We start from the raw sequence: 72089 nt of genomic DNA, 5'->3' as shown, positions 1-72089 counted from the left end.
AGCACAATAGTTCTGTGCCATTGAAGTCAATCCTATGATCATTGCGAATGTAATGTTCTGCTACTGGGTAACCCAAATGGATACACTTCCTCTACTCCTTGATGCACGTTTCCACCATGTGTCCCGTCTGGCTGATATACGCTGCTCCACATTCACAGAGAATCCTGTAAATGCCAGCCAACTGGAGTCCCAGGTCATCTTTGACGTGCGTAAGCTGTGACTTCATCTTCCTTATGGGTTTATGTATGGTATTAATCTGGTATTTCTTCAAGATCCTGGTGATCCTTCCAGAAACCGTGGAAATATAAGGAGAACAGGTGGTAGTGATGGTTTCCTCCTCGTTGTTAGGTTTCCAGCTTTTTTCTGGGTTTAATTGATTTCCTTCACCTTGTGGCCATTCTGTGGGAACATCATGCATAATCGTCTTATTTTCTCGGCAGACTCTCCAGGCCTGAAATGGTTTTTGCATGGTTAATGAAATAGAGAGAACTACTCTACGTTGGGAGGCGTGATGGGAGCTGTTATCGGCCCTCTGGGCACTAAGGTAAAACCCAGCCATCATGATTTTACCAGCAGACAAAGGAAGCGTAACAGTCCTGATGTCCTCAGAGAAACTCCAATGGATTTTGGATGAACCCGCCTGCAGAGTTCTACAGTGGAATCCCTTGGATTCGATTGTTAGGATGATAGGATGACCTCCACTTTACTGAGGAATTCTGTGCTGCCAGCGGACATATGCAAGACACTTCTGCCTCACGTGCTGGTACAACCAAGACTTTATGGGCTCTCTAAGATACTCAATGGGGTTTTTCCCCTGAGGCCTAACATCAGTGGGATCAGCTTTTCTGACTTACTACCTCGCTAAGTATTTAACGGCCATTCTGTCTCCCTTTGTTCAGGGCTGTGAGCATCACATCATGAATTTGACCGACGTAATTAAAACAATAACCAACATTCATCTGAACCTGGAGGACATAATGGTTAGTTTTGACATTGTGTCCCTGTTCTGGAGAGTTCCCATGAAGGACAAATTGGTCCTCCTGTGGTGGAGGTTTGATAAGGTTACCACTGAGCTCTTTGAACACACTGTTACATCAATGTACTCCCTCTGTAAGGGGAACTACTATAAATAAACCAATGGAGTGGCCTGGGATTGCCCTTGTTGCTGGCTATTGCTAATTTCTACATGGAGGATTTTGAGGAGAGGGCTCTCAGTTCATTGCCCTTACGCCCCAAATGCTTTCACAGACACGTTGAGTTGGTGGTGAGGAAGGCAAATGTCATTGTCAGCATTCATTTTAAGAGGTCTAGAATACAAGAGCAAGGATGTGATGCTGAGACTTTATAAGGCCCTGATGAGGCCTCCCCTTGAGTATTGTGAACAGTTTTGGGCCCCATCTCTTAGAAAAGATATGCTGGCATTGGAGAAGGTCCAGAGGAGGTTCACAAGCATGATTCCAAGAATGAAAAGGTTATCATACGAGGTATATTTGATAGCTCTGAGTCTGTACTCGCAGGAATTTAGAAGGATGGGGGGGGGATCTCATTGAAACCTTTCGAATACTGAAAGACCTAGACAGAGTAGATGTGGAAAGGATGTTTCCCATGGTGGGAGAGTCCAGGGCAAGAGGCACAGCCTCAAGGTAGAGGGGCGCCCTTTCAAAACGGAAATGCGGAGAAATTTCTGTAGCCAGTGGGTGGTGAATTTGTGGAATTTGTTGCCACATGCAGCTGTGGAGGTCGTTGTGTGTATTTAAGGCAGAGATTGATAGGTTCTTGATTGGACATAACATAAAAGGTTATCAGGAGAAGGCCGGGAAATGGGATTAAGAGAGATAAAAAAAGGATCAACTATGATTGAATGGCGGAGCAGACTTGATAGGCCAAACGGCCTAATTCTGCTCCTATGCCTTATGGTCTAACCTGGGGATCTTGGTCATCAGATACTCTCAAAAACCAATCTCAAAACTTGGCCACAGGCATTAGAAGAAGCAAAAATCTATATCCATTTCAAATTCCTTGCTTAAAATAGCCAGTAATATATTTGGCGCTAAGATCTTGGGATGAGTATTAAACTATGCAAAACTAATGAAGATGAACTGATGTTGTTTTCATAGAGAACTGGATAAAAGATGCATGATTTATGCACTGAGGTGATTCTAATTGAATTCTTAAGTAAAATTTACTTAATTTGGATCTCTCATTTAATTTTATCTCATGAAAGTCAAGGTTACAAACACAAGAAAAATCTTTTTATGCTGTATATAAATGATTTAGATGATGAAATACATGGCTTTGTTGCCAAGTTTGCAGATGATATGAAGATTGGTGGAGGGGCAAGAAGTGTTCAGAAAACAGGTAGGATGCAGAAGGACTTAGACAGATTAGGAGAATGGACAAGAAAGTGGCAAATGAAATACAATGTTGGAAAATGCATGGTCATGCACTTTGGTAGTAGAAATAAATGTGCAGACTGTTTTCTAAACAGGGAGAAAATCCAGGAATCTGAAATGCGGAGGGACTTGAAAGTCCTTGTACACAACACCCTGAAGGTTAACTTGCAAGTTGAGTCGGTGGTGAGGAAGACAAATGCAATGCTAGCATTCATTTCAAGAGGTCTAGAATATAAGAGCAGGAATGTGATGCTAAGGCTTTATAAGGCACTGGTGAGGCCTCATCCTGAGTATTGAGAACTGTTTTGGGTTCCTTATCTAAGCAAAAAATTGCTGACATTGGAGAGGGTTCAGAGGAGGTTCATAAGGATGATTCTGGGAATGAAAGGGTTATCATATGAGGAATAATTGATGGCTCTGGGTCTGTACTAGCTGGAATTCAGAAGGATGGGGGGGGCGGGGATCTCATTGAAACCTTTCGAATGTTGAAAGGGCTAGACAGAGTAGATGTGGAAAGGATGTTTCCCATGGTGGGAGAGTCTAGGACAAGAGGGCACAGCCTCAGAATAGAGGGGCACCCTTTCAAAACAGGGATGTGGAGAAATTTCTTTAGCCAAAGGGTGGTCAATTTGTGGAATTTGCTGCCACATGCAACTGTGGAGGTTAGGTCATTGAGTGTATTTAAGGCAGCCATGATTGAATGGCGGAACGGACTCGATGGGCCAGATGGCCTAATTCTGCTCCTATGTCTTATGGTTCTATGGTCTTATGGACACCTTTGTAATGTGGCCTCATGGACTCCAGGCACTCCAACAGTTCCACTACCATCTAAACAGTATACAGCCAAACATTCAATTTATCATGGAGATGGAGAAGAGCGGTAGTCCTGTTCCTGGACATTCTAATATGACGGAAACCAGACAGTAGCCCCGGATATGGCATCTTTTGGTAACCCATTCACACGGACTTGTACATCAACAATAACAGCTACCATCACACCTCCAACTGTAGAATGGTTCTTGTGCGAATACTATTTCAGACCCAGAGAGTCACCCGAGGATATAAAACGATTATGCATGACATTCTTACAGAATGGCTATGAGGTGAAGGAAATCAATTGGGTCCATAAAAGGGCTGACTAAAAACCCAGGAAACCGAACAATGATGAGGGATCCATTGCTACTGCCTGTCTTCCTTCTATTTCCACGGTTTCTGGAAGGATCGCCAGGATCTTGAAGAAATACTGGATTAGGCGGGTCCAAGATGACCTGGGACTCAGGTTGACTGGCGTTTACAGGATTCTCTGTGAATACGGAGCAGTGTATATCAGCCAGACAGGACACTTTGTGGAAACGCACATCAAGGAGCACAGGTGGTGTATACTTTTTGGTTACTTGAAGAAATCATCGGTAACAGAACATTGAATTCACAATAGCGTTAGGATTGACATTGATGGCACAAAACTACTGTGCTGTGCCAATGACTTTTGGGACTGCTTGGTAAAGGAAGCCATTGAAATAAATTTGGAGGAAAAGAATTTTAACAAAGATGAAGGTCTTGCTCTCAGTAAGAACTGGAATTCAATTATCAGCAAGGAAGGAGAGCTGAAACCTGATGCAATGAGGACTAACCAGTCAGTAGGGATGGAATAAGGTATGCCGCATCTGGAATTTTCCGGTTAGTGGGTGATTCCCTTCCATGCTGCTCTGACGTATTGGGAAATCGGGTACAAGGTAAGTTACAGCAGTGGTTTGCCATTGCTTTCTGCCGGGTGAGCTTTTTTTAAAAGAGATCACCAGCTCTTAACCCAGCACGGATGGAGAGCGTGCAAGGGTGCCAGCTGGAATCGAACTCGGGACCTCTCGTCCCGAAGTCCATCACTGATGCCACCAGCTACTAGAGTGCTGGAATACAAGGATATAAGTACCACCAGACTAGACTTGCCCAGGCATGATTCCTGTTGAAGATGGCAGAGTTTGTCATCGAAGTAGCATAGAAACATAGAAACATAGAATACAATACGGGCCCTTCAGCCCACAAAGTTATGCCGAACATGTCCCTACCTTAGAAATTATTAGGCTTACCTATAGCCCTCTATCTTTCTAAGCACCATGTACCTATCCAAAAGTCTCTTAAAAGACCCTATCATATCCCAAGATCCCTCTGATCCTCCACAGTGCCAAGAGTCTTGCCGTTAATACTATATTATGCCATCATATTTGACCTACCAAAATGAACCACTTCACACTTTTCAGGGTTGAACTCCATCTGCCACTTCTCAGCCCAGTTTTGCATCCTATCAATGTCCCACTGTAACCTCTGACAGCTTTCCACACTATCCACAACACCTCCAACCTTTGTGTTATCAGAAAACTTACTAACCCATCCCTCTACTTCCTCATCCAGGTCATTTCTAAAATTCACGAAGGGTAAGGGTCCCTGCAGTACTCCACTGGTGATCGACCTCCATACAGAATATGACCCATCTACAAACACTCATTGCCTTCTGTGGGCAAGCCATTTCTGGATCCACAAAGCAATGTCCCCTTGGATCCCATGCCTCCTTACTTTCTCAATAAGCCTTGCATGGGGTACCTTATCGAATGCCTTGCTGAAATCCAAATACACTACATCTACTGCTCTTCCTTCATCAATGTGTTTAGTCACATCCTCAAAAAATTTAATCAGGCTCATAAGGCATGACCTGCCCTTGACAAAGCCATGCTGACTACTCCTAATCATATTATACCTCTCCAAATGTTCATAAATCCTGTCTCTCAGGATCTTCTCCATCAACTTACCAACCACTGAGTTAAGACTCACTGGTCTATAATTTCCTGGGCTAACTCTACTCCCTTTGTTGAATAAAGGAACATCTGCAACTCTCCAATCTTCCGGAACCTCTCCCACCCTTATTGATGATGCAAAGATCATCGCCAAACACTGAGCAATCTCCTCCCTCGCCTCCCACAGTAGCCTGGGGTACATCTCATCCGGTCCTGGTGACTTATCCAACTTGATGCTTTCCAAAAGCTCCAGCAAATCCTCTTTCTTAATAACTACATGCTCAAGCTTTTCATTCTGCTGCAAGTCCTCACTACAATCACCAAGTTCCTTTTCTATAGTGCATACTGAAGTGAAGTATTCATTAAGTACCTCTGCTATTTCCTCCAGTTCCATACATACTTTCCGACTGTCACACTTAATAGGTCCTTTGCTTTCATGTCTTATCCTCTTGCTGTTCACATACTTGTAGAATGCTTTGGAGTTTTCCTTAATCCTGCCTGCCAAGGCCTTCTCATGGCCCCTCCTGGCTCTCCTAATTTCCTTCTTAAGCTCCTTCCTATTAGCCTTATAATCTTCTAGATCTCTAACATTACCTAGCTCTCTGAACTTTTTGTAAGCTTTTCTTTTCTTCTTGACTAGTCTTTGTACACCACGGTTCCTGTACCCTACCATAACTTCCCTGTCTCATTGGAACGTACCTATGCAGAACTCCACACAAATATCCCCTGAACATTTGCCACATTTCTTCTGTACTTTTCCCTGAGAACATCTGTTCCCAATTTAGGCTTCCAATTTCCTGCCTGATAGCCTCATAATTCCCCTTACTCCAATTAAACAGTTTTCTAATTTGTCTGTTCCAATCTCTCTCCAATGCTATTGTAAAGGAGATAGAAGGAGATAAATATCGGTTACAATTGATACCTGTAACCGACTTGAAGCCCGAGGAAAGTTTATTCATCATATATTCCAGGAAAGCACTGGATCCCTTTTTAACTTTAGCCTAATTTATTATCATATAGTAGATAGTACAAATAAATCATACAAAATACTAACATAGCAAGTCACAAAGATTTCTGGGCTCACAATTCCTTGTCGCACTTGATTGTTGCTGTTGGGCAAATTCTGAATTCCGGCTCATGAAACCTGACTTTGGTCCCACGTACTGATCGTGATCTCTGTCTGGGCAAAATTCCAATGAAGCCTGAAAAGTTATTGCATTAATACAAGTTTCACAAGCACAGAGTCATCAAGAGACAGACAAATCCTTTGTTCTCACTCATTAACCCAGTCTGGCTTCTTTCATTCAGTCTCACAAATCAATTAGACATTTTAATGGTCACTTCTTGTCATCTCAATCCTTAATCTCACAGTAGCAGTGATACACAACATTTCTTGTGTTTTGACAGTACATTAATGTTTAGAGGTTTGTGATAAGCCCAGATTCTGAAAGAATCCAGCTATCAAACCACTGAAAGACATTCTACAGACATTACTCAACAGACCACACATGCTAAGAGTTCTGAAAGGGTTGTCATCTGACCAGACAGATAGTCATTCAGTCATTGTTTTTATAAATTCCATATACCAAAACTCCAACCTCTAGGCTAGTGGTGCCTAACCTTTTTGAATGGGAGCCATTTTCAGAAAAATCCTGATTAGTCTCTGGTAATAAGACATGCTGCACATTTTTAAGATTTAGGTTTAAGTGGGTGTTTTTCAGGGTATTCTGTTTTTGGGCAGTTAGGGTTGCAAAGATATTTGCAATTTGAGTAAATTATTTTGGTGAACTTTTTAGTTGAGCTACCTCAACATTAATAAAGGTGTTATAAACCCTGTAACTCTTGGCAACTCTGTCCCTGGCCCTCAAAAGTTCACATGTTCTGAATTGATGAATGATATTCGAGGCTAATATGTTGCTTTAACTCAGTTCACTGGTAGTTGTCTCATGGCCTTGCTAATGGAGCCAGGACATAGTGAATATCTTTTGAAGAATTAATGATGGTTTAGAGTCAGGGTTGGTATTGACAGCTTCTCGAGTTCATGAACCCTCTATTTGGAAAAGGTATTACTGTAAGTTACAGAAATGTGAAATCAAAATAGGAAATAAGAGAAAGCCTTATATGTATACTGAGATTTGTCATCATGAAGCACTTTAAAGGCAATGAGAGTTGCCTCTGTTGTTATGTTAGAAACATTGCTGGTAATTGCTTCAGGAAAGGTAATGTAGCAAAGTCCAGATAACCTGTATTTAGAAATTATGACTGATAAATGGGTTTAATAATATATACAGTACTGTCTTAGGCACATGTAAAAAAATCTTTAAAGCAAAGGTACTTTCAAAAACAATAAAAAGCTTTTGAATACCAAAAATGTACTATAAAGAGCACTAAACAATAAAAAAACTAAATCAAATCAATAAAGCCTTTGTCTTTAAGACTTCATCGATTCTCTTAGGTACACTATCCTTCAGTTTTAGAAAAAAAATTGGCCGGTAGGTTGTTCCAAATATCTTGCAGAACTTGCCACAGATTTTTTCTGCAGACTTTGGCTGTCTCACTCTGTGGCCATGGCATCTGAAACTATATATAAAAAAATCTGGAGTGCCTAAGACTTTTAAACAATACTGCATGTATGGGTATAATTCTGGTCCTCTTCTTTGAAAGGCTGCCATGGAATCATTTGCACCTATTTGAGAGAGCTGATTGGACTTCAGTTAAGTTTTCACGTTTAATATATTGTCTGCTTCATACTATGACTGCAGGTGTTTGGCTGGTTGTTTTTCATCCTTCCTCAAAGAAAATATCATTGGAATTAATTTGTCTTTTCTTTGCATTTTGTGTTGGTTGGAATATTAAAAGCAAACTAAAATTTGTGCAGCTTCCGCAGAAAAAGCAAAACAGCTCTGTTTTAGGCTTTATGCATTCTCACAAAAGTTACATGGAAAATTGATTGAAATTGTTTGGTAAACTTAAAAAGTTATACAGGCGTTAGTAATAGTTTATGAATTCAGAGGGAACAGCAAAAGAAGGGGAAAGCCTCCCAATTGTCGATTTACACTAATTCCAATATTTCTGCATATCTTTCATCAAAATTCGATGGATAAACACAAACTCCTTATGAGGCGGGAGGAGAGAGAGCAGCGTGCCTGCGCATGCGCAGCCCTCCGGTGAAAAATTATATTGTTTCTGTTAAGTAGGGGCCGTGGACAATTCTGATTTGATGGAGAATGGACGTGAAAGCACAGAGGAACATCTGGAGAAATTTCTGAATCGCTCGTTCGCTGCTGTCGTTACTGAGTGGTCGGGAATCTTTCGAAGGGTAGGCCTCAAAATCCCCGGCTTTGCCTGTTGTTGGCAACCGAGGTTGAGATCGAATCGTTCGGACGGAGATGGCGCTCAGTACTCGGTGTCGGAGAGCTGATCAGAGCTCGAAGTTTTCAGATGCCTCAGAGTCAGACTGTGGTCGGCATGGCAGGGAGAGTTTTTCTTCCTTCTCCTGTCTGTGTGAGATGTGGGACATTTGAGAGACTTTGAACTTTTACTGTGCTCACGGACTTCTTCATCAAGTTATGGTATTGTTGCACTGTTGTAACTATATGTTATAATTATGCAGTTTTGTCAGTTTTTTCAGTCTTGGTCTGTCTTGTGTTTTGTGATATCACACCGGAGGAAATATTTGTATCATTTCTTAATGCATGCATTACTAAATGACAATAAAAGAGGACTACGTGTCTTCATAACCTAAAAAAAAATTCAAACCCACAGCTCTCTTTCTGCTGTCTCTCTTTCTCTCGTGTACCACACAAAAATCTATTACTTGAAGTACATTTATCAACCAATATGCAGGTATTTCAAGGATAGTTCATATTCAAACTTTTAACTAACTACTTCGAGTTCTAACACTAATTCAAGCAAACCCGATACAATATAAATGACTCCTAATTAGTAAATCATTGCTGTATAGATCATTGTTATTGAGGATTTAAAACATATGCAGTCTGTTCTTCTTCAGAATCTGTATAAATCCCAGACTACAGGCGATGAGGAAGATTGCTGGAGATGGAAGCCCCTGAGTTGAAGAGGAGCATAGGAGACAGAGGACCAGCTTAAAAGAGGAGTTCAGGACACAGAGACTTCCTGAGTCAAAGAAGAGGAGTTGGAAGGCAGAAGCTCCCTGATTTTAAATGAAGTTTGAGAAATAGAGGGCTTTTGAGTGTAGAATGAGTCTACACATAAGACCCTGAACATAAGAGAGGCATTGAAGACAGGGGCTCTTGAGTTGAAGAGGAGCACTTATACAAGTCCATTACCTCCTGAAAACAGCAATATAAGGAATTAAGGTAGTAAAAAATGACATTTGGTATGTTTGCCTTTATAGGCCAAAGCACTAAATTTAAGAGTTGGAAAATCATGTTGAAGCTGCAAAAAACCCTGGTTACAACACTATTCAGAATATTGTGTACACTTCTGGGCACTGCACTACAGGAAAGATATGGTCGCAATAAACAGTGCAGAGGAGATTCACGAGGCACTTGCCTGGAATGGAAGGCTGTGGTTATAAGGAGAAACTGAGTAATCTCGGTTTATTCTCACCAAGCAAGAGACTGAGGGGTGACCTTGTGGAGATTTACAAAGTTTAGGGGGGCACAGATTGGATAAGAAGCTAGATCAATAATAAGGATAAGATGGAGCACAGGAAGGTGATCATGAACCTTGTGTCATGGTGTCAGAACAACAAACATTAACACTTAACATTAGCAAGATGAAAGAGTTCTTTGGCATCCAAATCATCAGCAATCTCTCCTCATCTTTTCAGACTGACGAAGTCATTGAGAAAGCACTTCGGCATATTAACTTTTGAGAAGAGTTGAAGTCCATGAGGATTTTCACAAACTTTTACAGATGGATTATAGAAAATATTCTGACAGTTTGCATCTCAGTCTGGAAAGGGAACTGCTCTGTTCTTGGCAGACTGAATGTGTAGAGTGGTAAACACTGCCCAGTCCTTCACAGGATCATCACTTTCCTCTGGCCATTCTATCTTCATGCTGTGAAAAAGATTCAGGTGTTTTTTTTCTGATCAATATGTAGGTAGTCCAACAAGAGGAGAGGCGTATATTGGATAATGAGCCTGACCAGGTGACCAAATTCTCAGTGGGAGAACATTGACCATAGGTCATTAAATTTTAAGATAATTAAAGAGAATGATAAGTATGGACCTTGTAGGAGAATATTAACTTGGGGCAGGGCAAATTACAAGGCAGGCACATGGGAGAGTTAATTGGGAGCATCTACTTTTGGTCAGGTACACCTGACACATGGAGGGTGTTTAAAAACCAATTGCAGGACAGTTGGTATGTGTCAGTAAAAAAGAAGTGGCAATGTGAAAGAGGTGATGAGGAAAAGAAAACATTTGAGAGATTTCGGAATCTAAAACCAAACAGAGCCCTTGAGGATTCTAAAAAAGCCAGAAAAAAAAACTCAAGAAAGGAAAAGGAGAGCCAACATGAGTCATGAAAAGTCTTTGGCAAGTAGGATTAAAGAGAAACCCAAGGTATTTTATACACACATCAAGGAAAAGATGAAACTCAAGAGGTGGTAGGTCCACTGAGGATAAAGGAAGGAATGTGTGCTTTGAGGTAGAAGATATGGGTAAGGTCCTAAATGGAAATTTTGTGTTGGTATGATCAAGGAGAAGGAAGATAGTGAGAACAATTTGGAGTGTGTTAACATGCTAGGAAATTTAATGATAAAGAAGGAGGTGGTGTTGGGTCTCCTGAAGAATGTTAAGGTGCATATATCCCCAGGGATAGATGGGATATACTCCAGGTTAGTGAGGGAGTCAAGAGATGAGATTGTAACTACAAGAGATTCTGCAGATGCTTGAAATCCAGAGTAACACATACAAATTGCTGGAGAAACTCAGCAGGCCAGGAAACATCTATGGAAATGAATAAATAGTCGATATTTTGGGCCAAGAATCCTCACCAGGACAGATTGTTGAGATTGCTGGGGACTTGACCAACCATCAGCGATCAGCAATCATTCATAGTGAATACATTTGCCAGAGCATACAAGCTCCTGGGATTTGATCTAAACATCAAGAAAACCCAAGTCCTGCACCAACCTTCTCCAGATCAAACTCCTAAACCTCCAACCATCCAAGTTGACCACATCCATCTGGAGAATACTGATCATTTCCCATATCTTGGCAGCCTATGGGACTAGGTGAGAGTAAGAGTTTGGCACAGACTAGAAGGGCTGAGATGGCCTGTTTCTGTGCTGTAATTGTTATATGGTTATGTAGTCAAGTATGATCCTTCTCCTGCTGGTTGATCAGGTCACTTGTGGGTCTTGAGATTACTGAAGAGGTCGATCCGTGATACACAAAGTGTGGGACATTGAAGTGGTGGTGGATGTATCTGGCTGGGCCATTCCCAGTCGCTCCTTACGTTGAAGCCGCTTAGTCTCAGCAGCACGGTGAAGGTATTCGTTGAGCTGTTCAGTCCCCTCATAGACAGTCCTTCTCCAGCTTTTCCTATCCTGTGCTAATTTCTCCCATCCATTCAGGCTGATGCAGCACTTCCTCTGGTGGGTCTTGATATTGTCTTTTAACCGCCTTTTCTGCCCTCCAGGAGTGCGCTTTGCATCTTTCAGTTGGCCGAACAGGAGATGTTTAGGGAGGCGGGAGTCAGGCACATGGATGGTGTGGTGAACCTGTCGCATTTGGTGCTGAGTCACGATTGTGACTATGGAGTTAATGTTAGCTTCCTCCAGGATGCTAGAGTTAGCTGGAAAAACAGGCCTACTACCTCTCAGAATCCTTCAGAAGCATCCGGGTTTTCTAGGGATTTTATGTGCCTGCTGTATGTTGTCCATGACTCCACTCCCTACAGCAAGGAGGGGAGGACTATAGGTTTCTAGACCAGAAGCTTAGTGTTGGTCTTGATATCCTGATCTTCAAAAACCCTCTTTCTTCAACCTGGTAAAAGGTCCACTCTCACAGCCTATTCTGCGATTTATTTCAAGGTCAATGTTAGCGCTTGAAGAATGAAGGCTGCCAAGATATGGGAAATGATCAGTATTCTCCAGATGGATGTGGTCAACTTGGATGGTTGGAGGTTTAGGAGTTTGATCTGGAGAAGGTTGGTGCAGGATTTGGGTTTTCTTGATGTTTAGATCAAATCCCAGGAGCTTGCATGCTCTGGCAAATGTATTCATTATGCACTGCAGACCCTCCTCAGTGTGTGCTATGATGGCATTGTTGCCTGTTTATTAGAGCTCCATGATGGAAGTAGTTGACACCTTGCTCATTGCCTTGAAGCTGTTAAGGTTAAAGAACTCCCATCTGTCCTATAGAGAATCTAGACTTCTTGTGGGAGGTCCTGGCCTTTGAGGTGAAGAATAGTTGCAATGAAAATGGCAAGCAGAGTTGGGGCAATGACGCACCCCTGTTTGACCCTGGTCTCCACTTTGAAAGGTGCTGTTTCAGAGCCGCCACTGCTGATATTTGTGTAAGAGCTGCAGAACCTTGAGGTATTTCTCTGGGCATCCGACTTTGGACAGTACCTGCCAAAGGGCAGGATGATTTACAGAATCAAATGCTTTGTAAGGTCGAAGAAGACCGTATAAAGTGGGAGATTTTGTTCCTGGGCTTTCTACTGCAATTGACTTTCTGTAAAAATCATGTCAGATGTTCCTCTGGCTGGACGGAAGCCACACTGAGGCTCAGGCAGGAGATCTGCCAGAGGTGAAAACCAGTCATATACAATTCAGGTGAGTTCCTTACCTGTTCTAGAGAGGAGGGAGATGCCTCTATAATTTCTGCAGTCAGCTTTCACATCTTTTTTGAAGAGTGTGAGAATCAGGGCATCCCTGATTTCAGCTGGAATCCTCTCCTGGTTCCAGATCTTGACAAGTAGATCATGAATACGATTTAAAAGTTCTGTTGTGTTATCTTCCTTGAGGATTGCTGCTGGACTTCCATCAGGCCCAGTGACCTTGTTGTTCCTCAATTCCTTGCAAACCATTTGTACTTCTTTGATATTAGTCTTACTCAGGTCTTCCTTCATGGGTTGTTTGGGAGCTGGTTGATTACTTCAATGTCAGTGGTGGTGTTATGATTAAGTAGCTCCTGAAAGTGTTCCTTTCATCGAGAGCTGATGGCTTCATCTTTGTCCTTTAGCAGCCAGTTGACGTTTTGGGCCAAGACACTTCATCAGGACAGATTGTTGAGATCACTGGGGCCTTGACCAATATTTTCATGTCCTCTCCAGCCACGGGTGAGGTCTCAGAGGATTGGCAAGTAGGTAATATTGTTCTATTATTCAAGAAGGGAAACAGGGATATTCCTAGAAATTGTAGATCAGTATGTCTCATATCAGTGGTAAGGAGGTTACTGGAGACAATTCTTAGGGATAGGATTTATGAGCAATTGGAAAAGCAAGGCCTAATTAGTAACAGTCAGCATGGTTTTGTGTTGGGAAAGTCATGTCTTACTTGACTGAGTTTTTCAAGGAGATGAGAAAGGTAATTGAGGAAACTAGAGGTGTGAATGGTGTTTACACGGACTTTATTAAGGCATTTGCCAAAGGCCCTCTGGGAAGCTCTTCCGGAAGATCTGGATGTATGGGTTTTACAGTTAATTAGTCATGGAGATGAAACATATGGGATGATGTTGAGAACCTTGTGTCTGTGCATAGAGAGCACGCAGTTGCCCTGTCACTTCAGAAACCACAAAACCAGAACCAGAATGAAAATTGCGTATATTATCACTGTTTTGTATGATGTGAATTCTGTTGTTTTGTGACAGGAGTACAGTGCAAAGACTATAAATTACAAAATAAATTATGCCAAAAATAAGAAGTAATGAGGTAGTATTCATGGTTTATTTTTCAGCCCAAAGAAAAAATAAGTCATTCCCAATCCCAGGGGAGCTCCTAATTAGAAGAAAAAAATTGTGAGTTTTTGTTGTTTTGCAGTTTCATAACTTTGATGCATCAATCAGAGGAAACTCTCTGCAGACAGAACAGAGTAACAAATATACTATGAGACAAGGATCTGCAGTAGAACTATCAATCCTAGCACATAAAACAGAAGAATCATCAGAAGTCCCAGAGAGCTTTTTGACTCCCCTGGGCTGTGGTCCTTTAAGTAAAAATACGGCTCCTGGTTTATAGTGGGCCAAATCTGCTTTCAAGACTTGTTGTGAAGCTATTGAAAGATAAAAGCACATTTTTGCCTCTAATGTGGTCTTGCATCAGTTTTTTTGTAAGTTTTATTAACTCCATACAAGTGTATACTCTTTGTAATAAATACAATCAGAAATTCAGGGTAAATTTCTTTGTCCAAAAGGTGTGGAATGTGCTACCAACTGGAATGTTTGAGGCAAATTTTATGATGCTTTTAGAGAGGGAGACTTGGGGGTGGGCATACAATGCTAACATGCAATCAAATCAGTGAAAAACTATTATTTTTTAAATTATTATTTCTCCAGATGCTCCCAGGACCATGAGTAAATGATTCAAAATCTTATAAAAGATTTAAGAAGCCTTAATTATTCTTAAAATCAAAAGGTTGCCTCGTATATATTGAATATCTATTGTTCATCAGCAGACCCTGCTGACATGAATTTCCCAAAAGACACTGCTCATATCAAGATAACCACAAAGCGATTGACACATTTATTCTAAACTTTATCTTTCCACTATTTTAACTGAAGATATCCCATTAATGTTAAACAGATAATACCTCTTCTAAAGTAGCAGAGAGATGAAATTCAGATGAGTGTTTATATCTGTGATCCTCTTGTGTAATTTTGAAGTGTTCCTCTCTGCTAAGCATGAAGTTATTTTGCATACATAAAGCAGATGGTAGAATTGTACTTAAGTGACTTCAGCATCATGTGCCGAATCAAATTCACAGTGTAATGGATGTTCAATGGCAATTGCTGTATTAATGCTGCCTCTTGACAGTTGAACTCTGTGTAATTGTCATTTTTTTAATGTAATTTGGTTTTCATAAAAGCAATATTAAATAATGCATCCACAGTTGGTGGGTAAACCACAAGCTTAACATCATTATGAACATCAATATTATGCTCTTTCTTTCCTAACCATTAGTTCTGTAAAATCCATTCTATGTGAGGTTTTAATGCAACTGACTCAGTCTCCTGCATTAATAGTAGCATTTTTTTCACTGGCGTCTTATGAATAATGTCAAGAAGTCATTTTTTCTCTGTAAGGAGCAATAAAATGACCCGTTTCTTTGAAGTGGAGATCTTGTTCAATCTTTTTTTAGATGGCACAATTCACCTTTCAGTTTGGGTTCTTGAACTTCTTAATTTCAGATTCAGATTTATTTATCACAAACATGAGAAAATCTGCAGCGCTGGAAATCTGAGCAACACACACAAAATGCTGGAGGAACTCAGCAGGCCAGGCAGCATCTATCAAAGGAGTACAGTCGACGCATTAACAAATGTATTAATTGTCTCATCATACTTGAATTATTAACTTGTGATCTAGTCAAGTTTTATAGAATCAAAAACTGTTAGTCTAATACTGTACTGCGAAGAATGATGTTTGTGCCGTTTTTTCCCGGAAGAAATTCAGCTGGGTTCCCCTGCTCTTTCGCTATAGCCTTAAATCTTTCCTCACAATAAGGTGTTTATTCCTCTTGAAGACTATCATTAAAATCTGTGTCTAACGAATTTTAGGCAATGCATTCCAGTTCTAACCATTCCCTTGCAACCATTTTCCCTCGCAACTATTTTCCCTCATGCCACTTCTCGGTCTTTTAACAATCGCTTTACTTCTGTATCTTGGTTGCCAACAATTGCCGTGAGCGAAAATGTTCTTTATTGACTTTTTTTCTAAACTTACTATGATTTTAAACAACTCTATCAAATCATAGGGTTGTTTGCCTGAAAAAAGGGCAGTCCAGATTCTTCTTTGCAATCTCTCATTCATTCTAGTAAAAGTCTTTTGTAAACTCTCCAATGCTTTCATATCCTTCCTAAGGAGTGCTGATTGGAATTGGACACAATACTCCAGCTGGGATTGAACTGGCGCTGTACATATGTTTGGAATAACTTCCTGGCTTTTGTACTCCATGTGTCAATTTATGAAAAATAAACAGGATCCCACAAGCTTTATTAAGTTCAGGCATTAACTCTGTGTTTCCTTTAGGATAAGTATTGATGAATATCTGTGAAGGAGTCTGCTCTCTGAATATCTTTCATTTAATTGCACTCTTTCAATTTGACGAATTTCGGTTAAAGTGATTTGTATTTTGATATTATATGTTTGGTTGTGAGATGGAGAGTACACATTGATACTTAATAATTTTTTAAAGACCATAATATATCTTGAATAGTCAACTCAAAATAAAAAAAAAACATGGATTCAGGAATAATATGTCTAACTTTGTTCTTTTTAAGTGAAGCACGCACATATGATATGGTGGCGTGATGACAAATGCTATTCACGTACTTCTACATATGAGTTGCAATGCATTATGTAAACAACAAGGAATGCTTAATCGAACCATATATTTACAATAATACTCAAATGTTAAATATACAACACTTCGGTCTGCTTAGCTATAAACTTGAACTCTACATAGATATCCACAGAATAGTAAATTTTAACCCATTTAGGCCTAAAAATTTAATCACTGTTGAGGATTTCAAGTCAAGTCAAGTCACTTTTTATTGTCATTTCAACCATAACTGCTGGTACAGTACATAGTAAAAATGAGACAGCGTTTTCCAGGACCATGGTGCTACATGAACCAATATAAAAACTACACTGAACTATGTAAGAAAAAAACACAAAAGCTACACTAGACTACAGACCTATCCAGGACTGCATAAAGTGCACAAAACAGTGCAGGCACTACAATAAATAATAAATAATAAACAAGACAGTCGGCACAGTAGATTGGTGTCAATCCAGGCTCTGGGTATTGAGGAGTCTGATGGCTTGGGGGAAGAAACTGTTACGTGAGAGCTCGAATGCTTCGGTGCCTTTTGCCAGATGGCAGGAGGGAGAAGAGTTTATATGAGGGGTGCGCGGGGTCCTTCATAATGCTGTTTGCTTTGCGGATGCAGCGTGTGGTGTAAATGTATGTGATGGCGGGTAGAGAGACCCTGATGATCTTCTCAGCTGACCTCACTATCCGCTGCAGGGTCTTGCGATCGGAGATGGTGCAATTTCTGAACCAGACAGTGATGCAGCTGCTCAGGATGCTCTCAATACAACCTCTGTAGACTGTGGTGAGGATGGGGGTGGGAGATGGACTTTTCTCAGCCTTCACAGAAAGTAGAGACACTGCTGAACTTTCTTTGCTATGGAGCTGGTGTTGAGGGACCAGGTGAGATTCTCCGCCAGGTGAACACCAAGAAATTTGGTGCTCTTAACGATCTCTACGGAGGAGTCGTCGATGTTCAGCAAAAAGTGGTCGCTCTGTGTCCTCCTGAAGTCAGCAACCATCTTTTTTGTTTTGTTCGCATTCAGAGACAGGTTGTTGGCTCTGCAGCAGTCCGTTAGCTGCTGCACTTCATCTCTGTATGCTGACTCATTGTTCTTGCTGATGAGACCCACCACGGTCGCGTCATTGGCGAACTTGATGATTTGGTTTGAGCTGTGTGCTGCAGCACAGTCGTGGGTCAGCAGAGTGAACAGCAGTGGACTGAGCACACAGCCCTGGGGGACCCCATGCTCAGCGTGATGGTGTTGGACATGCTGCTTCCAATCCGGACTGACTGAGGTCTCCCAGTCAGGAAGTCTAGGATCCAGTTGCAGAGGGAGATGTTCGGGCCCAGTAGGCTCAGCTTTCCAATCAGTTTCTGAGGAATGATTGTGTTGAATGCTGAACTGAAGTCTATGAACAGCATTCGAACATACGTGTCTTTTTCATCCAGGTGGGTTAGGGCCAGGTGGGGGGTGATGGCAATGGCGTTGTCTGTTGAATGGTTGGGATGGTATGTGAGCTGCAGGGGGTCCAGTGAGGGAAGCAGCAGGGACTTCATGTACCTCATGACGAGCCTCTCGAGACACTTCATGATGATGGATGTGAGTGCAACTAGACGGTAATCATTGAGGCAGGACACTGAGGACTTCTTTGGCACGGGGACGATGGTGGCGGCCTTGAAGCACATAGGAACGACGGTGCTGGTCAGGGAGATATTGATAATGTCAGCGAGAATCTCACCTAGCTGGTCTGCATATCCTGTAAGCACTCTGCCAGGAATATTGTCTGGTCCAGCAGCCTTCCGTGGGTCGACCCTGCGCAGTTTCCTACTCTTGTGGGATAAAACCATTCCTGAACAGTGTATGGCAGGATGAGCGATCTGTTGATCTGTCCCAGGACACCAGACCAAGATTAAGACACATGAAACCAGGAGAGGGGGGAGGGGTGAAGTAAAGAGCTGGGAAGTTGATTGGTGAAAGAGATAAAGGGCTGGAGAAGGGGAGATCTGTCAGGAGAGGGCAGAAGACTATGGAAGAAAGGGAAGGGGGAAGACCACCAGAGGGAGTTGAAGGGCAGGTAAGGAGATAAGGTGAGTGAGAGAGAAACAGGAATGAAGAATTGTGAAGGTGCGGGGGGGGGGGCAGTTACCAGAAGTTCAGGAAATCGATGTTCATGCCATTAGTTTGGAGGCTACCCAAACAGAATATAGGGGGTTGCTCCTCCAACCTGAGTGTGGCCTCATTGTAGTAGCAAAGGAGGCCATGAACTGATATGACAAATGGGAATCAGAAATAGAATGGAAATAGGTGGCCACCGAGAGATCCTGCTTTTTGTGGCGGATGGAGTACAGGTGCTGGATGACACGGTCTCCCAGTCTGCGCCGGGTCTCACCGATATACAGGAAGCCACACTAGGAGCACTGGATACTGTGGATGACCCCAACATCCCAAAAAGTCTAAGAGAGGTGATGCTTCACCTATGCACCAAACAATCCTTCCAGGTGAGGAGACACTTCACCTGTGAGTCTTCACCTTTACTTTCATTTCTGACTGCAACTTGATTACATCTCAGTCTGCTATTTCCATTGATACAACAATTTTAACTGCTTTTTAAAATATACGTGGTGCTTCACTTAGGATCAAGTTTTGAATTCTTTCTTGTAATATTCCAGAAACTAAATGATCTCTCAGTGCATCATTAAGCCCATCATTGAACTGTCAATGTTCAGACAATCCCTTTAATTCAACTATGTACACTGAAATTGACTCCCCTACCACTTGATTCTGCTTATAAATTCTAAAGGATACTGTAATCATTAATGGTTTCAGTTTTAAATGTTCCTGCATTGTTTTCACAAAATCACCAAAACTCATTTCAGCTGGTTTGGTTGAAGCAGTCAAAATTTTAAGCAGACTGTATGTATGCCTTGAAACCCAATGTACGCAGTAAAATTTCTCATTGTTTTCTTCTCATTGACTATTTAATTTGCTTCAAAGTATATCTCAATTCGTTAAGTTTACATATTCTAATCATCTCTTCTGCAATCTAATATGTCTACCTTTCCAATGTAACCAGCTATTTCTATTTTTTTTTAAATGTATGATTATTATCACATGGTATTCACTGTTTATGAACCCGTGAATTTGTCCATTTCCTGCCTTTTTTAAACTCGACTATCTGTCCCTTCCTGCAGAAGCACGAGTTGGACCGCAGTGAATCAGTGAGTGGAGCACGAAAAGAAGATATGTTGTCACTTAGGTTTGCAGCAGAAGATTAAGGCAGAACATGGCAGCAACATTTCAGAGTTGGACTGTGCCCAATCAGCAAGTGGGAGCACAAAAAGAGGATACGGTTTCACATAGGTTTGCAGTGGAACATTAAGCCAGAACTTTGCAGCAGTATTTCAGAGTCGGACTGTGCCAAATCAGCAAGCGGGAGCGCAACAAGAAGATACATTTTCACTTAGGCTTGTGGCTAAAGATTAAAAAGCATTGCTTCATGGAAGATTCTTGGAGCTTGACGGTGTCCATTGGTGAATGGGATTCATTAGAAAGGACAAATAAAAATAAGGCTGGGTAAGCAGAGTGACAATTGTATGAGTGGCCATTGTGTGAGTGGCCAGTGTTAGAGTGGCTTTGTCTTATTAGGCTTTGCTGAGATCAGGCTTGAACGAGGTAAGTGTCTGGTAATTTTCTCCTATGTCTCCTTTATTCTTCATTCCTGGTCTGTTAGTGCACAGTTAGTGCAGTGGGAATGGCTCCAGGGGCAGTGTTTTGTTCTGTGCGTGAGATGCGGGAATTCTAGGAGACCTTCAGGCACCAGGATAACCACATCTGCATCTGGAGCACAGAGCTGCAGCTCCTCAGAGAATGTGTTAAGGAACTGGAGCGACAGCTCAATGACTTTGGCTCATGCAAGAGACTGAGGTAGCAATAGACAGGAGCTACAGGGATGTAGTTACTCCTAGGTTGCAAGAGGCAGATAACTGAGTGAATGCCAGCCGAAGAAAGAGAAACAGGCAGCCAGTGTGGAGTACCCCTATGGCCATTTCTCTCAATAATAAGTCTGCCACTTTGGACATGGAGAAGCTGTAGTGACTATGCCTCTGGTGCTGAGGCTCAGAAAAGAGGTGAACACCACTGTAGTGGTGATAGTAGATTCCATAGTCAGAGATACAAAGACAAGATTCTCTGGGCACGTTAGAGACACTCAGATGGTATATTGCCTCCCAGGTGCCTGGGTCAGGGATGCCTCGCATCGGATAATGGGCAAAGAAATGGCAGATTGAATAGAGTGCTGGGACGTGTACGGTCATGCACTTTGGTAGAAGAAGTAAAAGCATAGACTATTTCTAAATGGAGAGGAAATTCAAAACATTGAGGTGCAAAGGGACACGGGAGTCATTATGCAGGATTCTCTAAAGGTTAATTTGCAGGTTGAATCAGTGATGAGGAAGGCAAATGAAATGTTAGCATTCATTTGAAGAGGACTGGAATATAAGAGCAAGAAGGCAATGTTGAGGCTTTATAGAACACTGGTAAGGCCTCACTTGGAGTTTTGTGAGCAGTCTTGTGATCCTTATCTGAGAAAGGATGTGCTGACTTGGAGAGGGTTTGAAGGAAGTTCAGGAAAATGATTCCAGAATTGAAATGAGGAACATTTGATGGTTTTGGGCCTGTACTCACTCAAATTCAGAAGAATAAAGGGGGAGCTCATTGAAACTTATTAAATGTTGAAAAGCCTCAATAGAGTGAATGTGGAGCAGATGTCTCTTTTGGTGGAGGAGTTTAAGGCCAGAACACACAGCCTCAGAATAGAGGGATGTTCTTTTAGAATGGAGATGAAGAGGCCAGAGTGTGGGCAATCTGCGGAATTCATGCCGTAGATGGCTGTGGAGGCCGAGTCATTGAGTATATTTAAGGCAGAGTTTGATAGGTTGTTCATTAGTCAGGGCGTGAAGGGACACGGAGGGAAGGCAGGAGGTTGGGGCTGAAGGGAAAAATGGATCAGCCATGATGGGCCAAATGGCCTAATTCTGCTCCTACATCTTATGGAGTCTAAGCACATGCTGCATTTTTTTCCACTCCATTATTTTTCACTGCATTTTTTAAAACTGAAATGTCTTGTTGTGTTTCAATAAGTAGATAGTTGTCTCGGGTTCATTTAAAACTTCCTCATTGCCACTGTTATGTTTGGTAACTCTAAAACATAAAGCTAATCTAAATAAAACATGGAGCCTGGCATAATGTGTCGAACTTCATTTTTACTTTAAGTGAGGTGTGCATGTATGATGTAGTGGTGTGGTGATGTATGCCTTTGATAACTTAACACATGATAACTTAAGGATAAAATCTGCACATGAATCACACATAAATTACAAACTATATGTATAAATTTAATACTTTAAGGTATGGAACAGGTTATCCAATGACATTTAGAATGCGATGCAGCAGGGAGTTCAGAAGCCTAATGGCTTGAGGGAAGAAACTGCCTCCCTTCCTGACAATTCCTGTTTTGGTGCATTGGAGTCTCGTGCCTGATGGTAGAAAATCAAAGAGGATGCTGGATGGATGGGTGGGATACTTAATAATACTAAGGGGCCTGTATACGCAGCACTCTTGATAAATGATCCCAATGGATAGTAGGGAGGCCCCTATGATCCCCTCAGCTGTTCTTACAGTCCTTTGTAGGGGACTTCTAGTCCAATGCTCACATACCAGATGGAGATGCAACTTGTCAGGATGCTCTCCATTGTGCTCCTGTAAAACACAGTTAAGATAGGCATGAGGAGTCTTGATTGCCTCAATCTTCTTAGGAAATGGAGGCACTGCTGTGCCTTCTTGTTCAGGGAGATGATTCTAAGGGACCAGGTGAGACCATCATGATGTGAACTCCCAGGAACTTGGTACACTTAACGCTCTCTATGGAGGAGCTATATATTCACAGAAGGGGATGCTCCATCTGCACCTTCCTGAAGTCCACAGCGATTTGTTTGGTCTTCTCCATATTCAGGCTTAGGTTATTCTCCTCACACCAATTCACCAGCTGTTTCACTTCCTCTCTCTACTCATCATCGTTCCTGATGAGGCCAACCACTGTTGTGTCACAACACGGTTTGAGCTGAATCCTGCGACACAGTCATGCATCAGCAGTATGAACAGCAGAGGGTTGAGCACACAGCCTTGGGGAGCGCCAGTGCTCAGCGTAATGGGACTAGAGATGTTGCTTCCCACACAGACTGACTGTGGCTTCCAGTTAGAAATCCAGTATCCAGTTGCAGAGGGAGGTGTTGAGACCCAGCAAGAACAGTTTCCCCACCATTTTCTGGGGTATGATGATGTTAAATGTTGAACTGGAGTCTATAAACAGCAGCCTGGCATATGAGACCCCATTTTTCATGTGGGACAGGACAGAGTGGAGGGCAGAGGCTATTACATCATGTGGACCAATTTGAAAGATAAGCAAACTAGAAAAAGTCCAGTGTAGTTGGGAGAAAGGCTTTAATGTGCTCCACGACCAGCCACTCAAAGCATTTCATAACAGTTGATGTTAATGCCACCAGTCGATAGTCAGTTAGGCAGGTTACTGTTGCCTTCTTTGGCAGTGGTATGATGGTTGTCACCTTGAAAACTGAGGGGACAATAATTTGTTCCAGAGAGATGTTGAACATATCCATCATCACCTCTGTCAGCTGGGCTGCGCAGTCTTTTAGAACCTGAGTTGATATATTATCAGGCCCCACAGCTTTGCGTAGGTTGACTCTGGCCAGGGTCTTCCTCACATCAGCCTCAGCCAATGGGTGTCTGCTTCCCTGGGAGGAGGGATGCCTTCCTTGCCAACACTTTGTTCTGTGCATCAAAGCAGGCATAGAAGACATTCAGCCTTTCGGGGAGTGAAGTATCCTTGTCACGTATGTGCAGGTTAGACTTAAGGTTTGTAATCCTCTGCATTCCCTGCCACATGCGCCTTGTGTCCCAGGTATTGCAGAAATGGCTGAAAATTCTCTGAGAATGCTCCCATTTCACTCTCATGATAGAGCAGGAAAACACAGTTCTTGCTTCCTTTCACAACCATGGATTTGGTAGCACAGCAGATATGGCGATTGTGCTCATGAATATGCATGTGCCAACTAATTATTATTTTCATTGTGATGGTATTTAACTCCAATCTTTTCGTCATAGCACTTGTCAAGACTTTAGCAAAGCACAGCAGCATTTCGCTGCCTGGTTGCATTCGACCTTGCCTTGAGAAATTGGACTGTCGAGTCAACTGATTCTAAAGAATAGCAGTATTTGTTTAATATCTAGTTATTCCTTTCTGCCACAGTGCTAGCTTTGTTTTCCATTTGGGAGTTTCAGTTAACGGCCCTGTTTGGCCTAGCTTTTGTTGTTTCCCTTTCCCTCTAACTCTATTCGCACTAAAACCTGTGAACTATCAACCCGCTTTAGTGTCTCTCTTTGTCTCTCGGCGCTTGGGCCATCGAACATGGTGACACTTCCCTAAGAGCTGTTGTATCCCCTGATCGAAAGGCAGCATCACAATCCCTCAGCCATGCATGGACCTCTGCTGTAAGCCATGGCTTCTGATTTGCCCTCACCCGGATGTGTTTCATGATGGTAGCATCCTCTGTACACTGCTCTATGTAGCTGGTCACAGAATCCACATATTCCTCAATGTTAACATGGTTGCCATAGGTAGCAGCTTCCCTGAACATTCTCCAGTTCATTTTATCAAAGCAGTCCTGCAGTGCAGAGTTTGCACCCTCAGGGTAGGCTTTAAACACCTCTAGAACTGCTCAGTCATTTGGCCCATTTGATCTATGGTTTGTACACTGGACTTAACATTAAAGTGATCTGAAAGTCCAATGTGGGGTCGAGAGACTCCTTTATAAGCACGTGTAAGTAACAAGGGATGTTTAATTAAACAATATATTTACAATATTATCCAAATGTTATTGAAATTATATATTATACATCAACCTGGAATGCACTGCTGGGAGAGGCATTGAGATAACATTTTAGAGACTCTTAGATAATCATATGGATGTAAGAAAAGTGGAGAGTTACAAGCTGTGTAGGATGGAATGTTTAGGTTAATCATAGAGTAGTTTTATACTGGTTGGCATACACTGTTTTATCTATTTTCTAATGCTTTTCTTAATGGTTAGCTAGTTTTATCAACTCATCTGGGTATTCCAGTAAGTGTTGAAGATCTTAACTGCTCCACATAATGAGGTGATTGCACAGACAATTTCTTCAGTCCCCCCCATATATACCCATTCGTGCAAAAATGCATTCTATAAAATACAGGGGACCACATGAATATGTGTTGCTGCACAGTGCAATGGTTGTACAGTATCAGCAATGTTACAGTGCCCTTCATTATTATACAAGGAGAGAGGAACATGCATCAGGTTATATCTTGTCAGATCTAGGGTCATCCATCTTATCTCATTCACCTTTTGTATGTAATTTGGTGGTGCATCACCTTGCACAAAAATAGTTCTCCTTTACAGCCCATCTGTTGAGCTTTGGGCTGGTCACTGTTCCTTCTTTAATTCTCTCAACCAGTATGAACATTTCTTCTGGGTTCATTGTACAAGTAACTTTCCTTAACCATGTCCGCCTGAATAATGCAGCAATAAATTTTGTACAACACTTAACACATATTGTCAGTGTAGATTTTGAAAGCCTCAGCCATTGGACTTCTATACCTTATATGTAGGACAATTAATTTTTACCCAATCAATGGTAATTTTAAAAGGTCCATGGTAATTTCACCATGGAGTATTTCCAAATGAGGCAGTTTTTAATTCACTGCATTCCATGCAGTTTGTTTCATCCACATATTGAGAACCTCTTACCGCTTCTTGAAACCGCTATATCTGTAAAATACAAATGAAAACCTGGTTCTGGTATCACTTTATCTTTTTTCCTCTTTGGTTCAGGCCTTTAGTTTACAACATTATTCCCCTTTAGGACATTTGTGGTTGTGACCACTGATTACTTTGGGATCAAAGTGGGTAGTAAAAGCTTTTTCAAGTATGTAAAAAATAAAAGAGAGATGAGAGTGGGTATAACATGCGAGAAAATGAGGCCAGAGAAATAATAACAGGGGACAAGGAGATGGCAGATGAACTAAATGAGTATTTTGCATTAGTTTTCACTGTGGAAGACAGTAGCAGTCTGCCAGATGTTGAAAGGTGTGAGGGAAGAAAAGTGAGTGCAGTTACTAATACAAGTGAAAAGGTGCTCAAAAAACTGAAAAACCTAAAGGTACATAAGTCATCTGGACCAGATGAACTGCAGCCTAGGGTTCTGAAAGAGATAGCGATAGAGATTGTGGAGGTATTAGTAATGCTCTTTCAAAAATCATTGGAATCTGGCATGGTGCCAGAGGACTGGAAAATTGCAAATGTCACTCCGGTATTTAAGAAAGGAGGAAGGCAGCAGAAAGAAATTATAGACCAGTTAGCCTGGCCTCAGTGGTTGGGAAGATCTTGGAGTAAATTGTCAGCATGTTTTCCTTAAGAGAAAATCTTGTCTGCCAGTCCTGATGGAATTCTTTGAGGAGATTACAAGTAGAATCAATAAAGAGGATGCAGTGGATGTTATATATTTGGATTTTCAGAAGGCCTTTGACAAGGTGCTGCACATGAGAATACTGACCAAGTTAAGAGCCCTTTAGTATTACAGGAAAGTTACTGGCATGGTTAGAGTATTGGCTGATTGGTAGGAGGCAGTGAGTGGGAATAAAAGGATCCTTTTCTGGTTGGGTGGCAGTGACTAGTGGTGTTCTGCAGGGATCGGTGTTGGGGCTGCTTCATTTTATGCTGTATATCAATGATTTAGATGATGGAATAGATGGTTTAGTTGCCAAGTTTGCAGATGATATGAAGATAGGTGGAGGGGCAGGTAGTGTTGAGAAACGGGTAGGCTGCTGAAGGACTTAGACAGAGCAAGAGAGTGTAAAATGCATGGTTATGCACTTTGGTAGTAGAAATAAATGTGCAGACTACTTTCTAAATGGGAGAAAATTCATAAATCTGAGATGCAAAGGGACTTGGGAGTCCTTGTGCAGAACATCCTAAAGGTTAACTTGCAGAGTCGGTGGTAAGGATGGCAAATGCGAAGTTAACATTCATTTCAAGAGATCTAGAATATAAGAGCAGGGTTGTGATGCTGAGGCTTTATAAGGCACTGGTGAGGCCTCATCTTGAGCATTGTGAACATTTTTGGGATCCCCATGTAAGAAAAGGTGTGCTGGCATTGGAGGAGGTTCACAAGGATTATTCCAGGAATGAAAGGGTTATCATACAAGGAACTTTTGGTAGCTCTAGGTCTGTACTCACTGAAATTTAGACGGATGAGGGGGGATCTCATTGAAAATCTTCAAATGTTGAAAGGCCTAGAGAGAGTAGATGTGCAAAAGATGTTTCCCATGGTGAGAGAATCTTGGACAAGAGGACACAGCGTCAAGATAGAGGAACTTCCATTTAAAACAGAGATACAAAGAAATTTCTTTAGCCAGAGGGTGATGAATTTGTGGAATTTATTACCTCTAGCATCTGTAGAGGGCAGGTCATTGGGTGTATTTAAGGCAGAGATTGATAGGTTCTTGATTGGACATAGCATCAAGGGTTACGGGGAGAAGGTTGGGGAGTGAGGCTGAGGAGGGGAGAAAAGGATCAGCAGTGATTGAATGGTGGAGCAGACCCGATGGGCCAAATGGCCCACTTCTGCTCCTATGTCTTATGATCCTTAGAAGAAGAATGAATGAGGCAGTTCATTCACCTTGAGCAATTCCAACAATTCTCTGCTTGCCTTTTATTCCTTTTATTTGCCTTTTATTGTCTTTTATTTTTATTTGATGCTTTTACACAACCAATGTACTTCTGGCTTACCTGATAAAAAATAAACCAATTAAACTCTATTTTAGTAAATATTCCAATTGGTACCAAGCAGGATGACTCATTTGCACTCTCTGAACTATGTTAGAATCAAAGCACAGAATATTTTCCACAAAGAGTTCCAGATTCAGAAATTTGTTAGATTGTTAAAAATCATAAGTGACACCAAGGCCAACCTTTTTGGAAAATTATATTCTCATTTTGGAAAACAACAAGTTTGTTCCCAACTTATCAATTGAGCTTTTTCTATAAATGAGAAACTGATATTTGGAACTGGCAATTCTCACAGGATTCACAGCATTAACAGGAATTATGCAGGGGTATTGTGGAATTCTTGAGATACTTGTTCCAATATTAATTCAGGAAGGAAAAGGAAAATAATTAGCAAAGGGGGGAAAAGGAAATAATAAGCATATGCTTAAAATAAGGCAAAATCAAAAATCTAGGTTTATGCTTTCCTCTTTAGGAGTCCTTGCAGATAACTGTAAACATTAAACACTGTACATTTCCACAGGGATATAAAATCTTAACAGTCATTCTAAATGAGAAAGGAAAACAAAAAAAAAAGTAGGTGGAATCTCATGGAGTTCACTTGATTAAAAAAAGCAGAAAATAGAAAACGCTGGAAAGCCTAAGCAGATTAGTTGACATCTACAGAAAGAGAAACAATTAACATTTCTGTTGAGGGACTTTTCATCAGACCTGAGAAAGAGAGAAATTTGCTAGTCTAGGTAGCAGAGAAATGAGTGAAAACAAGGGAATTTCTCCAATGGAGTGAAGGCAAGTGGCTGCTGAGAAAAGTTACCTTTTTAATTTCCATCCTGTGATCTTTCCAGTGGCCTCCTGCATTGTTACAATGAGACCCAACACAGTCTCGAGGGCCAACCTTCCATTTTGGACCTGTTGCACCCTTTTGGGCTGACTATCAAATTCTCTTTAGACAACATGATCTTTCTTCCTTTCTACAGAAGAAACACGTCTGCCTGCCATCCTTTTTCCTCCTCTCCAGTTGGCAGGAGAGGAGTCTATTTACCAGAACCATAAAAGCAAAATATTATACAGCCATAGTAGTTTAACCTTATCCCCCCTGCCAAGTTGTAGAGAATTGCTGGCTGTGTTCGCTTATTTATTTCTGACTTCTAAACCTGTACAGAGGCATTCTCCCTGTTATAGGACTTATCATTGAATGCTTCAGTGGAGGGAGATCAGATGCACTTTACATCCAAACCTAACAATGTATATACTCTATATTTGGTATAAATAGTATGATCCCATTCATTTAAACAAAACAATTAACCTTGAATGAATAGGCAAATATGCTAAGATGTTATGTTTATCTGCCTTTATATAATTTTGTGTAATTGTTTTCAGTTAAGTTCTAGGACCATAATGGTATTTTAATATTTTCTTATTATTTCATAAATGTTATTCCTTTCATCATTTAAGTCTATTTGATCTGTTTCTAGCACCTTTGATTACCGGAGATATTAAAACAATGGATCAAAGGCTCTGGACGGTAGTTAGTTCTCAGAAAGTCTTCAGGACATTCTCGGGCAATGCTTCAGAATCTGACATCTGCGGTGTATTCTCTGCTTGCTTTAAGGAAGGACCCTTGAGTATGGAGCATTAACTTAGTCAGCCCAAATCTGGATCGGGTTAGCACATGCAGGAGAACATTTTGAGCAGGAGGATCAAAAGAAAGGTGCCTGGCTCAATGTCACCTGACACATCTTGTAACTTACCACTCCATGAAAACCTTTGAAAAATTTGAAATTGTCTGCTGACCTTTTCATCATTAAAACCATAGCACTATTCCAAAACCTCAGAAGAATTAGAACAAGGTATTTATCAAAAATCTGGCCGGTAGTGTAGTGGCATCAGCACCAGGCATCAAGATGAGTGGTCCCAAGTATGAATCCGACTAACTTCTTGCCTGCTTTCCGTCCGTGCTGCATTGAGCGTCAGGCTAGCAACTTGGCCTCGTAAAAACAGACAAAAATGCAAAAGAAATGGACAAGTGGCCGCCCAATGCACCATAAGGCACGGAAAGGAATAACAACAATTTATTAAAAATAAAGTACAAATCTCCCCATGTCCTGGACGATCTTCACTCATTACTGACAAAACCAGGTGGAAATCCGGCATTGTTTCTGTTAAGTGATTCTTGGAACACACACAAAATGCTGGTGGAATGCAGCAGGCCAGGCAGCATCTATAGGAAGAGATACAGTTGACGTTTTGGGCCGAGACCCTTCGTCAGGACTAAATGAAAGAAGAGATAGTAAGAGATTTGAAACTGAGAGGGGGAGGGGGAGATCCAAAATGATAGGAGAAGACAGGAGGGGGAGGGATGGAGCCAAGAGCTGGAAAGTTGATTGACAAAAGGGATATAAGGCTGGACAAGGGAGAGGATCATGGGATGGGATTCTTGGATATGATTATAGTGTTGGTCTGCCTTCAGATCTTTAGTGATGATCATAATTTGAATATCTTTTCTTATGAAATAACCTTTGCCATAATAAAACATAAATCATACACAAATGTAACACGAATCCATCCTAATCAACCTGATCAAGTTAATGTACTGAAAATAGTAAAGAAAATCATACCAGTAGTGTAGCAAACAGAAGAATATTCAATAATTCTATAAAAGTAACTGTTGGTACAACACATTCTTTCCTTAATCTAGTTGCAATATCATCTGTGATTTCTAGAATGCCTAGAATGAAATTTTGTCCTATTACTTGTTGCTCTTCAGGACAAAGTGAAATTCTGCAGAAAAAGTTGTAGTTTTAATTTCAGATCTCTTTCTGCAAGTTCACATCCTTCCATTCCTCTTCAGTTCTAAATCTTGCTGGATTGCTTTTGATTTCTTTATATTACTAAAGGCAAACCTAATTTAAAAAGAAGGAAATGACTCAGGGCTGTGCAGACTGGAATTAATTCACATTATGTCAATTTAAACATTTTTTTCTAAAAGAAAGTCTCAATCTAAAATAATCTTTTTTTGATACTTTGCCATTATTTGCTGGGCCCTAGGGCTTGGCAAAGCTCCTGGTGCTGAATCTTACTGGTCACGATTAAATACATTTGAAATCTCTGATCTGTGGACATTGACTTTGCTCTGTCTCTGCTTTCACTGTGTTTTCAAATGACAAGGTAGAGCCATCACAAAAATAACACCCTTCCTTTCAAAATTTTATTTCATTAATGCCAAATATTTTAACTTACTGCAGACAATATCTCCTGGTATGACCCCTTTTTTGTCATTTCCGCCTTTTCACCTTTGCCAACTAGGTAATTCACATCCATCTGTTTTGAGGTAGGTAATATATATTTGTTGGCATGGTAACATTAAACATTTTCCACAGACATCAGCTGGTAGGCTGTGGTTTTATTGTATCCAATAAAACACATTAGAAAATGCAGCCTTTTCATCTGAGCTGTCTTGATGGCCAGTGTACTGTGTATAGTGCCCATTGATGTAATGACTTTTAAAGTGCTTCAATGCCATTTTCATCTATTAAAATACAGAAGCAAGGGAAATTATGAGTCAGATTTACAGTCTGAAATACTCAAAAGGATTCTAATCCACCAGAACAACATTTTGGAAAATCTTGGCCACAATGCCCATCCATTAAAATTGCTTCTTTATATGTTGGTAATTTGTGCAGTTACAAGTCTGTGTGGTGAATAAGGCCTAAGGCTTATAAATAATAATTTCATGCCAGGCTGCCTTAGCTGTAGCAACGTATCAATGAAAAACTTCTTGCACATTGCAAAATTTTGAAGGAACTTTTCATCTAAAGTTTATATTTTTGTGTTAGCAGAGTATTTCATTCTGTAAAATTTAAAACAAAACATAGGCAAATACCAACTCATTAGCAGTTGAGTAATCAGTGTGTGATACAGTGGAGTTATGTCTTTCGATATTCAATAGGATTCTATCTGATTCCCCCTCATACCACATTTCATTTACATCTTTCCATAATCTGCCCACAAATCTTTTCCTCTTTTTCCTATTGGCTTTTGATGGGCCTGATCATATCATTCACTCAGAATGATTGTATCTTTCCTGTGTTTGAGCTTGTCCATATTACCTCCAGCATATCTTCCTTGAGTGCAGCTATCACATTCTCTAGCTGATCAGTAATGTAATCCCCTCACCTGCTTTTCATTCTCCTCTCTTAATCATACTTGAAACATTGAAATCCTGTAATGATGAATTGCCAGTTCTTTTCCTCTCACAACCATATCTGTGACAGGCACAAGCCATAGTTCCTTGCACCGATCCACACACTAAATTCAACTGCCTTACCTCTAATATTCCTTGCATTGAAATAAATACGCTTCAGCCCATCAGTCCCACCATGTTCCTTAATCTGTCCCTGCCGATTCTTCCTTTCAAACTTGCCATAACATCTACCTTCCTATCAATCTCTCCTCTTTCTGACCGGCTGCCCTGGTTCCCACCCCACTGTCCCTCCTGAGGGCACTAGTGCCTCCACAATCTCCTCAGCAACTTCTTTCAGAACCCTGGGGTGTAGTCCATCTGGTCCAGGTAACTTAATTACTTTCACACCTTTCAACATCCTAAGCATCTTCTCCTTAGTAACAGCAACTTCACTCAATTCTGCCCCCTGACATTCTTCAATTTCTGGCAGACTTTCACAGCGAGGACAGATGCAGAATACTTACTAAGTCTGTTCGCCATTTCTTTGTCCCCCAGTACTACCTCTCCAGTGTCATTTTTCAGTGGTCCAATATCCACTGTCACCTTTCTTTTACTCTTTATATATTTGAAAAAATCTTTTTGTATCCCGTTTTATATTATTGGCTAGCTTACCTCCATATATCATCTTTTCTCTCCTCATGGATTTTTTTCAGTTGCCTTCTGTTGGTTATTAAAAGCTTCCCAATCCTTTAATTTCTCACTGATTTTTCATATATTGTATGCCCTCTCTTTTGCTTTTATGCTGTCTTTGACTTCCTTTGTCAGCCAAAACTGCCTCATCCTCCCTTTAGGATGTATCTTTGTATCTTTCCTGCGCCATCTGAACCGCTCCTAGAAACTCTAGCCATTGCTGTTCTGCCGTCATCCCTGCTCGTGTCCCCTTTCAATCAACTTTGGTCAGCTGCTCTCTCATGCATCTGTTATTCCCTCAGGAGGAAGCCATTGTGGTCATCATTTTTCTTTGAATATGCAACTATGGATGCCCCTATAAATTTACGTTTTTGTTCTTCGACCTGATGGCTCCTTGTTCTAAAGCACCACCCCTACTCCTTTTTAAAACTACTCATGCCATAAACTTTAACCACCTTTTCAGGTGGAATTCCAAATCCTATCCATTCTTATTAACTTCAAGTTCCTTGGTGTTATTAGGTCAGAGGAATTGTCCTGGGACCATCACAAAGAAGGCATGACAGTGCCTCGTTTTTTTTTAGAAGCTTGCACAGATTTGACATGTCATCTAAAGCTTTGACAAACTTCTATAGATCACAGTGGAGAGTGTTTTGACTGGTTGCATCACAGCTTGGAATGGAAACACCAAAGTCCAGGAATGGAAAAGCCTACAAAAATTGGTGGATACAATCCATTCTATTACAGGAAAAACCCTCCTCACTATTGAGTGCATCTACAAGGAGAGCTGTCACAAGAAAGCAACATCCATCATCAAGGACTCCCATTCTCCAGGGGCAGTGAGAAGTATAGAGAGAGTCCATGGAGGGAGGGTAGTTTCTGTGATGTGCTCATCTGTCTCCATAACTCTCTGCAGTTTCTTGCATTCATAGGTACAGCAAAGGCCATACCAAGTTATGATGCATCTGGATAGGATGTTTTCTATGGTGCATTGATAGAAATTAGTGAGGGTCAAAGGGACATGCCAAATTTCTTTTGCTTCCTAGAGACATTGGTGAGCTTTCTTGGCTGTGGCGTCTGCATGCTTGGACCAGTTCTGGCTGTTTGTGATGCCCACACCTAGGAACTTAATGCTCTAAACCCTCTTGTTCTCAGCATTTTTGATATAAATGTACACAGTCTCCTGTCCAGAAGTTAATCAAAAAGGAATTCAGAATAATTATCAGATGGAAATAAAGAGCCAGAGCCAAAAAATAATGAAGTTTTCTGATGAGAGGACATGTGTTGCAATTGAACAAACAAATCAAAACCAAGTCTGAATGGAGCATATATCTTTCAGCCTATCAATATAATTATGATAATCAATCAAAAGGCTTAACTTGTTGAAAAGACATCAATAATCTGTTGATTTAATTAGAGCTAAAAATATATTGAAGTCCAATGAAACCCTATTCATCTGCACTTTGATCTAATTGTGTGATTTTAGCTACAGTATATAGTTTTATCTGGTGTTTTAAACAAACTGGAGTTTAAACCCATCACAACCATATTCAGAGTCAATTGTGATTATGTTTTTGAGTAGCTGATCTGCACATAGTCTGCAAGAACAGATTAGTTTAGTTGCAAAAGCAGCGTATTGTAAATGAGAGAATTGGAAATTGTGATCAGGTGGCATTAGTGGACTGCAAAATGATTACTGTTATAGTCACTAGCTCAGTATGCCCACAGAAAATGAATCTCATGGTTGTATTAGGTGACATAAATGTACTTTGATAATAATATTTACTTTGAACTTTGAAATGGAGTTGACATTTCAGGTAAATGATCCTTTACAATGAACAGAGGAAAAATTGGAAGTAAAACGTTCAAAGGAAAACTGAGGATGAGTGCAGAGAACAGAAGGAAGGTCTAGATTAACTGAGAAGTGAGAGATGTAATGCATCAGAGAATAGCAAAAGGCAAGTCTAGAGAAAATATAAATAGGAGAAAGTGAGCAAATACATCATAATGAACAGAAAAGAGGGAAGGTGAACTGGAAAGCATTGGTGGACATAGACTATTTGAATATCTTCGCAAATCAAATTTTGACAGTTATCTTGAAATGATCGCAATTCAATTGTCTAGTCCACAACATTGTCTTAATCTTAAAATAATTGTTCTAAGTTTAAAGAGCTAGTGCATTTAGGAAATTACAATTTGTTCAAGAAGCAGACCTCTGTTGTTTCTGTACATAGGCATTTTGACTTTTGTAATATTAGCACTTCAATTAACAAGAACACACAAAATGCTGGAGGAACTCAATAAGTTTGGTAGCATCTGTAGAGGGAAAATAGGCTCTCAATGTTTCAGGCTGAAGCCCAGATGAAGGGATTCAACCTGAAATGTCAACCATCCGTTTTGCTTTGCAGATGCTGTCTAATCTAATGAGTTCCTCCAGTGTGTCCTGTGTTGCTCCAGGTTTCAACATCTGCAGTCTCTTGTGTCTCCACTAAAATCAACAAATTTTGTTAATCAAACCAGATAAAGAATTGTTTGATTTATTTAGACCATAGAACATAGAAGAGTACAGGAACAGGCCCTTCAGCCCACAATGTTGTGCTGAACCGTAAAACCATAAGTCATAGGAGCAGAATTAGGCCATTTGGCTCATCAAGTCTGCTCCACTATTCAGTCGCGGCTGATCCTTTCTTCTCCCTCCTCAGCCCTGGCCTTCTCCTTATAACCTTTGACGCCATGTCCAATCAAGAACCTGTCAAGCTCTGCCTGAGATATACCCAATGACCTGGCCTCCACAGCTGCACGTGGTAATAAATTCCACAAATTCACCACCCTCTGGCAAGATAAATTTCTCCACATCTCTGTTTTAAAAAGGCGCCCCTCTATACTGAGGCTGTGCTCTCTTGTCCAAGATTCCCCCACCATGGGAAACATCCTTTCCACATCTACTATGTCTAGGCTTTTCAACATTTGAAAGGTTTTAAATTCCACCCCCCCATCCTTCTAAATTCCAGTGAGTACAGACCCAGAGCTATCAAACGTTCCTTGTATGATAACCCTTTTGTTCCCAGAAACTCTGACTTAAGAGTCAGAGTTACAGTGAACCACTTAATAAACAAACAGCCAATTAAACTAATCCCTTATGCATACAGAATATCCATATTCTTCCATTTTCTTCACATTCTTGTGCCTATCTTAACGTCTTTCAAAAATCCCTAATGTATCTGCCTCTACCACCACCCCAAGCAGCACATTCGAAGCACCCACCACTCTCTGAGCTTCTGATATGTGCATTTATCAGCTGTTCAAAGTACTTCATGATGATTGGTGTCAGCGCCACTGGGCAGTAGTCATTTAGTTCTGAAGGTTAGATTTCTTTGGTCAAGGGATGATGGTGGCTGATTTGAAGCATGTGTGGACAGTAGCCTGGGGGTGAGCGAAGTGGTTAGTAAGTTACAGTAATGTTATGTCTTTGTACAGTACTGCTGTTGCAAAATAACAAATTTCTCATCATGTATGTCAGTGAAAATAGGTCAGATTCTGACCCTGATCAACCTTTCAGCATCTGCTGGTGGCATAGAAATCCACAGCCAACATTTCCATCCTAGGAATAAGCCTGCTGAATCTCCTTTGTACTTCCCTAATGATGCTAAATCTTGTTTTTTAGTCAGGAGACCAAATCTATACACTGTATTCTTGTTGAGACCTCAGTGAAACTCTGTACAATTGCAACAAACCTCCCCATTTTTAAACACCAACCCGTTTGTCTTCTACTTTGACTTTGCAATGAAGGCAAAACATCCAAGAACATACACTTTATTAGCTATTTAATAAAGTGGCCACTGAGTGTATGTTCATGGTGTTATGCTGCTGTAGTCCACTCACTTCAAAGTTTGACATATTGTGTATTCAGAGATGCTCTTCTGCGTATCACTGTTGTAACACATGGTCACTTGTCACCTTCCTGTCAGCTTGAACCAGTTTGGACATTCTCTTCTGACCTCTCTCATTTTCACCCACAGCGACACGCACAACACGCTGGAGGAACTCAGCTGCTCCGGCAGCATCCATGGAAATGAACAGTCAACGTTTCAGGCTGAGACCCTTCATCAGGACTGAAGAGGGAGTGAGCAGGGGCCCTATAAAGAAGGTTGGGGGAAGGTGGGAAGGAGAAGGCTGGTAGGTGCCAGGTAAAAAACCAGTACGGGGTAAGATCAAGGGGTGGGGGAGGGGAAGTAGGGAGGGGATGGGCAGGAAAGGTCGAGAAGGAATAGAGGAAAGCACAATGGGTAGTAGAAGGAGGCGGAACCATGAGGGAGGAGGGGGCAGAGTGAAACTGGGATAGGGGAAGGGAGGGGGAGGGAATTACCGGAAGTTGGAGAATTCAGTGTTCATACCAAGGAGCTGGAGACTACCCAGATGATATATGAGGTGTTGCTCGTCCAACCTGAGCTTGGCCTCATCATGGCAGTAGAGGAGGCCATGTATGGACATATCCAAATGGGAACGTGAAGCAGAGTTGAAGTGGGTGGGGGTCTGTATGGGGGAGGTCTAGGTGCTATTGCACAGGATTGAAATAAGCTGCAGAGAGTTGTAAAATTAATCAGCTCCATCATGGACACTAGTCTCCATAGTACCCAGGACATCTTCAAGGAGTAATGCTTCAAAAAGGTGGAATCCATCATTAAGCACCCCCACCACCCAGGACGTGCCCTGTTCTCATTGCTACCATCAGGAAGGAGGTACAGAAGCCTGAAAGGACACATTCAGTGATTCAGGAACAGTTTCTTCCCATCTGCCATCCAACTTCTGAATGGACTTTGAACCAATGAACACTACCTCACTACTTTTTCTATATTTTTATTTTTGCATTACTTATTTAACTTTTTGATATAAATACTGACTAATTCACAGATTTTTTCTCTATTATTATGCATTGCATTGTACTGTTGCTGCAAAGACAATAAATTTGATGACATATGCCGCTGATATTAAACCTGATTCTCATTCTGATTCTGACAACTAGCTTCTATCTTCTATGGACAAGCCAATTCTGAATCAAACAATCAATTCATGATGGATCCATGGTTTAATCTTTAGAATGAGCCACTTATGAGGGACCTTGTCAAACACCTAACTAAACTCCATGTAGACAACATCCACAACTCTACCTTCATCAATCACCACATGAAAAACTCAATTAAGTTAGTAAGCCATGCTGACTGTCCCTACTTAGGCCATGGTGTCTGCTGGACGATGCTGAGGATGTTCTACGAGTCTGTGGTGGCCAGTGAGATCATGTTTGCTGTTGTGTGCTGGGGCAGCAGGCTGAGGGTAACAGACACCAACAGAATCAACAAACACATTCGTAAGGCCAGTGATGTTGTGGGGATGGAACTGGACTCTCTGACGGTGGTGTCTGAAAAGAGGATGCTGTCCAAGTTGCATGCCATCTTGGACAATGTCTCCCATCCACTACATAATGTACTGGTTGGGCACAGGAGTACATTCAGCCAGAGACTCATTCCACCCAGATGCAACACAGAGCGTCATAGGAAGTCATTCCTGCCTGTAGCCATCAAACTTTACAACTCCTCCCTTGGAGGGTCAGACACCCTGAGCCAATAGGCTGGTCCTGGACTTATTTCCTGGCATAATTTACATATTACTATTTAACTATTTCTGGTTTTATTACTATTTAATTATTTATGGTGCAACTGTAACGACAACCAATTTCCCCCGGGATCAATAAAGTATGACTATGACTATGACTATGTTTTCCAAATACTGATAAATCCTATCCTTAAGAATCCATTCCAGTAACTTCCTTTGCTATTAGCTTTTTGAGATTCATACATGAGAACATCTAGGTCTCTCTGTTCTTCAGAATAATTAAAATAGCCCTGACTGTGTCATGCAGCCCTAAAATGCCTTTAAAATGCATAAGATATATTTTGTAAAATGAGATCTTTTTCATGCCTGAACAATATTAGCATATTATGTTACTTAATGGGATCACTACTCTGCAAAAACAGCTGAAGTTTTTAAAAAAGATTATAAATGAGATAGAAACTCTCGGAATGGTTTGAAACTTTTAAATTTTATATTTCACAAAATAATAATTAATTTTTTGGTATGAGACTAATATTTCCTCTGGCGTTTACCAAGGAACTGGAAGTTCTCCATAGAGATAAATTATTCTGTTGCATGCTCCCTTCATTTGATATAAATCACGTACAAAGTAGGTTTGAAATTTTGGCTGAATCAAAAAAATAAAAACTTGCGCTAACTATGTGATATCCTCTTGACACTAATGATAGGAAGCTATCATTCTAGCAAGGGAAGAGATAGAGCTCTGATTCATCCATTCTCTAAAAGCGAATGTGATGTGTTTCTGATCAGGTATGAAAGTTGCGGAAACAAAGTTCAAACTAAGCTTATGTCTGTGCAGAATTAATAATACCTGAAACACCTGATGCTCTTCTATTGATTTTAAAAGAAAAATGAAGTTATAAGATTGCCTAACACTTGGCCTTTTTATTTGCTGATCCAAACCTTAGTTCAAAGGGTAAAAATGGTCAATGAGTGAAGTAGTAATGTTTAAAATTATATCTGACGTAAACTTGTTTGCAATAATGGGAAGCTTAGGAATTGATTTGAATATGCTAGATCACCAGTTGAGGAAGAAACTGAAATCTTAAACATACAAGTGAGGGTATCCATGTTGGAAACTTTCATTGGCTTTTAAAAGATTAGTTCTTGGACCTGAAACTCTGTTTGAGTTGTTAACATCTGATTTATAAAAAAAACATTGGTCTGAGATTCATGAAGTTTTAAATCTAAGACAATATGACTGTATTTAACATTTAATGTTGGGAAATTTGAATAGACGGGCAGTGTTGGGGTAAATGCAATATTGGGTTTTGCATATGATGTATTCCAGTATGCTGAATCTTTGAAGTCTCTTGTTATGTGCTCATGTCAGCTCCCAGCAGGAAATGCAATCAGAATGCAAACATTGACTCCAGATAAAGAAATGAAGCAATATTGGTGTTGCATGCTAATCTAACAGGCAGAGTAATGGGCTATACATGGCAGCTATCTAAATTTCATCCTGGGAGGAGATGGTTTTGCCCTTTATCTTCATATAATGCATACGGTTATTAAACTGGTCTGTTAGTGTACTGATTTCGAAAAATGCCGGTTTGATGATTCTGTTAGGTCAAACACAAGCAATGCTCCTTTCATGTCTGCCTTAGTTTTTAATGGTTTGTCTGCACCCTAAGGGAGTAATCAAATTCTTTTTTATGCTAAACCATTGTGAGGTGCTTGGCTGGTGAAATTAAATTGTATAAAATATAATTTTTGTTTGCATGTCAGGAGAATCATGATAACAGAGGCACTTACATGTAATTTGGAAAAGGGTAAAGGATTAATGTAAATGTTTGCTAATACTTTTCCAGTCATAGTGCTTTACTATTGTTTTGCATCCTATCATGCTTGTTTTAGCTCTTTTCCAGTATTAAACAATAAGCCTCACTCCCCTGCTCTTCCCTATTGCTGAAGAAAATTATCATTTTCATTGGTTTAAACATTCCTTTTTAAATGTTTTCTTTTGAACAGCTTTACAGGAAATGCTTTCAGATTGTGATAAAAATGTTCTGTAATGTTCTTTACTCACATGTCATATCTAATTCTTGAACCAGACATTTTAAATCTGTATGTTATGACAACCATCCTTCCTGCCAGGAACTCTGAGTCACAGAGCTGCAGCAAAGTTACAGCACAGAAGGAGATGGTTCATCTCCATCTAAGAACAGTTTAACTTGTCCCACTTGCTGCACTCCCTCATTGTCTGACTAGTTTCTCTTTCCCCTAGTATTTATCCAGTTCCCTCTTGAATGCTGTGAATGAATTTTTACAAACACTTGCAGCGCATTCCAGATCCTAATCATGTGCTTTGTAAACACTTTTCCTCATACCAGTTTAGGTATTCTCCTAGTTATTGATCACTCTGCCAATCAGAACAGTTTATCTCCACAATTTTAAATGCCCTCTGTTCCAATGATACAGCTATTGATTATTTTGACATAGATGAAGATTAGTTGGTGCATCAAATCATTACAATAACTTTAAAATGTTCTACTTCATCAGGAGGCTATAGAAATTTGGCAGGTTCCCATTGACCCTCACCAATTTTTATGGATGCACCATAGAAAGTATCTTATCCAGATGATCATTGTTTGGTATGGCAACTACTCTGCCTATGACAACAAGAAACTGCAGAATGTTGTGGACTCAGCTCGGAATATCAGAAAAACCAACCTCCCCCCCATGGACTCTGTCTACACTTCTCGGTGCCTCAGCAAAGCAGTGAACATAATCAAGGACTCCTCCCACCTTGGATCTTCTCTGTTCCCCCCCCCCACCTGATAAAAGCCAGAAAACATGTACCACTAGCTCAAGTATAGCTTTTATTTCATATCCCACTATCCCACAGGGAGGCAATGGCTACTTATAAGGTGACTGGAGGATATTATGGGGGGCGTGATTATCAGAGGGAAGTTTTTTACACAGAGAGTGATGAGTTCAGGGAACACACTGCTGTGGGGTTTGGTACAGAGAGATACATTAAGGACATTTAAGAGATTTTTTAGATGGGCACACGGATGAAAGAAAATTGAAGGACAATGTGTGAGGGAAGTGTTAGATTGATGTTGCAGTAGGTCAAAGGTTGACATATCATGGGTCACTTGGCCTGTACTGTTCTATCTTGTATTATAAGACTATTGAATTGCTCCCTGCTACAATAAGATCTACTCTTAGTGTCTCAGTCTACCACATTATGGCCTTTCACCTGATTGTACTGCACTACACTTTCCCTGTAACAGTAATACCTTGTTCTGCATTCTGTTATTGTGTACTGTACAGATGTGATGAAATGATCGAGATGGATGGCATGCAAAATAAAGTTTTGTACTGCACATCAAAACATGCAGTGAAATGTGCAGTTTTTGCATCAACAGCCAACTCATCCTAAAGGTGTGTTGGGGACAGCCCACCAGAGTGGCTATGCATCCAGAGCCAACATAGCATATCCACAACAATAATACATGTGACAATGATAAACCAATTTACTAATTTAACATGTCTGGTAATTGTTTACCAAGATCTTGTGTCATTCCATACATTGTCTCCAGTAGGTCAAGTTCTACAATATAGTCATGACTAGCCATTGACCTAAAATATCACTTTCATCTTTCTTTTCTTACAACCTTCTAAATTTGCCCTGCCCCTTCAAGAAATCTGTGCATACGCTATTGGTGTTTGTGCTTCCTGCCACTTATTTTGTTCCAAGCTGTCCCTATCATCCTACAGTTCATATTTGCTCTTCACCATTTATTTCTTTATTCCATTTCTGAATGTTGTGTCATGCATACACTTTGCAATTATGTCCTATATTCTTGTCCATGCCAGTAATAGATATTTAAAAAGGAAGCCCTTCCAGCAGTGGTCTTGAGAGTCACTGCACCATTCCAGTAAATAACAAAGCCTATGGTCAAAATCACTCAGGTCCTCATTACTTCAATTCGAGTGTATTCCTAACATGGCTGACCTTTGCTCAGACAGTTTTGCTAACTGGACACTAGACCTGACGCCTTCCTTGGCTCCCTCACAACTGGAACTATTTGTCAGAAATCATGCCTCACCATGTGTAAAGGTGCTTCCAGTATGGGCTGTGGTTGCTCACTTTCTGCTTCTTTCACCCTCGATGCTGCTTGGAGTCACTTTTGACTCCTGGTAGTGGGTGTGTCCTCAGCGGAGGGGTCCTCGGATGAAGTGTGTTATATAAAACACTGTGAGGTATTAAGTTTTAGTAAGGTGACCAATACAGGACTGAAGGTGTAATACTAGTATGCATTCAGTATACAGAGTAAGGTGGGTGATCTTGTAGTGCAGTTAGAGATTGGCAAGCATGAAGTTGTCAGCATCACTGACTTGAGGCTGAAAGATCTTGGAGCTTAACATCCGAGGACATACATTGTATTAAAATGATGGGTAGGTAGGCAAATGGGGTGGTGTGACTCAGGTGGTAAAAAATGAAGTCAAATCCTTAGAAAGCGGTGACGCAGGTTGGAAGATGTAGAGTCCTTGTGGGTAGAGTTAAGGAATTGCAAGAGTAAAAAGACCCTGATGGGAGAAATATACAGGCCTGGATGTGAAGTAGAGATTACTACAGCCATGTAAAAAAGACAATGGGGAATAGTCATGGGGAATTTCAATATGCAGGTAGATTGGGAAAATCAGGTTGGTGTTGGATCCCCAGAGATAGTAGAATTCCTATGAGTACAGTATGTCTTTTTAGAGCAGCTTGTGGTTGAGGCCACAGGCTGTACTGGATTGGGTGCGGTGTGATGATTAGAGAGTTTAAGGTTAAGGAACCCTTAGGACATTGTGATCATAACATGATAAAATGTACCTTACAGTTTGAGGAGGAGAAGCTAAAACTGGATCTATCAATATTACATTGGAGTTAAGGGAATTACATAGGCATGAGAGGAGCTGGCCAAAATTGCTTGCAAGGGGACACTAACAGGGATGATGGCAGAACAGCAATGGCTGGTGTTTCTGAGGGAAATTCAGAAGGTGCAGGAAAGATACATCCCAGAGATGAATAAACTAAATGGAGGATGAGGCAACTGTGCTTTAAAAGGAAGTCAAAGACAGTATGAAAGCAACAGAGAGGGCATATAATACAACAAAAATTAGTGGAAAGGTAGAGGATTGGGAAGCTTTTAAAAATCAACAGAAGGCAACTAAAAAGCCATAAAGAGAGAAAAGATTAAATATGAAGGTAAGCTAGCCAATAATATGAAACAGAATACAAAAAAATTGTCAGATATAGCAGATATGAAAAGAGAGATGAGAGTGGATATTGGACCAATGAAAAATGAAAATGGTGAGGTAGCAGTGGCGGACAAAGAAATGGCGAATGAACTTCATAAGCATAATGAGTCAGTCTTCACTGCAGAAGGCACTAGCAGAATGCCAGAAATGCAAGCATGTCTGGGGGCAGAAGTGAGAGTTGTTGCTCTTCTTAAGGAGAAGGTGTTTGGGAAGCTGAAGTCTGAAGGTAGATAAGTCACCTGGACCAGATTGACTACACCTCAGGGTTCTGAAAGAGGTAGCTGAAGAGATTGTGGAAGCATTGGTAATAATCTTTCAAGAACCACTAGATCCTGGAATGGTTCCTGAAGACTGGAAAATTGCAAATGTTGCTCCACTCTTTAAGGAGGAAGGGAGGCAGAAGAAAGGAAATGATAGGCTAGTTAGTTTGGCATCAGTGGTTTGGAAAATGTTGAAATCCACTATTAAAGATGATGTTTTGGGGTACTTGGAGGCACATGACAAAACAGGCAGCAAGGTTTTCTAAACGGGAAATCTTACCAGATACGTCTGTTGAAATTCTTTGAGAAATAACAGGCAAGGTAGACAAAGAAGAGTTAGTGGATGTTGTTTACTTGGATTTTCAGATGCCTTTGACATGTTGATGCAAATGAGGCTGCTTAACAAGATAGGAGTCCATGGTATTACAGTAAAGATCCTAGCATGGATAGAAAATTAGCTAACTGGCAGGAGGCCAAGAGCGCGAATAAAAGCTTATTCTGGTTGGCTGCTGGTGACTAGTGGTTTGCTGCAGGGATCAGCATTGGGACTGCTTCTTTTCACATTATATGTCAATGATTTGGATGAAGAAATTGATGACTTTGTGGTCAAGTTTGGAGATGATACAAAGGTAGGTGGAGAGGCAGGTAGTGTTGATGAATCAGGATGTCTGAAGAATGACTTAGACAGGTTAGGAGGATGGTCAAAGAAGTGACAGATGGAATACAGTGCAGGGAATTGCATGCTTATGCATTTTGGCAAATGGAATAAAGTTGTGGACTATTTTGTAAATGAGGAGAATCAGAGGTGCAAAGGGATTTGGGAGTCCTTGTGCAGGATTCCCTAAAGATTAACTTGTAGGTTGAGTCAGTGGTAAGGAAAGCAAATGCAATGTTAGCATTCATTTGGAGAATGCAATACCAGTATACAAAAGCAAGGACGTGATGCTAAGGCTTTATAAGACATTGGTTAGGCCACACTTGGAGTATTGTGAGCAGTTTTGGGCCCCTTATTTAAGAAAAATATATTCTGGTACTGGAACAGGCCCAGAAGAGGTTCACAAGAATGAAAAGGTTAACTTATGAGGAGAGTTTGATGGCTTTGGGCCTGTTTTCACTGGACTTTAGAAGGGGAGGGGGGTTCTCAGTGAAATCTCTTGAATATTGAAAAGCCTAGAAATAGTGGATGTGGAGAGGATTCTTCCTATAGTTGGGGAGTCTAGTACAAGGGCACAGCCTCAGAATTGAGAGATGTCCATTTAGAACAGAGATGAGGAAAAATTTCTTTAGCCAGACAATGGTGATTCTGTGGAATGTATTGCCTCACACAACTGTGCAGGCCGATTGATTGGTTATTTTTGAGGTGGAGTTTGGTAGGATCTTGATTAATCAGAGCATCAGGGGTTACAGGGAGAATGTAGGAGACTGGGGCTGAGCGAGAAAATAAATCAGACATCATGGAATTGCAGGAAATACTCAATAGGCCAAATGGCATAACTCTGCTCCTATCTCTTATGGAAGGCGACAATGACTCAAATAACCACACGTTACAACAGTGGTGTGAAGACAAGCATCCCTGAATGAACAACACATTGAACATTTAAGGGTGGGCTATTGCAGCAGAAGATGGTGAATATATACTTAGTAGCCAGTACTGGAGGTAGCTATTAAAGTGGCCAGAGAGTGTAGAGCACAATATGCTCAGCTATACTGTAGTCTCATTACTCTGGAGCACTCTGCAAATGTCGCAGAAGTCAATACATTTATCACTTGAACTTGTGGAAGTAATACTCAGGAAAATGTGTAATTACTGTTTCTTTTCCCAGTGGCTAAGTTAGTGAATGGTGACTACTGATTCGATACCACCCTGGCAAGATAGTGAGAGGCTTTTTCCCAGGGTTGAAATGGCTAGCACGAGAGGGCATAGTTTCAAGGTGCTTGGAAGTAGGTACAGAGGAGATGTCAGGGGTAAGTTTTTTACGCAGAATGGTGAGTGCATGGAATGGGCTGCTGGCGGTGGCGATGGTAGTGGAGATGGAAACGATAGGGTCTTTTAAGAGGTTCTTGGACAGGTTCATGAAGCTTAGAAAAATAGAGGGCTATGGATAAGCCTAGGTAGTTCTAAGGCAAGGACATAATTAGCACAGCTTTGTGGGCCGTAGGGCCTGTATTGTGCTGTATGTTTTCTATGTTCTAAGATGATGAACTTTCAGACTGCTATAATTGCTGTCTCCTTGAGGAATCTATCTTTTATATTTGTGCAGCATACAAAAAGTTACAGCCATTTTTCCAAGATGTGAGGGTGTTACACCTCAACCTTTGGTAGGGCTTTAGCTCCCCTCACCTGATCTTTGAAGATAGTGTAATGGGGTGTAGTCCAGCCAAGGAATCTGTCCAATAGCTATTCTTGGGCTTGACCAAAGTGAATATTCAGCTAGCAGACCGATGAGATATCCACCTGCCCTGACTGCATGTCCCTTCTTCAAAGTTCTTCTCATGCCCTGGTGTCCCTGAAGATAGATCATACAATCTCCACATGAAGCTAGAACACTCACAGTACTAGATGCTAAAAACATCTTAGCTTTTGTGCTTAATGATATATTTTATTTTTACTTGCATAGTAGCTGCATTTGTGTCACCATTCTCAAGCCATCAAAGAAAAGAGTTAAGAATTCAACTTGGATTAGAAAGAAAACAAAGATCAAATTCGTGAGAAAGAGAAGATAAAGATCCATGCTAAAATTTTATTCCAGTTACATTAATAACAACTACATCAGATTATAAAACATAGCCATGGAGCATAATCAAGATTAAATTACAAAAGCACTGTATGTTGAATTAAGTTCTTTTATTTCATGAATGACACACTATTAACTCAGGTCCTTTACAATTTGTTTTAAATTAAAACATTCATTTAGTAATGTTTATAGTCGATATAATTTTAATGAGCTATTTATCAGGTGTAAACCAGATTTTGTGTCTCTCACACAAAATACTACAGGAACTCAGCAGGTCAGGCAGCATCTATGGAGAAGAATAAAGAGTTGAAATCTTGGGACAAGACCCTTATGTTACTTTGGATTCCCATCTGCAGAATCTTTCATGCTTATGATTTTGTAACTTAACTTTATTTTTAGCTATCTGGCCAATAAAAAGTTAGACAAATAATTACACTGGGTCTGGCTATTTTATTGATCTAACAATCTTTCTTGGTGTTTAACGTCCACAAATCCATCCTTCACATGGAAATTGCTAATCCTATATGCTCAGCATCTGTAGATATCCCTTTTCTTCAAGCATTTGCCTGACATACTCTTACTGTGGTAGAATACTTCACAGTATCTCAATTCTCATGCCATCCTTAATCCATAGCATTTTAAGTGGATATCCACACTTATTCGAAGGTTTCAAAGGTACATTTAATGTCAGAGAAGTAACAACTGGAATGGGGAGTAACAACTGCTGTTTTCATTGTGTACATGATCAAAGTGGGCATTGCATTCAGAAAGCCATTTCACATTTATTAGTTTGTAGGTGAGCTTATAGAAGATGAAAATGAACCCCTAAGTTATGGTGAAATGTTGCAACATGGCAGTGAGGCAGGGTTGGCTTACCTTTAGATAACTCAATTGAAAATATTCAAATAGTGAGTGACAAAGGGCACAGTGCTCCAACTAAAAGTTTTTTTAATAACAAGAATTTGGATAAATTCTGCATAACTAAGCAAAATGCGTATTGACTTTGCCTTGTGGACAAGCTCTATTTTTCTTCTGCACACAGCAAAGTTTAACCAAATGTATTTTCTTGAAATAAAACTAGAAAGTGTTGGAAGTACTCAGTAAGTCTGGCAGCAGTCCAACTTGCTGAGTATTTGCAGCAGTTTTTTGTTTTTATTTCAGATTTTCAGTATCTGTAGATTTTTTTTTAGTTTAACTTTTAGAGAATAGTCATTGAACGATGTGTGAGCAAATTTGTTGGCACTCTGATATTCTCAAACAAGTGCCTGATCTTAATTGGTAGAACACGTGCTCCACTGTGGATGCTACAACCTCTCTTAAAAATAGCATGAGCATTCCAAACATGAAACTGGTGACTATATCAACTGATCTAGATTAGGCAATTCACTACACAGTTCTTAACTAATCAAAGTATGCACTTTATTGTCTCTGCACAAATACCAACATAACTATGTTGAACCCGGGCCAACAACTTAAACCGTGAATTCCACTTCACTCACTCTGACGACTTCTCCAATTAAAACAGTGAAATTGGGGATCTTCCGTTGGCCAAGCGATGGCTCCTGCTTCTCCCAACCCCTGGTATGGGGGTCTTTTTTGCAATAGCTAGTCTCTGGAGTTCTTGCTGCTTTTCATTTGAAGCTCCTTATTTGATAGTCTCCTTACCAGTTCAAACGTGTTTCGATCTGGTTGACTCTGGCCCATATGGCTAACACGTGCCAGGTTCCCATTGGCTCTGGTCCAAGCCAGCATCTTTTTATTGCCCTTCTCGCAGGTGACAACTTGTAATGAATGTCTCTTTGCTCCAAATCAGAGCAGATCAGCCAGTTGCTAGGCTCAAGTTACCCAGGTCAAACACAGATTCTCCTATTTATAAACCTGCATGTTCTATCGTACCAAAGAAAACCTCACAAGTAACTTTTTATTTGGAAATCATTTTTAATTCAGCAGCTTATCTGGAGACTCATTGTGTCTACTTTAAAACACTTTGATACAGCTATTCCTAAGCAAAACCATTCACAAGTCAGCTCACAAATTGGACATTACAGAGCAGATTCACCAAATAGCAGCCTCCATTCCTTCAAACCACACGGCAGGAACAAAGACAATCGGTTTGTCTACTTCTACTGTCCTAGAATCATTTGAATCATGTTTTCATCCATATTTTAATTCCAACAAAGCTCCCATTCACATAACCCTGTCTTGATAACTGACACTCTCCTGCAGTATTTATAGAAAGCATCTCCTGTTGTCAATTGTGTTATGTATGATTTGACATTGGTTATTTCAATTATGATAAAAGCAGGATATAAGTGATTGAAAAAGCAATTGTCAAGAAGATTTTGACCCAAGAGAGGTATTTTGACCCACAGTATAGAAGAACTGCTGAATCCATCATCAAAGAGCTAATACTGTTGGAAATTCCTTTGAGAAGGTTAATAGATTGCTGATTCTAAAATTGGTTATTATACATAAAACAAAGATAATTAAGTACTTTGATGCACATGATAATGTTCTCTTTTGTAGATTGTGGGCACCCAGGACTGAAAAATGCATAAATAATGTTAAATTGATACTTTGATTTATTTATTTAATATCCTTGGCAAATAAATGATGCCAAGTTGTTACAAATGCAAATCATAAGTATATTCAATAAAATGAGCTTGATGTGGTAGACTTTATAAGATGTTGAGATAAACATAAGGATTAGGAGCAGGTGTAGGCCACCTTTCTGCTTGCTCTGAAGTCCATAGCAATCTAGAGCTGCTCAAATCTGCCTACAGGAGCAACAGGTCCACAAAAAATGGCATCTCATTGGCTCTTCATTCAACACTGGAATATCTAGGCAGCAAAGCTGCATATACCAGAATGCTCTTTATCAACTACAGCTCAGCATTCAATATCATAAGGTACTTCTTATTGTAACATTGCTTGAACTAGTCCAGATGCAGGGTCTTGGTCCAAAACATCAACTGTTTATTCATTTCTGTAGATGCTGTCTGACATGCTGAGTTGCTCCAGCATTTTGTGTGTTGTGCTGTGGATTTCCATAAGTAGATTTTCTACTTTAATACTGTTTCCCAGCACTTTCCTCTTAACCTCAATTTCCTTAATAACTAGAAAACTATAGATCTCTGTTATTCAAAACTCACATCCACAATGAGAAGTTGGTGATGAAACATATCAACTCCTGCCTGAGATCTGACTTAGATCCACTCCAATTTGCCTACAGGAGCAATAGGTCCACAGCAGATTCCATTTCACTGGCTCTTCACTCAACCCAGGAACACCTGGACTGCAAAATTGCATACATCAGGATGCTCTTTATTGACTACAGTTCAGCATTCAATACTATCATCCCCTCAGATCAAATCAATAACCTCCAAGATGTTGGCCTCAATACCTTCTTGTACAACTGGATCTTGGAATACCTCACTTGCAGATGCCAGTCAGTTTGGATTGGCAGCAACATCTCCTCCATGGTCTCCATCAGCACAGGTGCAACAGAAGGCGGTGTGCTTAGCCTCCAGGTCTAGTCGCTTTACACTTATGACTGTGTGGCTAAATACAGCTCCAATGCCATATTCGAGATTGCTGATGATACCACTGTCGTTGGCCGCTTAAAAGGTGGTGACAAATCAGCATTTAGGAGGGAGATTGAAAATCTGGCTGAGTGGTGTTATAAAAGCATCTATCATTCAATGTCAGCAAGACCAAGAAGCTGATTATCGACTTCAGGAGAAGGAAACCAGCGGTCCACGAGCAGGCTCATTGGAGGATCAGAGATGGAAAGGTCAGCAACTTTAAATTCCTAGGTGTTACTATTTCAGAGGACCTGTCCTGGGCCCAGCACATAAGTACAATTATGATGAAAGCACAGCAGCGCCTCTACTTGCTTAGGAGTTTGTGGAGATTCAATATGGCGTTTAAAACTTTGACAAACTTCTATAGATGTGTAATGGAGAGTACATTGACTGGCTGCATCACAGCCTGGTATGGAAACACCAATATCCTTGAATGGAAAATCCTACAAAAAGAAGTGAATACGGCCCAGCCCATCGTTGAACACATCTACTGTACATGAAACACCTGTCACAGGAAAGCAGCATCGATCATTAGGGATCCCCACTACCCAGAACATGCTCTTTTCTCATTGCTACCACCAGGAAGAAGATAAAAGAACCTCATGACTTGAACCACCAGGTTCAGGGGGAGTTACTACCCCTCAGACAACAGGCTCTTGAACCAATGGGGATAACTTTACTCAACTTCACTTACCTTGTCATTGAAATTTTCTCACAATCAATGGATTACTTTCAAGAATTCTTCATCACATGTTCTCAATATTTATTGTTTATTTGTTTATTATTATTGTTTCTTCTTTTTGTATTTGCATAGTTTGTTGCCTTCTGCACCCTGGTTGAACACTCTAGTTGGGCTGTCTTTCGCTGATTCTGTTATAATCATTATTCTATAGATTTGTTGAGTATGTCCCCAAGAAAATGAATCTCAGGGTTGTATATGATGACATAAATGTACTTTGATATTAAAACTAACTTTGAACTTTGATCTTAGATGTGCCGTGACTGGGTGCTTCACGACCTGGTATGAAAACGCCAATGCCCTTGGATGGAAAAGCCTACAACAAGTAGTGGAAACAGCCCAGTCCATCACGTGTAAAGCCTTCCCTACCACTGAGCACACCCATATGTGGAAAGCAGCGTCCATCCTCTAGAAACCCCACCACCCAGGTCATGCTCTCTTCTCGCTGCTGCCACCAGGAAGCTGCAGGAGCCTCAGGACTCTCACCACATACTTCAGGAGCAGTTATTACCCCTCAACCATCAAACTGTTCAACCACAGGGGATAAATTCACTCAACTTCACTTGCTCCATCATTGAAACATTCCCACAGCCAATGGACTCACTTTCAATGACTCTTCATCACATGTTCTTGATATTTATTGCTTATTTATTTATTCTTTCTTTTTTTTTGTTTTGTATTTGCACAGTTTGTGGTTTTCTTTTGCACATTGGCTGTCTGTCCATCCTGTTGGGTGCAGTCTTTCATTGATTCTATTGTGTTTCTTATATTTACCACAAACACCCACAAGAAAATGAATTTCAGGATTGTATACGGTAATGAAAATGTACTTTGATAATAAATTTACTTTGAACTCTTTAAAATTTGAATTTAGAATCAGATGGATTAAACAGGTCTGCTGGCCCACTACCACACTGATGCAGATCAGCATGCACCCATTTACACGAATTCCATTCTTCCTCCCACATCCTAACAACTCTTCCACCACATCAGATGTCACTGCCAATCCTGCTTGTGCTTAAAAACAAACAACAGATGAAAGCAAGCAACCTGATTCTAATATGTAAATTATCTGCCCGCTTCCTGTATTGTTTTATTGTATTAATGGGTGACAGTCTGTTTTCCTGCTTCAACTGAAAGCCAAGTCAAGCCTTTTGGAGCTGATTCAGTCCAGGTTCAGGATTACCCTAATGCTGAGCTATCCGCACTTCATTGGGATTCACTCCATTTTTTTTCCTTGTTTCAGATCAGGTTTGTTTATTTATCACATGTATATCGAAATGCGTTGCTTGCAATAACCGCCAACACAACCTAACGACGTGATGCAGTGCCAACATCGTATGCTCACAATGCTCAGCAAGACAACATAAAACATAACAAAAACAGAACACAACAAACAACAAAGCAACAGCAAAACAAGCCCCATTCCTCCTCTCCCCCCCCCCAACACCCACTTAGCTCAAAAGGTGAGTTTTTTTCTCTGTTCAGATAAAGGAGAAAAAACTCACCTTCTTTGCTTACAGAGATGCCTTCCGCAATAGAGAACATTTAATTTTTCCCTCCTTTTGAAAACTTGAAGGGAAATTGTGGCTCTGTAAGAAAGGTGTTAGCAAAACGGCTGCCTTTTTATAGTCACCTGATTTTTTGGAAATTCAGCAAAATTCACTTAGGCAAGTTTAGCACTTTCTATCCCAGATACTTTATCTGGAAAGCAATTCATTGACGTCAGCTCCCTTGTGATATACTGCCCATATATCAGTATGGGCAATGGGTGGTGAGGGACCACTTGCCAATTAGGCAAATATCTGCCTAATTGACAATATCTGCTGAGCCAGGATATGGGCTACAAATTGCAATGGGAGATAGAAAAGGCACGTAAAAAGGGCAATGTTGTGGTAATAATGGGGGATTTCAGTATACAGGTAGATTTTGGAAAATCTCGTTGGTGCTGGATCCCAAGAGAGAGAATTTGTAGAATGCCTATGAGACGGCTTTTTAGAACAGCTTGTGGTTGGGCCCACTAGAGGAATGGCAATTTTGGGCTGGGTATTATGTAATGATCCAGATCTGATTAGGGAGCTTAAGGTAAAAGAACCTTTAGGAGACGGTGATTAAACTATAATAGAATTCACCCTGAAGTTTGAAAAGGAGAAGCTAAAACCTGATTTATCAGTTTACAGTGGAGTAAAAGGGCTTGCAGAGGAATGAGAGAGGAGCAGGCCAGAGTTAATTGGATGGGAACACTAGCAGAGATGATGGCAGAACGGCAATTGCTGATGATTCTGGAGACAAGTCATCCCAAAGATGAAGAAGTATTTTTAAGGGAGAATGTGGTAACCATGGCTGACAAGGGAAGTTAAAGACTGCATAAAAGCAAAAGAGAAGGCATATAATACATCAAAGTAGTGGGGAGGTAGAGGATGGAGAAGCTTTTAAAAAACAACAGAAGAACTCAACTACAACAGCCATAAGGAGAGAAAATACGAAATATGATGTTAAGATAGGCAATAATATGAAAGAGGGTACCAAAGATTTTTTCAGTTATATTAAGAATGAAAGAAGGGTGACAGTGGATATTGGATTGCTGGGAAAATGACACTGGAGGGTTTGTGATGGGGGACAAAGAAATGGCGAACAATCTTAATAAGTGTTTTGAGGTTTAATAAGTGTTTGGAAAATACAAACAATATGCCAGAAATTTGAGACTGTCAGGGGACAGAACTGAGTGTAGTTGCTGTTATTAAGAAGAAGGTGCTTGGGAAGCTGAAAGGTCTGATGCTACATAAGTCACCTGGACCAGATGTACTGCACTCCAGGGTTCCGAAAAAGCTAACTGAAAAGATTGTCGAGGCATTAGTAATGATCTTTAAATAATCATTAGATTCTGGCATGGTTCCTAAGGACTGGAAAATTGCAAACGTCACTCCACACTTTAAGAAAAGAGAAGGCAGGAGAAAGGAAATTATAGACCAGTTAGCCTGACTTCAGTGGTTGGAAAGATGTTGGAGTCTATTATTAAGGATGAGGTTTCAGAATACTTGGAGGGACAATTGGATACAATAGGTCAAAGTCAGCATGGTTTTCTAAGGGGGAAATCTTGCCTGACAGATCTGTTGGAATTCTTTGAGGAATTAACGGGTGAGATAGACAAAGGATCATCAGTGGATGTTGTTTATTTGGATTTTCAGAAGGCCCTTGACAGGGTGTCACATATGTGGCTGCTTAACAAGGGACCATAGTATCACAGGAATGGTACTAGCATGAATAAAAGACTGGCTGACTGGCAGGAGGCAAAGAGTGGGAATAATGGGAGACTTCCCTGGTGACTGCCAGTGACTAGTGGTGTGCAGCAGGGGTCGGTGTTGGGATTGCTATATGTCAATTATTTGGATGACAGAATTTCTGGCTTTGTGGGCGTTTGTAGATGATATGGAGATAGGAAGAGGAACAGGTAGTGTTGAGGAAACAGGGAGTCTGTAGAAGGACTTAGATAGACTTAGGAAAGGGCAAACAAGTGGCAGATGGAATATAGTGTAGGAAAATGCATGGTCATGCACTTCAGCAGAAGGAATACAGGCATGGACAATTTTCTAAATGGAGAGAGTCCTTGTGTAGGATTCCCTAAAGATTAACCTGTAAATTGAGTCAGAGTTAAAGGCAAATGCAATGTTAGCATTCATTTCGTGAGGACTAGAATACAACAGCAGGGATACAATGCTGCGGCTTCATAAGGCATTGGTCAGTCGATGCATTCTGAGCAGTTTTGAGCCCTTTATCTATGAAAAGATATGTTGGCATTGGAGAGCATCCAGAGGAGGCTCACAGGAGTGATCTCAGGAATGAAAAAGTTAACATAATGCTCTGGGATGGTACTCACCGGAGTTTGGAAGAATGGGGGTGGGGGAGGATCTCACTGAAACCTATTAAATATTGAAAGGCCCAGATAAGGTGAATGTAGAGAGGATGTTTCCTGTAGTGGAAGAGTCTAGGACCAGAGGGCGCAATCTCAGGATATAGGACTGTCCATTTAGAACAGAGATGTGGAAACATTTCTGTGGAATGGAATGTTGAGTCTGTGGAATTCATTGCCACAGACAGCTGTACAGGCCAAGTCATTGGGTACATTTAAGGCGGAGGCTGATATACTCTTGATTAATCAGGGCATCAAATGTTATAAAAAGAATGGGGTTGAGTGGGATAACAATCAGTCATGATGGAATGGTGGAGCAGACTTGATGGGGCAAATGGCCTAATTCTGCTCCATGACTTATAGCCTTATGGTCCTATAAACAGTATGTACATTTTGCTCCCGTGTTAGCTCTTGAGTCAATCCCATTCCAATTTCCTTTAGATCCACATCATGGTTAATGGAATTTACCATGCTGGTTACTTGTTAATATATTTTTTCCCTTGTGGTCCTGTCCTTTTCTTAATGGAAACACCTTTGCAATGGCCCTGAACATTTACTGCCTGAAGTCAGAAGAGTTGGTCAGTTCACCTGTTCTAGTCTTTTTCGGTACAACTTCACACTCCACATTTGGATTAGTACACACCCTGGCATTCCTGTTGGTTAAGAGACTCTTTTAGCAGCTTGAAAATTTGAATGCTTCATTACTGGAGGTTTATGGTGATAAGCTACTTTGATTCATTAGCACTAATAGCATGGTAGGCTTGGTCTGCACACTTCATAGAATATGTGATTTTGTTAGCATTTTATTAATTTCTTCCCAGAAAAATATGGCATTTTGCCCATTTTTCAGAATAAGTGAAACTTCAGATTAAGTGTTGCAGAAGAATTAACCTAACACAAGCACTAACAATGTGAAATGTCAAAATTATATAACACATGCTGTAAGCATGTGTTTAGAACTTCTGACATCTTTCTTTTAATTGAAGTAATGTTCTCACCATATCCAGGTGCAGAAATTTAGCATTTTACTTTGATCACTGTTCTTCTGCAGATTGTTCTTGACATTTTTATCAATTAAAGCACAATCATTAATCTAATTAAACTAAGGCAAGCAACATTCACATAAATATGCAAGGAATGAACTCCAAATTATGTGCCATATAATTTTAGCCCATGAATGATTGTTTTGATTCAGATACTGTATGTGGGCAGACAAGTTAAATTGGTCTTCCTCAGCTTCACTTTTCTTTGATACCTCTCATGGCCAACAATACTCAAATCACAGTTTTAACCCAAACTATTTGCTGTAATATCTATTTTTGAAAGGCATAGATTTAGAACAACCTTCTACACCATTAAACAATTCTTGGAAGTTTACATTTTATGTGTTCTGATAAATTAATCTGACAATGATGTTATCACGATAGAAAGACTGAAGGAAACCAGATTACATCTTTGTTTAGTTCAATGTGCCAAATGCACAGGTTCCTGGAACAACCTGTCCGATCATATTTATTGCTTCAGTTTAAAACTTAATAGAAGGTGTTGGGCGCAGGGTAGCATAGTGGTTTACGTGATGATATTACAGCTTGGGGTGTCGGAGTTCAATTCCAGCGCCATCTCTATGGAGTTTGTATGTTCTCCCTGTGATCACTTGGGTTTCCTCTGCATCCTGTTATTTCCACCCACAGTCCAAACACATACTGGTTAGTAGGTTAATTGGTCATTGTAAAGTGTCCTGTGATTAGGCTAGTGTTAAATAAGTGAGTTGCTGGGCAGTGCAGTTTGTTGGGCCAGAATGGCCTGTTCAACACTATATCTCTAAATAAAATGAATATATATTTTCTAAAAATAAATGAAAAGTTGGCATCAACAAGCAAAATATTGCAGATGTTGGAACTGGAAATAAAAACAGAAAATAATGGAATTACCCAGCAAGCTAAATGCATTTATGGTGAGCGAAACAAAGATGGCATTTCAGATTGGTCAGAATGTTGAATGGTGACAGATGAGACAAACCTTAAAGCCCAGAGAAAGTGGGGCTGAAGGTGGAAGAGTTGCAAGAGAAGGCCTGTGAATCGGTGAAAGGCAGGGGAATGAAAGAGGAAAAGTGTGACTTTCCACTTCAGGATGGTGATAGTGAACAATACTCTGAAGAGGTACTCTTGTTGCGACAATTCTGGCAACTAAAGTCCTTGCTGGCAATGCCTATACTTGGGAGAAAAACAGCAGTGACTTAAGAAATAAACACTTTACCGTGATGTATGTAATGTGTCATCCTCAACTCAGACACGAGAATAAAAATGCTCTTTGCTTAGAACTGACTTTTTAACCATAATGGAACAGTCAATATTTCTGTACCGGTACAATCATTTCATTCAACTGTTCTCCACTGATGTCATTCATATTTAAGTCACATCACTAATGGTTTCCCCTCACTACATCTTTCCTGGAGTTATATAACACAGAAACAGATTCTTGGGTACAATTTCTGTATCAGCCATGAAATCCCTTTGCACAAATTCTACATTGATTCTAATTTTCCTCTTGCATCCCCATAAATTATCCCCTCTACTCCCCAGTTCTCCTGCCACCCCGATTTACTCAAGGCATAATTTTATAATAAGACAAATGGCTATATCTAGCATGTTTTTTGTACATAGGAGGAATCAGAGCGCCTCTGGGAGACCCATACAGTCATGGGAAGAATGCAAGCTGTCAAAGGATAGCACTTGGGGTCACAATCAAACCAGGGTCTATGTACCAGCATGACAGTGCTATCTGCTTCTTGACCGTGTTGCCCCATCTTTATAAAACCAGCCAAAACCAGGTCTTCTCTCTTACACATGCATGCTGAAAGTCAAAGCATGCCTTCAAAACCATGAAGTTTAATTCGTCTTTTGCTTTCCTGTATCTGTTTTCTGCTTCAGCAAGTTCAATCTCTTCAGGAAGACACAGCTTGTGCCTTCATGTGCTGAGGTCCATTGTCTAGCCAATGTCAAAACCAGTTTCGATCCTTGTGCACAGTGACATTTGCACATAGTTTAATGATTTTCGTTGACACTTTGATCAAAAAATATTCAACCTGCAGGCAGTTCATATTTTACAAAATGTACTGTTGAATAATCCACTGTTTAAATATTCATTTTTAAAAATTTAGTTCAGTCAAGAAGTTGAGATGATACTGAGGTGAGGGCAATGCTGCCAAAGCAAATTTAAAATTCAATATTTAAAATCACACATTAAGTGGAAGTTAATGAATACTTCTATGGGATACAAATAAGTGAAAATCAGATCATACTTCCAGTATACTGTCAACAATGGGAGACAGCAAAACATTTTTAAATTATCCAACAGGATAAGTAGCAAAGTACTATGGGGGGGTGATTGATAAGTTCGTGGCCTAAGGTAGGAGTCAATTTTAGAAAACCTAGCACATTTATTTTTCCTACTTTTACACACTTAGTCCAGCAGTTGTGGAGCATACGGATCCCTTCTTTGTAGAAGTCGGCGTCTTGAACCTCCAAAAAGTGGTCCACAGCGGGTGTGATTGATAAGTTCGTGGCCTGGGGTAGAAGGAGATGAGTTCTTAACTTCAAACTTTCTGCATTTTCACTCAAAGAGTTGAACTGCACGAGCATGTAACAAGAGTTGTATAACTCATCTCCTTCTACCTCAGGCCACGAACTTATCAATCACCGCTGTGGACCACCTGGAGGTCCAAGACGCTCTCGTTACATGCACGTGCAGTTCAACTCTTTGAGTGATAATGCAGAAATTTTGAAGCTAATAACTCATCTCCTTCTACCTTAGGCCACAAACTTATTAATCACCCCTGCTGTGGACCACTTCTACAAAGAAGGGATCCGTATGCTCCACGATCACTGGACTAAGTGTGTACATGTAGGAGGGGATGATGTTGAAAAATAAATGTGCTAGGTTTTCTAAAATTGACTCCTTCTACCTTAGGCCATGAACTTATCAATCACCCATCTTAGGCCACAAACTTATCAATCACCCACCTTAGGCCACGAACTTATCAATCACCCTTCAGGCATTAAAATGATTTTATTTTGAGGTATATTGATTGAATTGAATATGGAGAGAATTTATTTCTTCCCATCAGGGTAAACAGTATGGGATTGAAATTAATGCAGTCAGCTTGCTCTTCCTTTCTCTCTGCATGCTTAGCTTTCAGGGATCATTCCATAGAAGGCAACACCTTGTAAGACCTGAAACTAGTTCCAGGTAGTCCTAACATTATGTACTGCCAACTAATCAGTGCCACCATTGTACATTTTAACCATTTTGAGATATGCTTCCATTTTTTTTTCTTATCTTAATTGAGTAGCTTTCCAACAGCCATAAATAAATAAATAATAATGAAACTGCTTTTGGATTATAATTTTATTGGTATAATAAACAATTGGCTTCTCTGAAACAATTGGGCAATGGCTCAGGCATCAGTACTGAATGTTCCCCCATCCCCTCCCCAGTAAATAGAAAAAAGCCCCATAAGAGCCTCCGTTTAAATATGGTTTGGGGAAAATCAAATACTTACGTTTACCAAACTGAAATATTTTTTTTTTCTCTACTGTGAGAACTCAGCGTCAATTCAAACAATAATTTCACTTTAATGATTTCCAGGAGATATCTTGAATTGAGCCCCATCCTTTATAACAATCCCAGGATCTATTATTGCTACTAGAGTCAATGCTAATAAGGCTTGGCCCTTTATAATGGACAAGCTTTTCACTTGGTTTTCTTTCTGGTTCTAGTGTTTGGGCTGAAATCTTGCCTTCCATGAGCCGATCTTCAACTGTGATATACTAATAGTGCAGTGATTAGGTTATTCGTGTAGGAAATTTGAACTCGTTTGTGTTCACATCCTTTAAAGGCAGTAAAGCAACTTAAAAAGTGGATAATAATCTGGAATTGCTTTTTTAAATAATCTATTAATTTGCAGTGGTTGACCACAAAACCTCCAGTTGTCATAAGTGCAAATAAAGAAATACAAATTTTAACCATGTTGAGATACACTTTCATTTTGTTTTTTCTCTTTGTGCTTCAAAATGGAGTTTTGAATACTCTCCGACCTTCAAAATGAGTCCTGAATTGTGTTAAATATTCTAAGGAGAAAAGAAAATCAAATGCAATTATTGGATGCTTTTAATAACTTCTAATTCATGGAGCATTTGGTACAGTAGTTATAATTTAATACAAATACTCCCTAACCTGCTTCATGATTGCTTAATTGTGAATGAAAATTATCAAGAAGGCTATTATAACACAATCCAGTTCCATACCTCCAGCCATTTCTTGGGAATCACTACTTAAACCCTCTTTATCCTTTTCATTTATTCTCTGCTCCACAGGGCATTTAGTCATTGAGCAAATTTACACACGAGATCATTTTTTGATTGTGTTTTGGGGGTCAGTCTTGAACATAGAGCTGAGTACTGAGATTAGATTAGTACAATATTATTGAGCAGTGGACAAGCTTGAGGCCTGTATGACCTACTCCTACTCTAATTTATTCGGTTATTTCCTACCTGTAACTACTTGGATCTCCTCAAACCCAATCTCAGAAGGAGGATGCAAGGTATGCCTTGTAACTGCTAAAGTTGTTCCCTGTACCTCAGTATATATGGAGTCTCCACAATTTGTCTTAATACTTCACTTAATACTTGGTTCTCAGAGACACTAGAGACTGCAGATGCTGGAACCTTGCAAAGAAAACAAACTGTTGGAGGAATTCAGAATGTGAAACATTAATTGACCATTCCCTTTACAGATGACTCCAGTATCTGCAGTCTGTTGTGTCTCCATTTTACTACAAAACTGTGAAGTATCTCCTCTCTTCAAAAGGAGTTCAAAGAGACCCTCTCTCAGTGCTCCCTCTGGCAGGTCTGTACAGGCAGGTTCCTCCCAGTCTCCTCCCAGCTAACAGTAGTCATCTGCCACTCATCACCTGCAGCCTATCTAAACCTAGCTCTCAATCACAGTCCTTGTTCACCCATCAAACCAGCCAGTCTCAACCAATTGCTCCTAGCCTTCAGTTACCTTGTGGCTTGATATGCTAGGCATCCATTCCCTCCTGTTTTGTGGCCCTTCATAGCTTGTTATTTTGCAGTTTATTATTAAAAGGGGTACTCACCACTGAAACATCTCAGCTGCTCTGCTTTACATAATAATAAATTATGTAAACAAACAGAGAACACTTAATCATGGTGTGAGCGGAATTATTTGCAGTTTAATGTGAAAAAGACTAAGGAGCTTTGGGTAGACCTGAGGAGAGCTAAGGTACCGGTGACCCCTGTTTCCATCCAGGGGGTCAGTGTGGACATGGTGGAGGATTACAAATACCTGGGGATACGAATTGACAATAAACTGGACTGGCCAAAGAACACTGAGGCTGTCTACAAGAAGGGTCAGAGCCGTCTCTATTTCCTGAGGAGACTGAGATCCTTTAACATCTGCCAGACGACGCTGAGGATGTTCTACGAGTCTGTGGTGGCCAGTGCTATCATGTTTGCTGTTGTCTGCTGGGGCAGCAGGCTGAGGGTAGCAGACACCAACAGAATCAACAAACTCATTCGTAAGGCCAGTGATGTTGTGGGGATGGAACTGGACTCTCTCACGGTGGTGTCTGAAAAGAGGATGCTGTCCAAGTTGCATGCCATCTTGGACAATGTCTCCCATCCACTACATAATGTACTGGTTGGGCAAAGGAGGTCTACCACCAGCTCCTTAGTCTTTTTCACATTAAGCTGCAAATAATTCTGCTCACACCATGTGACAAAGTTTCCTACCGTAGCCCTGTACTCAATCTCATCTCCCTTGCTGATGCATCCAACTACGGCAGAGTCATCCAAAAACTTCTGAAGATGACAAGACCCTGTGCAGTAGTTGAAGTCTGAGGTGTAAATGGTGAAGAGAAAGGGAGACAAGACAGTCCCCTGTGGAGCCCCAGTGATGCTGATCACTCTGTCGGACACACAGTGTTGCAAGCACACATACTGTGGTCTGCCAGTCAGGTAATCAAGAATCCATGATACCAGGGAAGCATCCACCCATGGTCTTCTGATCCTTCTACTACTTTTCAATGGTTTTCTCAAACTATATCGTGTTTAAACCTGGAAAAAATTAGGAGTGGTATGGTTGATTCTTCAGTTAAATTTGAAGAAACCTGGAGACCATTTATTCAACATTTTCATATGATGTAAGTTGTCCCTTTCAGAACTTCTTTTTTAAAAATAATCTTTTGCTTATCTATACAGGAGCGGAGTTAATGACAAATAATGTTCTTATCCAAGGGAATAGAAAATCCCAGTCTTTGTTTTGTTTTTTTTTAGTTTAGGGGGTTCTTTATAAAACTCTTTTTCATGTTCAATTACTCAGAGATTGGGTGGCTTGGATTACATATCTTACATGAATTATGTTTGTATATGTTAACCATTATCAATGTTATACCGATCTCTTTGTATCATTAGTATTGTTATGTATATTAATCTGAAATTTAATAAAAAGATTGAAAAAAAGAGAGTGGTCCAGTTCTGTCCTTCATCTTTCCAAGTACGCACTTTTGATTATCTCTGTAGTTCCTCGTTAGGACCGTTTGTCCAGGAGTGGAACATCAAACTTCCTTGTTTGTGGAGCCCTCAATTTGTTTCAAATGGTGGTCTTTCATCCTCCTTCTGAGACTGGGCTTGAGGAGATCCAAGGGTAAGTGCAAGGGGTAACCCAGGAACAGCACAACTGATGAGTTGTTGTTTGTGAAGTGTGCTGCAAGCAGGAAATCGGCGAGCTTCTGATTCAGTGTCAGTGCAGAGTGTATATTGCTGACATTGATCACAGTGTTCCCTGGACTCTGGACAAGACTTTCCACCGAGCCATTTGTAGCAGGGTGGTACAGTGCAAATATAATACGTCTTATTCTATTCTGCAACAAAGTGTGGTTCATTGCCACTGACTAAGTGTTCTGGAACTCCATTCCTTGAGAAGAGACTTCTCAACACATCAATAGTGTGTGTTGTTGTAGTGAATGCTTTTGGGAACACTTTGAGCCATTTTGTAGCTGCATCCACTACTACCAAGAAATTTGTGGCCATGAATGGTGAAGCAAAGTGCCCATGAATCCTCTGCCAGGGCAATGCAGACCATTCCCAGGGATGGAGAGGCACTGCTCTTGGCATCTTCTGGACATGTTGGCATCCCAAGCAGTGCATGGCAAGCTGCTCGATCTGCTGATCAATCCCAGACTACAAGACAAAGCTTCAAGCCAATGCACTCATTTTGGCCATGTCTAGATGACCAGCATGTAGTTCCTCCAGCACTTTAGCTCTCAGCTTGAATGGTACAACTACTCTCAATTCCCACATAAGGCAACCTCCATCAAGGGCAAGTTCATCCCAGCACTGATAAATATTGAGGAATTGGAATTTCTGCTGCACATTCTAACCAGTTTGGGTGGTTATCTAGACCTGAGACTGAATGGGGCCTTCTCTGGTTTTTCTTTGGATCATCTTTGCCATAATAATCATCATATGGGAGCCCAAGCATGGGAGGATGAACCCTGGGTGCCCTCCCAAGACTATGGTCAATACGCTCCTAGAAGACAGCGGCACAGCTAATGTAGATGAACTGAACACATTGATGAGGGAGAGGGAGAAGTGGAAAGTCTGTCATCGTGCCCGGCGCCAGCCCCCTAGGCCTGAGTTGATGTAGTAGTAGTAGTAGTGGTGCCATAATAGTGAAACTTTTGATTTTTATTAGGGAGAACATGTCAAGGGGAGTATCTATTTTTGTAAATTTTTCAGGTATTTCCATTTTTCAGGTATTGTCCCACTCAGGCAAATGGGACAATCCAGCAGGATCTCCATGATTAGTTATCTTCTTGAATTTTATTTTGTAATTGTGTCCTTCTGGAAACAGAGCCCATCTCTGCATTTGTGCTGCTGCTGTTAGTGAAACACCCTTCTCTGGATTGAAGATGGACACGAGTGGTTGATGATCAGTAATGAGGGTAAACCTTCTCCCATACAGGTACTGGTTGAAATGTTTTACACCCCAAATCAGACTCAAGGTCAATCAGTGGGCAATGTTACTCTGCAGCAGTAAGGGAGCATGATGCGAAGGCTATGGAGTGTTTACTTCCATCATTCATAACATGTGACGTGACTGCACCTATACCATAAGGCGAGACATCCCAGGCAAGCTTTACTGGACAATGTGGATCATAATGTGTGAGTACAGTTTCTGACATCACCACTTCCTTTACCTTTGTATTCCCCTTTGCTTAGTCCACCATACTGAAATGTTTTTCTTCAGGAAGGTTTGCAAAGATATCCTGTATCCTAGGCAAAAAAATATTGATCTACTTTCAGTACAGGGTTGATGGTGACCTTAAAATCACCAAGGATCCTGATAGACCCATCCTTCACTGGTGTTGCCCATGAACTCCACTCAACCTTAGAAAGAATTTGTTCAGCCTCATTGTGATCTAGCTCATTGGATATTTTATCACAAACGGTATAAGAAACCAGACAGGCTTTGTAAAACTTGGTTCTGGTATTTCCATTTAACACTATTTTACCCTTGATATATTTGAGTTTTCCAATGCCATCCTTGAATATTGCTGTGGCATCATCCAGACCTTTCTTTATTCTCTTTAAGTTGTCTCTGTTGCAGGGGATTTGGCATTCAAATGGTGGATGGATCTCCAACCAAGTTGTAGCTGTTTCAGGCAATTACTGCCCCATAATACTGGCCCTCCTGTTTTTACCACATACAAGCCCAATGTGGCTTGTTGATTGTTGTATTTCACTGTTACGAATGTGATTCCCACAGGAGTTATCTTTTCTCCAGTATAGTTAGGTGTCTGTAGGCTTCAATTCAGCATCTTTAAAATGCTATTCAAATTCATTCTGTGGAATGACAGAAACAACCCTGCCAGTGTCCAATTCCATTTTAATTAATTTGCTGTTCTTTTCCGGTATAAGCTGTATCGCTTATCTCCTGTTAGATTTATTTTGTAAATCTCAAGGCTAATCAGTCCTTGTCACTCTCATCATTATCAGATTTTTCATCAACAACATGCAGATTAGTGTTCTTTTAGAAACTGCAACTTACTTTTTTATATTTTTCTCTTCCAAATGCTGTCCATTTATTTTTGTCTGCCGTATGTGCTCTTTCTATGTGTCCTTTTTTGTTACATTTTCTGCGAAGTTTGCCTTACACCTGCATTAGTCTGGTTTATGTGAGCCGCTGCCACAATGGTAACACAATTTGTCTGGCCAGGCAGGTTTATGCTTAGATGTTGCTATTTTGTTCAATTCACTTTCATTCGTGAATGCAACTCAATTGCATCTCTGGCTGCTGTTTCCATTGATTCGGGAATTCCAACTGCTCTTTTAAATGTGAGTTGTGGTTCAGTTAGGAGCCGTTTTTAAATGCTCTCTTGTAAGGTACCACAAACAAAGAGACCTCTCTGTGCATCATTAATCCCATCACTGAACTGACAATGTTCAGACAATTTCTTCAATTTAGCCACGTATGTTTAAATGGATTCCTCTTCCTTTTGATTCTGTTTAAGGAAATGAAAGCATCCTGCAATCAACAATAGTATCAGTTCTAAATGTCCTTGAATTACAGTCAGAATATCAGCAAGGCTCACTCTAGCTGGTTTGTTTGAAGCAGTTAAACTTGTAGGCAAACTGTTTGTTTTGTCACCTATTGCACACAGTAACACTGGCACTCGCTTTTCCTTGGCTATTTCATTTGTTTCAAAATACTGCTCAATTTGTTCATCCAGTTATCTGTTGTGTAATTGAACACGTAATTTTCTGATGTAGCCAACCATTTCTGCTTTTTTAAAAAAACTATTATTATTATTACCCAGTACTCACTGTTTGATAAGCCATGACCAAACTTGCTGCCCAACAATTTCATTCATTTTCTGCCTTTTTAAAATTTGAACATCTCTCTCTCTCTCTCTCTCTCATCCTTCCAAAGAAAAATGTGCTGCATTTCAACAGGTAGGGAGTTGCTTCAGGTTCATTTTAAAACTGACTCATCACCACTATTAATTTTTGTAACTCCAAAAAATAGTTGAAAGAAAAACACAGGAACCTGGGGATACTTTAGTGAGGTGCGCAGATATGACATGATAGCATAATGACGTATGCCATTTACGTACTTCATTTATTTACTTATTAAGATACAGTGCGGAGTAGGCGCTTCTGGCCCTTCAAGCTGCACCACCCAGCAATACCCAATTTAACCCTAGCCTAATCATGGGGACCTGCTGTATGGGGAACTGGCCTCCGGCAAGAGCGTGCAAGGGCGGCCCCATCTTTGTTTCAAATATGTCTGCAAGAGAGACATGAAGTCACTGAATATGAACGTCGAGAGGTGGGAGGACATTGCAAGTGATCGCTCTCACTGGAGGCTGGAACTACGCAGAGGTCTAAAACGAGGAGAAGAGAAGCTGGGGCTTGCTGCTGAAGAAAAGCACACTTATCAGACCAATTTATCTGTTAACCAGTACGTCTTTGGACTGTGGGAGGAAACCAGATTACCTGGAGGAAACCCATACAGTCATATGGGAGAACGTACAAACTCTTTACGGACAGTGGTGAAAATGGAGCTTGGGCCGCTAATGTCCTTTAAACTTCGTCATCATACCTGCCTCTACCACTTCCTCTGGCAGATCATTGCAAATGCCAGCCAGCCTCCGCAGTAAATTGTTATTCCTTTTCCTTCTCACCTTTGACCTATACCTCTAGTTTTAGACTCCCTACCCTGTGAAAAAAGTTATGTGACCATTCACTTTATGGTTTTATATTCTCTGAAATCACACCTCAGCCTCCGATGCTCCAGAGAAAAAAAGCCCCAGCCTATCCAATATCTCCACATGGCTCTGTTTAAGAAAGATATCCTCTTCATTCTCTCCTGATGCCTTCTTGAGTGTCGTCCTATATCCCTTGTACTTTTCAAGGGATTTGTTTGACCCCAGCTGCTTATTCCTGTCAAATGCCTAGGGTTCCCTCATCCTACCAGCATTGCCCTTTACTCTAACAGAAACCTGCTGTTCCTGAACTCTCCTTTTCCCTCATTTAAAAGCATCCTATCTGCCAGTTTTCCCTTCACCTGCTAACAACCTCTCCCATTCAGCGTTTACAAGCTCCAGCCTAATGCCTGCTAAGTTTGCCTTGCACCAATCTCAGAGTGTTTCATGTGGATCAAGTGTATAGTTTCCACAACTAATTTACAAATAATGGAATTATGGTCACTGGTGCAAATTGCTCCCCTACTGATGCTTCATTTGTTTCACTTGAGGAGGTGAACTGTTGTCCCCACCTCTAGTCAGGCCATCTGCATATTGTTCGAGAATGCAATATGCAGATGGCCCACATATTGACTTTCCCGGACACATTTAACAAATTTCACCCAACCCAAGCCCTCTGTACATCCCAGTCAATATGAGGGAAGTTGGAATCACCTACTATTATCAAATTTGATCCTGGTGAAGTAAACATGGTTAAGAAAAAAAAAATGAAACTTACATCTTGGGCTTTGTGGAGCAGGCTTCTTAGTTCATCTGCAACTAGTCCTTTTCTTTGAGAAACTATTTACTGTGTCTCTTTGCTCCTAAAATAATTGACCACTGTTGGATTCCAGGATGGGGCCAATAATACTTCATTCCTGAGTCCATACTCTCGTGTCAAATCATTTCTAATGCAGGACACCATGTGTGGAATGAAATGGAGATTTCTCAAGTGGGATCATACATAAATGATCAGGATTGAGACTGACACACCATGTGCTGACCATCACCTGCAAAATTTCATGCAAGGCCATTGTAAGTCTGTGGATTTTGATGTCCATGTAGCATGGAATAAGTATGAAGTCCAATTCGAGAGTGTGTTCCTGCTGTGGGGCATATTTCTCCACTATCCAGTCATGGTTTGGTTCCAGGTACAGCTGCTTGTGCAGTCTAATTGTAGCGTTGATACGAAGAAGATCACACAGTTACTGACACCACAGCGCTTGTATGAATGCATTCTTTACATGATGTATTAACATGAGTAAAGTGTATTTTCCCTTCAGCATGAATCGTTTTTTTCAATATTTTTATTGATATTATGTAAATTGCATGAATACAAATTCAAAATTCATAAGGCTACAATTAAATAATACGAACTACATTACATTTAAATCACAGTAATATGATCATAGTATCTCATATTTCAAAACAATCATGTATAAAAAAGATTGAATTATAAAATGAAATAGAATAAAATAATTGTACTTCAGCATGAATTCTTATATTTTACATATCACACATAGCAGAGTGAAACACATGCTAATGTCTCACCATATCCGTAAACAAAATAATGCAATAACATTTTATCTTAAAAAATAGATTAACATTAGGTATCATCAACATTAATATGGCTGTAGAAATGAATACAGTTCAATACATAATGGTGGAAAAGGAATGATATTAGTCCTGTTAAATCAATATTGGTGAATTTGCAACAACTTACGTGATTAATGAGATAGATTTTGGTCTCAAGTAGCATGAGGATCAAACGTCCTGTACCTAATAAAGTGGCCACTGAATCTATGTTCATAGTCCGCTGCTGTAGCCCATTCACTTCAAGGTTCAAAATGTAGTGTATTCAGAGATGCTCGACTGCACACCACTGTGTAATTATTTGAGTTATGCTCACCTTCCTATCAGCTTGAACCAGTCTGGACATTCTCCTCTGACCTCTCTCATTAACAAGATGTTTCCAGCGACAGAAGTGCTGCTCACTGGATTTTTTTGCTTATCCGCTCCATTCTCCGTAAACTCCAGGGATTGGTGTGCATGAAATCAGCAGTTTCTGAGATATCCAAATCACCCTATCTGGTACCAACAACCATTCCATGGTCAAAGTCATGTAGATCTCATTTCTCCCTCATTCTGATGTTTGTTCTGAACAACAACTGAACCTCTTGACCACATCTGCATGCTTTTATGCATTGAGTTGCTGCCACATGATTGGCTGATTAGATATTTGCATGAATGAGCAAGTGTGCAGGTGCACCTAATGAAGTGGCCACTGAGTGTATTTCATCATAATAGCATTTTAATTTTTTGCTTTCAATTTTGACTGTGTTTCCAAAGTATTACTACTATTAAAAGGATAAATTTCTGGCAGAGTTAAGGGTCAATATGTCTTACGATCACAGTCGCAAAAATAAAGAGTCTCATGCCTCATCACAACAGGAACAGCAACTATTAGTGTTGCTCTGCAGGTAATCAAATGATGAATGAAAGACTGAAAACAGGATATACTTTTGAGCTATTTTCAAAAAATGGCCACCACATGAAAGAAGAGTACTTATTTACTTTATTTTACCACGCTGAACAGTATAACCTACAGAAGAATATTCAAAAGCATATATACAATCTGTCAGCAGTAATTTCTTAACAAAAGTAAAAATTGCTCAGCTTATGCATAATAAGGAAAGTGTAGCGGTAAAACTAATCCAAAATCAAAACAAAACAATTTCTGCTTACCTGCAACCATAAAGGCGCTCATACTCGTGTAACACGCCAACAGCTCCAATGGTTTCTCCATAAGTCCAACCCTTTATTCGATCTGTTATTAGCAACTAGCAAACATAGAATTAAATATTATTGAGTGTTATCTCAGCTGTCAGCAAAAGAAGTGACCTCCCGCTAGTCTCAAGCTACAAACTGCCACAAAATAAGCAAGAATGTGAAACTTATTCCCTTTGCTTTTACCTTGCTCCCACTCATGAGACTAGTTATCACAATGAGCACAATAAATGCACCACACAGAATACAAAGCAGATAGAGAAAAGATACATGGCTCCTACACAGAGGAACGTATGTCACAATGTCATGATGAGATTTCTGCAAACACCAATAAACATAAATAACTTGATAATGGAAACAAAAAGTAAAACCTTCATGTTTTTAGATATTAAGTATCAGATGCTGCAAATGAACAATTAAACTAAGAAAGTGAGAAACCACATAATTCTTCATAACTTCCACCATCTCCAATGAGATCCCACCACTAAACACATCTTTCTTGCCATCCCAATTTCTGCTTTCAGCAGGGATCACTCCCTATGTCAGCGGTCCCCAACCACCGGGCCACGGACCGGTACCGGGCCGCAAGGCAAGCGCTACCGGGTCGCGAGGAAATGACATGATTTGGCGATATGAGTCAGCTGCACCTTTCCTCATTCCCTGTCATGCGCACTGCTGAGCTTGAACGCACGCGAGGTCATTACCCGCGCGTCATCCATGTCAGTGCAGGAAGGAGATCAACTCCTCAAGCTTGCAAATGACAGTGGGCTGAAAAGTATGTTTGACATCTCTGCCGGCATTCCGGATCAAAGTCAAGGGTGAATATCCTGAGATAGCCAGGAAAGCACTGAAAACGTTGCTTCCATTTTCAACATATCTCTGCGATGAATGTAACAAAAACTAAATTGCGGAATAGACTGGACATAAGGACCCCCTTCGAGTATCTCTGTCTCCCATCACCCCTCGATGGCACCATCTTGTTGCAGGAAAACAAGCCCAGGGCTCCCATTGATTCAGCGATATTGTTGTGTTGCAATGATCTTATATGTTCATACGGGGAAAATATGTGCTGTGTGCTTAATATCTAAACGTTACTTAAAATGTTATGATACTATTGACTTACTTATATAACCATATAACAATTACAGCACGGAAACAGGCCATCTATGCCCTTCTAATCCGTGCCGAACACTACTCTCACCTCGTCCCACCGACCTGCACTCAGCCCATAACCCTCCATTCCTTTCCTGTCCATATAGCTATCTAACTTAACTTTAAATGATAATATTGAAACTGCTTCTGCCACTTCTACTGGAAGTTTGTTCAACACTTACTTCAAGCTCCCCTGTCCTCCCCGATACAGTAATTAACTTATCGCTATATTCATGCGAGGACAATATGCGCTGTGTGTTTAATATTAAATTCGTTAGATAAACCCTTTTATTAACTACCCCACCCCCCCGCGTGAACAGAACCGCCAAAAATGACTTGTAAAAGAAAATTGGCACGTGCAAGTCACGCATGCGCACTGGTGCCCGCGCAAGGCTTCATGGTCATTGTAGTCTTTCTCGGGGTAAACACAATGTACTTGACTGCTACTCTTGTCCGCTGGCAGCCACCCCTCCCCCCACCCATCCACCCCGGTCGGCCGGTCCGCAAGAATATTGTCAATATGAAACCGGTCCGCAGTGCCAAAAAGGTTGGGGACCCCTGCCCTATGTGACTCTGTTGTCCATTCGTCCCTCCCCACTGATCTCCCTCCTGGTAATTATCCCTACAAGCAGAACAAGTGTCATACCTTCCCCTACACCTCCTCCTTCACCACCGGTCAAGGCCCCAAACTGTCTCTCCAGGTGAGGCGACACTTCACCTGTGAGTCTGTTGGGGTCATCTAATAGATTCAGTGCTCCTGGCTTGGCCTCCTGTATACCAATGAGATCAGGCGTAGATTGGGAGACTGATTCACCGAGCACCTATGCTATATCCACTAGAAATGTGGGATTCCCGGTGGCCAACCATTTCAATTCTATTTCCCATTCTCATTTCACCGTGTCATTCCATGGCCTCCTCTACTGCTGTGATGAGGCCACACTCAGGTTGGAGGTGCAACATCTTATATTCTGTTTGGGTAGCAATATCTGATGGCTTGAACACCGATTTCTCAAACTTGCAGTAATTCCACATGCCCCCTCCCCCTTCACCATTCCCATTCCTGTTTCTCTCTCTCACTTCATCTCCTTACTGCCCATCACCTTCCCCTGGTGCTCCTCCCCCTTTCCTTTCTCCTGTGGTCATCTACTTTGTCCCATCAGATTCCCCCTTCATCAGCTCTTTACCTCTTTCAGCTATCAGCATCCCAGCTCTTTACTTCACCCCACCCCCTCTCCCAGTTTCACCTATCACCTACCACCTTGTATTTCTTCCTCCCGTCCCTATACCTTCTTGCTCTAACTTCTCATCTTTTTTCCAGTCCTGTTGAAGGGTCTTGGCCCAAAACATCGACTGTTTACTCTTTTCCTTAGAAGCTGCCTGGCCTGCTGAGTTCCTCCAGCATTTTGTGTGTGTTGCTTGGATTCCCAGCATCTGCAGATTTTCTCTTTTTCATCCCATTCTATATTATGATAAAAAAATTTCATTCACTTCAATAATGATTCAACTGGCCATTCCCTTAGACTTAGACAGTCCAGCTGAAGGGTCCTGGCCCAAGATGTTGACTGCCCAAGATGTCCTATACATAGATGTTGCCTGACATGCTGAGCTTCCCCAGCACATTGTGTGTATTGCTCTCGATTTCCAGCATCCTCAGTACCTTTTGTGTCCTTTAGACATCATCTATGTGATGGGAGGAGATGGCAATGTGTATATTTGGGGAGGCCAGACAGGTTCTCCAGGCCTTCATTTATCTTGACAGCAGCAAC

The sequence above is a fragment of the Mobula birostris genome, chromosome 6 (assembly GCF_030028105.1).
Source record: "Mobula birostris isolate sMobBir1 chromosome 6, sMobBir1.hap1, whole genome shotgun sequence".
Lineage (NCBI taxonomy): Eukaryota > Metazoa > Chordata > Chondrichthyes > Myliobatiformes > Myliobatidae > Mobula > Mobula birostris.
Note: the sequence above shows the minus strand (reverse complement) of the source record.